This window comes from Bidens hawaiensis, unplaced genomic scaffold (assembly GCF_021521415.1).
Source record: "Bidens hawaiensis isolate Kalapana, Puna unplaced genomic scaffold, B.hawaiensis_p1.1 tig00015556_1, whole genome shotgun sequence".
Classification (NCBI taxonomy): Eukaryota; Viridiplantae; Streptophyta; class Magnoliopsida; order Asterales; family Asteraceae; genus Bidens; species Bidens hawaiensis.
The window spans coordinates 196,656-266,838 of NW_027492394.1; the positions used below are offsets into that span (position 1 = coordinate 196,656).

The 70,183-nt window shown below is 38.2% G+C and overlaps 8 protein-coding genes across 11 annotated transcripts in view; 4 read left to right on the top strand and 4 right to left on the bottom strand.

Annotated features, from left to right (window-relative positions):
• Window positions 1-13,919: 13,919 nt before the first annotated feature.
• Window positions 13,920-18,536, top strand: LOC143549412 (mitogen-activated protein kinase 20-like). Of its 2 annotated transcripts, none has more exons than XM_077040309.1 (9): window positions 13,920-14,096; window positions 14,694-15,105; window positions 15,201-15,328; window positions 15,421-15,480; window positions 15,719-15,868; window positions 16,906-17,273; window positions 17,377-17,478; window positions 17,909-18,030; window positions 18,122-18,536. In XM_077040309.1, the coding sequence occupies exons 1-9, from the start codon at window positions 14,073-14,075 to the stop codon at window positions 18,382-18,384; spliced, it is 1,629 nt and encodes a 542-aa protein (XP_076896424.1). In that variant the 5' UTR covers window positions 13,920-14,072; the 3' UTR covers window positions 18,385-18,536. The 2 variants fall into 2 exon arrangements, with proteins under 2 accessions (XP_076896424.1, XP_076896425.1); XM_077040310.1 differs by having other exon boundaries at window positions 14,697-15,105.
• A 1,684-nt stretch (window positions 18,537-20,220) lies between these two features.
• LOC143549413 (ribokinase-like) lies at window positions 20,221-23,200 on the bottom strand. 3 transcript variants are annotated; one of them, XR_013138134.1, is made up of 6 exons: window positions 22,565-23,200; window positions 21,888-22,073; window positions 21,604-21,799; window positions 21,382-21,520; window positions 20,456-20,499; window positions 20,221-20,389 (listed from the first exon to the last, which is right to left on the bottom strand). XR_013138134.1 is itself a non-coding variant. In XM_077040311.1 (4 exons), the coding sequence occupies exons 1-4, from the start codon at window positions 23,198-23,200 to the stop codon at window positions 21,429-21,431; spliced, it is 1,110 nt and encodes a 369-aa protein (XP_076896426.1). In that variant the 3' UTR covers window positions 21,261-21,428. The 3 variants fall into 3 exon arrangements, 1 of the variants encoding a protein (XP_076896426.1); XR_013138135.1 differs by having other exon boundaries at window positions 20,456-20,649; XM_077040311.1 differs by lacking the exons at window positions 20,221-20,389; window positions 20,456-20,499 and having other exon boundaries at window positions 21,261-21,520.
• A 1,631-nt stretch (window positions 23,201-24,831) lies between these two features.
• LOC143549397 (peptide methionine sulfoxide reductase B1, chloroplastic-like) lies at window positions 24,832-26,801 on the bottom strand. The gene is made up of 5 exons (XM_077040297.1): window positions 26,600-26,801; window positions 25,601-25,712; window positions 25,369-25,434; window positions 25,026-25,223; window positions 24,832-24,938 (listed from the first exon to the last, which is right to left on the bottom strand). The coding sequence occupies exons 1-5, from the start codon at window positions 26,799-26,801 to the stop codon at window positions 24,911-24,913; spliced, it is 606 nt and encodes a 201-aa protein (XP_076896412.1). The 3' UTR covers window positions 24,832-24,910.
• A 4,018-nt stretch (window positions 26,802-30,819) lies between these two features.
• LOC143549414 (TMV resistance protein N-like) lies at window positions 30,820-35,676 on the top strand. The gene is made up of 5 exons (XM_077040312.1): window positions 30,820-31,364; window positions 32,191-33,294; window positions 33,386-33,670; window positions 34,319-35,014; window positions 35,140-35,676. Exons 2-5 carry the CDS (start codon window positions 32,749-32,751, stop codon window positions 35,620-35,622), a joined length of 2,010 nt encoding a protein of 669 aa, XP_076896427.1. The 5' UTR covers window positions 30,820-31,364; window positions 32,191-32,748; the 3' UTR covers window positions 35,623-35,676.
• Window positions 30,841-32,490, top strand: LOC143549388 (toll/interleukin-1 receptor-like protein). Its single transcript, XM_077040288.1, has 3 exons — window positions 30,841-31,364; window positions 32,191-32,378; window positions 32,471-32,490. The coding sequence occupies exons 1-3, from the start codon at window positions 30,841-30,843 to the stop codon at window positions 32,488-32,490; spliced, it is 732 nt and encodes a 243-aa protein (XP_076896403.1).
• A 7,499-nt stretch (window positions 35,677-43,175) lies between the features above and the next one.
• On the bottom strand, window positions 43,176-46,144 carry LOC143549415 (protein FLX-like 1). Its single transcript, XM_077040313.1, has 4 exons — window positions 45,450-46,144; window positions 45,039-45,208; window positions 44,851-44,945; window positions 43,176-44,683 (listed from the first exon to the last, which is right to left on the bottom strand). The coding sequence occupies exons 1-4, from the start codon at window positions 46,055-46,057 to the stop codon at window positions 44,591-44,593; spliced, it is 966 nt and encodes a 321-aa protein (XP_076896428.1). The 5' UTR covers window positions 46,058-46,144; the 3' UTR covers window positions 43,176-44,590.
• A 4,027-nt stretch (window positions 46,145-50,171) lies between these two features.
• Window positions 50,172-51,757, bottom strand: LOC143549398 (bidirectional sugar transporter SWEET2-like). Its single transcript, XM_077040298.1, has 6 exons — window positions 51,673-51,757; window positions 51,398-51,434; window positions 51,079-51,295; window positions 50,850-51,008; window positions 50,653-50,772; window positions 50,172-50,556 (listed from the first exon to the last, which is right to left on the bottom strand). Exons 1-6 carry the CDS (start codon window positions 51,731-51,733, stop codon window positions 50,443-50,445), a joined length of 708 nt encoding a protein of 235 aa, XP_076896413.1. The 5' UTR covers window positions 51,734-51,757; the 3' UTR covers window positions 50,172-50,442.
• Window positions 51,758-70,099: 18,342 nt separating this feature from the next.
• Window positions 70,100-70,183, top strand: part of LOC143549389 (uncharacterized) — a 1,296-nt gene continuing 1,212 nt past the window's right edge. Inside the window, exon 1 of the mRNA XM_077040289.1 lies at window positions 70,100-70,183. This exon is cut by the window's right edge and continues 547 nt beyond it. Coding sequence (XP_076896404.1) covers window positions 70,100-70,183 — 84 coding nt within the window.

The window sequence follows — 70,183 nt, forward strand, 5'->3', positions numbered from 1 at the left end:
CAAAATGAATGGAATCCCATATGCATCTGCTATAGGATCCATTATGTATGCCATGATTTGCAGCAGACCGGATGTGTCATGCGCTTTGAGCATGACAAGTAGATACCAACAAAATCTGGGAAGCAGCCATTGGATGGCGGTTAAGAGCATATTGAAATACCTTAGGAGGACTAAGGATATGTTTCTTATATATGGCTCTGGTGAGGAGGAACTCGTTGTAAAGGGTTACACGGATACGAGTTTCCAAACTGATCGAGATGATTCTCGATCACAATCGGGATATGTCTTCGTTCTAAATGGTGGTGCTGTCTCTTGGAAGAGCGCAAAACAAGACGTGGTAGCCTTGTCCACCACTGAATCGGAATACATCAAAAGACTAGGCACATTGAGCGGAGATTCAACTACATAAGGGATGAAGTTGAAAAAGGAAAGATATGTATTCGCAAAGTTCACACTGATCAAAACATTGCGGATCCACTCACGAAGCTCCTTGAAAGGCCGAAGCATGAGGGTCATACTGTGCCTTAGGACTTCGATATTCTAGTGATTGGATTTGATCAAATTTTGTATTTGGATATCGGAACAATTGTTATTTTGGCTCATTCATATGATTATGGTTTATGATTATGCTTTTGAGTTATGTTCCATTTTAGCATGTTTAAATCCATGAATAAGTTAATTATTCTAAACGTCCGTAGTCGATCGTACTTATGGGAACAAATATGAAAGTAAGACTATTATGAACTTGGATTGGTAGATATTCATGAGGTATGAATATAGCAAAGGGTTTGCTGCCAAGGTTCATAGATATTTATGGGATAAATATTTGACATGACCCGCCCTCAAATTTTACTGCATGGAATCCTTGTGATTTGTGATCATAAGTAAATTTGAGTAAAGGCGAACATCATGGTATCCTCCGACCTGAGATACATATTGGGTCTTGATATTCACCGACTATTATGCATTGACTTAGTTCTTCGCTGCTCTGAAATATGTCAGTACATAAGACTAAGCTCAAGTATAGTACAAGGTGATAGTGAGAGACGTATGTAGTCAATAGGGGATTTGTCCCTCTTATTCGTTAAGAGTTAAATGTCTAAGGCCTGATAAGTTAAATCAACAGAGAATGATCACTCTGTGTCTCTGGATTTAACATGACATTTGTGGCAAAAGGATAAATGTGAATCATTTTCAAGTAAGGGACTTGAAGGGGATGATGTTATTGAATGACACTTCGTCATGCGTATTAGGGATAGTAAACCGTTGTTAGGCGGTATTTGCTATTTGCATCAATCATCTATGAATCTTGTGCAAGTGGGAGATTGTTGGAATTGATCTGCCCAAGACACATATTAGAGTTGATGTGGCTAGTACGTATTGATCCAAGTCGGGTCATACCCAATAACATGCTAGACAAACACCACGATAATTATTATTAGATATGATCTAAGTAATGATTATCAACACTTATAATATTTGGAAAATGGTTTTCTAAATATTTGCATTTGTGTGTTAAATAAATTATATGGATAATTTATATTTTGAGAGATGTTATTTAAATTGGTTAAATAACATATTACATATTACTTATGATATGTTTTATAACATAAGTATTATAAGTAAATAGTTGTAAGTAATTAAAAAAGGATTTGAAATTTGGGTGGGAAAATTCCTCCCTCTTCTCTCTCATCCTTTTATTTCTTTCAAGACATGCATGGTCATCCATTGGGAGATGATTATTCTTGGGTGAATAATATCTACACCTTCTCTCTCACACACATCTTCTCTCTTTTCTCCCTCTGTTGAGCCGTGAACAAAGAAGAAGAATAAGAACAAAGGTTGTTCATGCAAGTGTTAAGGATCCTAGCAACCAAGGTGTTTGTTGGAGCTCGTTGGGTATACAGGCTTGAGGTTTCCTCCATTGGAAGCTAGCCGTTCATATCCTTCATCCTCTCTATTTTTCGGACTTGAAGGTAGTATGCTAAACACCCTATGGTTGTTTTTGATAGCATGTACTTTGTATATGGATCCGGGCATTAGGTTAATCTATATAAAATCGGTTTTATATTTATCAAACTAACAAGATTTAAAACTTTATGATAAGCTGCGTTTTTACATATAATGAGTTATATGGACTTTGATAATCTTGTTAAAACCCAATAGTAGTATCCTATAAATTTTATAAGATTTAAACAACAAGTTGAGTAAGATTAAAGATTCAAGAAGTTTGAATAAACTTAACGTAACATATGAGAAACTTGAGCATTGTTTATATAAATTTATTATGTTTGGAAATTAATTTGAAAATATTTAATAAGTTTCTGGAAGTTTTCCTGAAGAAATGTAAAATTAAAAATAAACGATTAAACCCACATGTGCTCTGTTATTAAATTATATATTAAAATCCTGAGAGAAGAAGTCATTGGTAGTTAGAACGGCAACTAACGGTCGGTGCATGAAGAGGTAGGTCCCAGCAGAGCCCAGTTGGACCCGCAAGACTCACCTTGAAGAGGGACGTCTGCGCAGAAACCAACTGGATCCGCAGGACCAACCATGCTCAGAGACGTGACGTCCTTACGCGCAGTACGCAAGCTGTTACCGCAGGAAATGCCTCCCAATGGTGAAGGACTCTGCCTGTTCCCGCAGCTGCGGATACAAGCCATCAGGGAAGGCCACCCGCGCAGCAAGGCTACACGCACAAGGCACTTAGCTCTCAATCACTCAGTGTCACCTGAAGGAATGAGCAAAGCCGGGAACAATCCCGCACAAGGGCGGGAGGGGGAATACTCCCGCCCAAATAAGCCAGTCCGTACGATACGGGAAGATCTTTTGTACTGTACCTGACGAGGTATGGGCAAAAGATCTGACTAAAGATACGACAGCTTATTGACAACAGTATGGCGAGCAGCATGCTCCTGTACTGTATGTCACTATTAGCCGCTGCCTACTCACCAACTCCTGTCATACCACGTGCATAGCCGGCAGTTGGTGGAAAAGGAATAGTACACAGTAGGCCTGGTCACTATCAGCCGCTGCCTACCCACCAACTACCAGCAGGGCACGTGCGTAGGCCACAGTTGGTAGAACAGGAATACTATTCAGCAGGCCACACCTCCTTGGAAACCTACCTTCGGCTATAAATACCACAAATGGTATGATCATCTCATCTTATCATATTATCATCATAATATACCTGATATCTGCTCTAGCAATCTCTTAATATACATTGATATTTAAAGAGCAATCTAGTCTGATTCTCACGCCGGAGGGTGGTCACAAGGAGGAACCCCCCCCCTTCTCAGTGACAAGCTCACGGTGTCTGTTTTGCAGGTTATCAGAAGAACCATCTTTGCCGGGTCTAACCCCTCGTGGGAAACATCTATCTAACCCCCAGGTTACCCGTAATCTGCCCGGGGTCCGGTTAGTGTTTCTTCATTGGCGCCATCCGTGCATAAAAGCTAGAACATTTCTTTTCAGTTTTTTCAAACTTCTGAAAAGATGGTTAAAGAAACTCCGGTAACCACAACCCCAGCTACTGGGGGGAATACCGGCTACACAGTTTTTACAAACACTACCCCGGTTACCCAAGCCGGGGCAAGTGAAGTAAATTTTACGAACACTACCCCAGCTGGGGCAAGTGCAGTAAATAATCGCTCACTGGGATTCACCGATACCCAGTTAGAGAAACGAACAAGACTCCCCCGCCAAACACTCGATGAAGTTAAGGCATGGGCGGAGGCACGTCAAAAGGAATTCCAAGCTGAGTTGGACGAACGCTTGCGTTCCGTCCAATAGGCTGACGAATTCGAAGAATACTTGGACGATGACTCGGAGGAATCCGACACCGACGCGAACCCTCGCCATAGGGCAAAAAGGGAAGCGTAAGGAAACGGACTCCCAACCGAGAAGGCATTTTGGACAAGCCTTCAAACCAAAAAACACAGGTGGAAGTCCACGTGACTTCTCCAAAACATTCAGACCAAACGTTGCAAATGCGGGAACGTCCAAATTTGCAAGGGACATTGCGGAAGCAATTGCCCCAAAAAGTGTCAAACAAATGTCCAGCATAGGCACATATGATGGTATATCTGACCCAGATGATCATTTGAACAGATTCATAGCGGGGGCAACCGTCAGTAGTTGGACGGAACCTACGTGGTGTTACATGTTCCAAATGACGCTTGTTGGGGCTGCTAGAGCGTGGTTCGATCGTCTACCGGTCAACCACATCTACGACTGGGCAGACTTCCAACAGAAGTTTAGCCAACACTTCAGCCAGCAAAGAAAGTATACCGAGGAGCAATGGACAATCCTCAAATGCATTCGAGAGGAAGATGAATCTTTGCTAGACTTCATCACTCGCTTCAACTCGAAGAAGCTAAGTCTGGGTAACATTAGCGAAGATCTTGTTCGCGCTGCTTTTATTCAGGGCGCGAACGACCCAGAGCTCATCCGCACCTTAACGGGTAAAGATGGCATGCCATCCACATGGGATGCCATCATGACAGCAGCTAAACGCTTTACGGAAACGGAGAAGCAACTGGGTAGAGATCTCCCACAGAGCACAAACCTCTACACCCAGAAAACAAGAGAAGACAACGTCCTTACCGCCCGATTAAACAAAAAACGGAAGCTAGGCATTTGGCAGTCAAGGGTAAACTTTGACACCTCATCCGGCTTGCAACATTGGTTAGGCGGAAGGGGTAACGTACAGTCGAACCACAACTCCAGATGGACGCCGCTCACCAAAAGCGTCACCGAGATATTCGCCACTGAGGAGCTCCCATGGCCAAAGCCTCCAATAATCCGACATCGTCACAATGCTGATCGGAGCAAATACTGTGACTTTCACAGGACAAAAGGCCACAACACTGAAGAATGCATAGACGTAAAGGACATGGTCGAAGCATTTGTCAGAGATGGGACGCTCGCGCACCTCGTGGCGCAATGAATGCTGAGCAGGCTGATGCGTGTAGAACCCCAGCTGGGGAAAACACGAATAAAAATTCCAGCTTCAATGTGGAGACTACATGCTGCGTAAAGAACGAGATCCCGAACCAGGTGCGTATCGGCTCGATGGCACTCCCATCCCAACAACATGGAAGGGAGCTCAATTACACAGTTTGCATGTAGATCAATTCCAAATTTGTAAAGAAAAGGCCAAAAGCCACTTCTAATGGAAATGATTCTCCTTAGAACATCGACGCTGATGATTTTACATTTATACTTTATGAATTATCAACACTAATATGCCGGTTTTCACCGCATAATTAAGTGGAAAGTCGTTGATTGGGGAAGGCGGCAAAACCCGCATAAACCCAAAAAACGGCAAACCCCTTCACGCAGGTCAGTTGAAGGGGAAAAGTTCAGTCATCCCACTAAATGAAAGTGCCGGTCTATCCGCATGAATCATGATAGAGGAAACTGAACACTAACCTATTAACAACCGCGCGTCGAACAGTTAATTTATTCAACACTAATATGCCGGTTTTCACCGCATAATTAAGTGGAAAGTCGTTGGTTGGGGAAGGCGGCAAAACCCGCATAAACCCAAAAAACGGCAAACCTTCACGCAGGTCAGTTGAAGGGAAAAAGTTCAGCCATCCCACTAAATGAAAGTGCCGGTCTATCCGCATGAATCATGATATAGGAAACTGAACACTAACCTATTGACAACCGCGCGTCGAACGGATAACTTATTCAAGAAAATTTCTAACAAAAGGATGAGGAAAACCTACACGCAGGTCAGATATAGGTAAAGTTTAGCCATCCTACTAAGTGCAAGTGACGGTCCTACCCGCACAATCACGAAAGAGGAAGCAAAACTTCACACCTATTATCTACCACGTTCAAAGGTTAACTTATCCTAAAGACTTAGAAATTTCAAAAAAGATGAGGAAAACCTCCACGCAGGTCAGATGGTAAAGTTTAGCCATCCTGCTAAGTGCAAGTGACGGTCCTACCCGCACAATCACGAAAGAGGAGGCAAAACTTCAACCTATTATCTACCACGTTCAAAGGTTAACTTATTCTAAACACTTGGAAAATTGCTAATTTAAACTAAAGTATGCAAGTCATATAACGTTTATAAAGCAAGGAATCCAGAGAAAATAGCGGTCTTACCCGCACAAAGATTTATATTTCACAATGATTCATTACAAGAATGGCCGGGTAACTACCCGCCTACAAAAAAATAAATCTATACAAGCTAAATCTATCCTAGCAGTGGGAAGGGATCTTCAGGATCAGGCTTCAGGGCCACTTCCACTTGGACCAGCACCATCAGTAGAGCGTGGCAGTTCAAGGAAAGCTTTAAGGATAGCTAGCCCATCATCAGCAGCAGCAACTTCGTTTACCTTCTCCACCACCGGATGCGGGAAGGCGGCATACTGATTCACTGCTTGGTCGTATACAGCTTCAGTATCTACATCGAGTAAAGGGAAGTTGGAAGGCGGGATGCCTTTCTCAACGAACCCTAGACTAAGCAGGAAGCCGGCCTTTTCCCCATCCTCGTGAGAAGCGTTGAGGGCTGCGCTCATAGCATCGTCATAAGACGTCTCCGTAAAGACTCGATGCACAACCTACAAGAAAAAATACAAGTGTCAAAACCTTTTCTATTTACAAAGAAAAGCGTGAAGACATGAAGCTAAACATACCTGAGACAACGCTTCTCGAAGAAGCCATTCCTTGGCAACCAGAGCTTCTTGGAGGGCAGCTTGAGCTTCGTTACGGGCGCGTTCGGCTTCACTCTTGTTGAGGTTGGCAAGCAACACATCTTTAGCCGCAGCCTCTTCGACGCCCTTTAGCTTACGCTCGGTATGGTCAAGCACCCCCCTCTGGTCCAGGATTTCTTGGAGCTTCTTCGCGTCCTCCATCGCCAAGGCATCATGAGCCTGCTGGAGAGCCTCTAATTTGGCTTTAAGCTCTTCATTCTCCAGGTGTAGAGGCTCAGCAACAGCTTCAGCCTTGGTGGCCCTTTCAGTTGAGTTCCTAGCAGTTTCCTTAGCCAGCCGAGGCTGTTCATTAACAGCTTGGGCAGCCTTGGAGCGAGCCTCGAGACGGGCCTGAACCTCAACTTCAAGGGCCTTGAACGCCTTCTCCTTCTCCGCCGCCGCGGCGGAGAGCCTCCTATTCTCCTCCCGGACAGCCCGCGCCTGAGCTACTTCCTGAAGGCGAGCTGCTTTTAACTTGTCGTTTTCACGACAAAGCAGCTCGACGCGCGGCTGCATCCGGGCCAGGAGAACCCGAAGCTCATTGCTTAGCCTATCCTCCTGGTAGCTAGCCATGGCTTCCCCCAACGCACCACTAGGAGCAGCGTGACGAGCCCACTCCACGCACTCCACAGGGGTGCGAAGGGTTGTTCCTCGGCGAATGTTCCATCGTGGAACATACACTTCATTGGAATCCGACACTGCAAAAAACAAAAAGCAGTTAGGAAAAGATGATATATATAAAAAAAAAAATAATAATAAAAAAATAAAATATAATAATAGGCCAAGAGAACCCTACGCACCTGTAGGGTCAATAACAGGCCGATAGCCGCCAAACCCGTCACCTGAACCCAAGGGAAATCCATCTAAGAGGTCAGGCAGATGGGAAGGAGGCAGAGGTTGGCGATACGCCTCATGCATACCTGAAGGATCGGCCGTCGTTGCTGATGACGGAGGAGGCATGGTAAAGACCGCCGCGGTCGCCGCGGTCGCCGCCGCGGAATCCGCAGCAAAAGTAACCGCCGGCTCGGTGAAAGATGCGGTAAAAATGGCACTCACAGCCGGCGGTGACGTCATCACAGCTGGAACAGTCGGCTCAAAGGAGTGAGCAACTGAACCAGCGGAAGCAGGCGCAGGCGCAGCCGCCTGGGTCGTCGCCTCAGGTAGGCTGACCAAGCCTACCGTCATTGGCGGAGAGGTACTCCTCTGCGCTCCACCCTGGAATGCGTCAACATCCACGCCTGCACAAAGAAGAAAATTGTTAATGATGGAAAGCTATGAAATTAAAGATAAAGGAAGTTTGTACTTACGGGTTTTCTTGAGCCTGAAAGTGCGAACAGGCGGGGATGAACCCGATGGAGCCGGCCTCTTCACGCCGGTCACCGTTGTCATCCTGGGCTCTCCGGAGGTGACAATCGTCGCAGCCTCCGGAGCGGTGGTCTTATCACCACCGGGATTCCCCGCCACCTCTTCGCTCTCGGTCTCCGAATCAGACCGAGGCACCGGATCGGCAGTGGAGGCCACCTTCTCCTTCCCCTTCCCGCCGGCAGCCTTCTTCTTCCGCACCAACGGAGGACCATCTGCGGATTCCTCATCAGAACATACGATTAGAGGAATTCCAGCAAAGGTTTCAACATTGAGGGGTCGAGGGTTGAATAGCGCCTTACCTGGCCACCTGGCGCTCAGGATCTCGTGGCCTAGCGGGTAGACCTCCACGAACCGATCCGCCGTTTGTTATAGGATGGGCAACTCGTTCTCGTCTAGAGCGCGAGTACCCATCCGAGCGGGACCGTCAGCCTCCCGCGGGTTCAGGAGCGACTGCAAGTCGTTCCCCTCTGAAATAAACAGGAAAAAAGTTAGAAGAGATTCTAAATCAACAAAAAGAAACAGAGCATACCGTAAGGAACAGAGTTCGAACCGTATTCAAGGACGATTGGGATCTTTTGCGCATCCGCCTCCTTCCACACCCGGCTCATCCCCAGCATCACCATCCCGGACTCCGCAAACCGGTAAACAGGAGATTGGACCCGGGATATCCTTGAGAACCATTCCGCCTCCTGGTAGTTGGAGGCGTGAAGGCTGGGAAGTGCTTGCCCGTTCTTGAATTTCATGGCAAGGGGGATGGCGCGAGCGGAGATAAAGAAGAACTCCCACTTCCACGAGCGAAGACTGCGCTCGGTTGCGCAGATCTTCAAACCCTTAATCCGGGTTATCAATGTATACCACCCCTGGATGCACCTCCAAGAGTAGAAGGTCATCAGGCGGTCAACATAGGGCTCAATGCCCAGAATCCGGCACACCCACTCGAAGTGCCGAATCTTGGCAATCGCCATCGGGTGAACCTCGGTCAGGTGCACACCGTGCCTCTCCAGGACACGGTAAACAAACTTTGTCAATGGGAACCTAAGATTCCCATAAACAAAGAATGCAGCATATACCCCGATCTTGCCTCTGGGGGCATCGTACACCGTCTGATGGGGTTCAGGAAACTCAGGCTCGAGAGACTCGAGTATGAACTTCCTGACGACGTACTGATACAGATCGACAGGCAAAGCACACTGGCACTCGCCAGCAGTACTCTTGTCATCGGCTGTAGATTCGAGATCACGAGACGACATCTTGCAGATATGAAAGAAGAAAACGATTTCAAGGGAATGACTCGACGGAAAAGATGAGTATTCACCGGAAATCGTTAAAGATGAAGAGAAAAGTGAAAAGTGTGGATTACAAAGAACCCTCTCCCCCTTTATATACTAATCGCAATTAATGCGATGCATTTAATGCGGAAGAGAGAGAAATCGAAGGTGCAATGAAACTATGACACGTGGCAAAGAGCAAGCTGGCAACAGCTGTTGACAGGACGCATACCATTAATTTCGCGGCCACGCGCCCGAAAAATCGCGCCCACGCGCCTGAAAAAGCGTCTGGAATGACCATGTACTGTCACGTCACCATAACTTCCTGCACGTCCTGACACAGTAAGAAGAAACCGTCGCACGACGTTTCAGAGGTTTGGACTGTTCTTATCCTTTCACCAACTCTTCGAATTTCAAAAAAAATTCAAAAAGATTCAAAAGTAAGCGGGAAAATACCCCTTACCTTGGCAACCAAGTAACCGTAAGACGGATGCGGGTACAGTGTTAAGGCAAAACCCTTCACATACCTAGCACCCGCAGGGAATTGAAGCCAAGAATAACTTGGCAACCAAGTAACCTTAAGACGGATGCGGGTACAGTGTTAAGGCAAAACCCTTCACATACCTAGCACCCGCAGGGAATTGAAGCCAAGAATAACTTGGCAACCAAGTAACCGTAAGACGGATGCGGGTACTGTGTTAAGGCAAAACCCTTCACATACCTAGCACCCGCAGGGAATTGAAGCCAAGAATACCTCGGCAACCAAGTAACTATAAGACGGGTGCGGGTACAGTGTTAAGGCAAAACCCTTCACATACCTAGCACCCGCAGGGAATTGACGCCAGGAATACCTTGGAAGTAAAGTAACCATAAGACGAGCGCGGGTACAGTGTCAAGGCAAAACCCTTCACATACCTAGCGCTACGCTGGGAATTGAAACCAAGAAGGATCTTCTGGGCAATGCTTGCGGAAACGGAAACAACATCCCCGCATAGCGGGAACGTCGAGAACTACGTTGTTTGAAGCTCCAGGATGGAATTGGTGGTTTTAACATAATTGATCACTATGTTCAAAACTACCAAAACCTCATGGAGAATCCACACAAGTGGGACTCAACGCTCCTGACTTGCGAGGAGGTTACAGACCTACCCGCATCATACCCAAAGATCAAGCAGGAAAGTCAGGAATTTCTGCAAGTGACAAGGACTTCCGCGGGAAGAATCCCCATGGAAAACCTTAAAAAACCCTTTTCAAAACCCTTTGCTTAAGTCCAAAAGTTCACCTCACTTTATTAAACACTCATGAGAAGAACATTGGACTGGGGGGACTTGAAGAGGTAGGTCCCAGCAGAGCCCAGTTGGACCCGCAAGACTCACCTTGAAGAGGGACGTATGCGCAGAAACCAACTGGATCCGCAGGACCAACCATGCTCAGAGACGTGACGTCCTTACGCGCAGTACGCAAGCTGTTCCAGCAGGAAATGCCTCCCAATGGTGAAGGACTCTGCCTGTTCCCGCAGCTGCGGATACAAGCCATCAGGGAAGGCCACCCGCGCAGCAAGGCTACACGCACAAGGCACTTAGCTCTCAATCACTCAGTGTCACCTGAAGGAATGAGCAAAGCCGGGAACAATCCCGCACAAGGGCGGGAGGGGGAATACTCCCGCCCAAATAAGCCAGTCCGTACGATACGGGAAGATCTTTTGTACTGTACCTGACGAGGTATGGGCAAAAGATCTGACTAAAGATACGACAGCTTATTGACAACAGTATGGCGAGCAGCATGCTCCTGTACTGTATGTCACTATTAGCCGCTGCCTACTCACCAACTCCTGTCATACCACGTGCATAGCCGGCAGTTGGTGGAAAAGGAATAGTACACAGTAGGCCTGGTCACTATCAGCCGCTGCCTACCCACCAACTACCAGCAGGGCACGTGCGTAGGCCACAGTTGGTAGAACATGAATACTATTCAGCAGGCCACACCTCCTTGGAAACCTACCTTCGGCTATAAATACCACAAATGGTATGATCATCTCATCTTATCATATTATCATCATAATATACCTGATATCTGCTCTAGCAATCTCTTAATATACATTGATATTTAAAGAGCAATCTAGTCTGATTCTCACGCCGGAGGGTGGTCACAAGGAGGAACCCCCCCCCTTCTCAGTGACAAGCTCACGGTGTCTGTTTTGCAGGTTATCAGAAGAACCATCTTTGCCGGGTCTAACCCCTCATGGGAAACATCTATCTAACCCCTAGGTTACCCGTAATCTGCCCGGGGTCCGGTTAGTGTTTCTTCAGTGCACCTTGCCGACGTCACCTTGGTCAATTTTGTGAGGTATGTAATATGTATATTACATTTGTATTGACGGTCAACGGGATTAAATTCTATTAAGGATGGCGTCAAATCCATTTATAAGATGGTAAAAATGGTTTGAGTTTAAACATGCTTGACTAATAATCAGATACTTGGGGTAAAAACTTTTCTTCAAATGCTTTTGGGACCATTTGATTGGTTAGCTCATTTAATTATAAAAATGTTTAAAAATCATGTTATTTATAATGTATCTAAACTGATTATAAATATTTTGTAGTAAAATATAAATGTAACTTATCAGAATGACCGATGTTACCAACTACAACACTTTATATCACCTAATCCAGCTAATAGAGAAAAAAAACATGTAATAATGTTTTAATTTATAATCGAGTAAACTGTGGTTTTTGTCCATGTGGTTTGTTTAAATATGCGGTGTTAGTCCAATAGTTTAAAATTTGTGATTTTCATCCATGGTTGTAAAAATCGTGCCTAGGCGCCGAGTACTCAACGAGTAATCCCCGCCTAGGCCGAGTTCTCGGTGAGCCATCCCCGAGTACTCTCCGACTAAGGCCGAGTACTCACTGACTAAGGCCGAGTACTCCCAACTCCCCAGTCGACCGCCTAGGGTCCGCCTAGCGACTTTTGCAACCTTGTTTTCATCCCTGAGGTTTCATTTCACTTGCAACTAAGCCCGACCCCACTAACCCCGTTAAGTCTGGTCGTTAGACTTATTAGCGTACCCCTCATGTGAGGGACAATTTTGTCCTTTTTCTCTTCAAATAAACTCAGCCTTAATTCACAAGAGGGGTGTATTTGGGGGAAAAAAGAACAAAACCGCCCCTCACGTGAGAGACACACTGATAGGTTTTAAAACCAAACTTAACGGGGTCAGTGGGCCGGGTTTAATTACAACTGAAATGAAACTAAAAGGATGAAAATTACAAATATAAAAATATTAAACTAAAACCACATATTTAAACAAGCTGCAGTTCACTCTTTATAATCTCCCAAAACTCCAACTTTCAAAAACTTACCATTCAGTTTTAAAATTCCGACCATCATTAAAAAAAAATAAACAAAAAGTAATGATAATAGACTATAATAATCTATGCTGTATATAATATATGAGCGAGAAACCTCTTAAATTTTAAGAAGTACCACTCTTATTACACATAATACAAGTAACAATGCATTTATTTTTAAAAATATAGGGGTAAAATAGTATTTGCTTATTCCAAAGTAATATACAATAATTATCCTTCAACTTCAATCAACTTTTGTAAATATATTAAATAGTTACACATTTCCCCCTAATTATAAACCAGCAACCCCACGACTTTTTAACGGTCGTAACTTTTTTACACGTTAATATTTTTTTCTAATAAATGACACCATAAAAACGAGCATTTTGTTCTCTTTAATTTGAGTATAGTATTGCTATAGATTATTAATTTTTAAAATCTAAAATGTTACGTGATCAGTTATTACCGACAACGAGTCGGACATGTTCGGCTAATGGTGTTGGAACGGGTTAGGGTTGGAACATGGTAATACAAAAAAAGTTAATTTAGTTCATGTCGGGATGAGTTTAGATCGACAGGGTTCATGTCAAAACGGGCTTTGGGTAAAAACGTTTTCGGGTCGGAACAGGTTCGTCAAAACGGACTGGGTTTTGAAATTACTGTACATTTCATCTTTGCTTCTTGCTTGTCGCCACCAGTTATGCGCGTTCAATCATCAACTACGTGGATGACATTGTTTATACATACGGGGTTGCTCGCGAATAGGCATTATGTGGCGCGCTTATTGACATTGGTTACACGTCCAAAGCCACATTAAATGCATATCACCTTCGGGTTATACACATCCATACTGTTGCGAGGTTACAAACATACTTAACCGGTTGCGTTTGCGCATACACCGCTGCATCGCGCGATCAACTGACTAGTATGAAATAATGAAAGAAGTAAAGAGACAGGATAACGAGTGAGAGTTACATTTATTTTGTTAATAAATAATAATAATAATAATAATAATAGTAGTAGTAGTAGTAATAATGAAAACGGCCCCTGAAATTTGGGTGAGACGAAGACCCAATCCATCCAACGTTAAGTTAACCTTTCAAAATCACCAAACTCTCTCTCTCTCTGGTGGATAAGATATATCAAGATAATAAACGACCATTCGAAACCCACTTCACCTGGACACCAATCTAATCTAATCTATTCACTGCCGTTGGATTAGTATTTTATGAGTACGGTGTTGGCCGATTACATTTCTGGTGATTCCGATTTATTGATCCGCAGTCGTAGTAGGTGGGGCAAAGGCGGCTGACCCTGATTTTTATACCCTTTATTTATTATCTCTCAATTCAACCATTTCATCAATTTCAACGATGCAGCAAGATCGCCCAAGAAAGGTTTCATTTATTTGCTCAATTTATTAAATACATCATTTTTATTATTTTATATTCATTTTGTCTAGTATTATCTATATTCCTGAGTAAAATACTTATGTACCAACTAAAAATTTGATCTTTATTCTGTGATAAAGTTAAGGTTTTTGTATTGATGACCAATTTCTGTGTATTAAATGATGCAATGTATTATTCTCTTCCAGTCAAAAGCTTGATGTTTAAGACAGACCTCAATTTTGGGATAAAGTTAGGGTTTTTATATTGATTTTTAATCTATGGGTATTGAATGTTACATTTGTTTTATCAAAGTATGATTCTCTATCATTTAAATATTTGATCTTTAAGACTTTAATTCTGGGATAAAGTTTAGATTTTTAAATTGATTTTTTTTATCAAAGTATAATTCTGTACCATTTATATATTTGATATTTAAGAGTTCAGTTTTGGGATAAAGTTAAGTTTTTAAATTGATTTTTAATGTCTGGGTATCGAATACATTTGTTTGATCAAAGTATGATTGTATACCATTAAAAATTTGATGTTCAAATTTGGGGATAAAGTTAGGTTCTTAAATTGATTGAAAATTTGGTTATTTTGTAGCAGAGTTCAAAAGAAGCAGAGTTCTTCACCGAATACGGTGCATCAAACCGTTACAAAATCTTGGAAATCAGAGGAAAAGGAAGTTATGGAGTCGTTTGTGCAGCACTCGACACACAAACGGGTCAAAAGGTTGCAATAAAGAAAATAACCAACATTTTTGAACATACGTCGGATGCTATTCGAATCCTGCGTGAGATTAAATTACTTAGACTCTTACGTCATCCGGATATTGTTGAAATTAAACATATTTTAATGCCACCATCAAGAAAAGATTTCAAAGATATTTATGTAGTATTTGAACTCATGGAAGCAGATCTTCATCAAGTCATAAAGGCCAATGATGACTTGACACACGAGCACCGTCGGTTTTTCCTCTATCAAATGCTTCGAGCTTTGAAATATATGCATACGGGTAACTTTTATCTTTTTGACATAAAATTATAAAATTATATCTATCAAACATTTTTGGTACCAAAACTTACATAGTTTTGTATGAAATGAATTCAGCAAATGTGTATCATCGAGATCTAAAACCGAAGAACATATTAGCAAATGCAAATTGCAAACTCAAAATATGTGATTTTGGACTTGCACGTGCTGCGTTTACCGATACCCCAACAACGCTGTTTTGGACGGTGTGTTTTTTATTATTATTTAAATTAATGATTTGTTTCAGTTTACACATCATTTTTTGTAACACACATTGAAATTATTTTAAATTATTCAGGATTATGTTGCAACGAGATGGTATAGGGCTCCCGAGTTATGCGGATCTTTTTATTCAAAGGTATAATTTAGTAACCCACGAGGGTATATTGGTAATCTTAATATAGAAAGTCAAAATAACACGCTTTGTTGCTTAGATTTTGAGGTCCTTGATTGGATCTATTGAATTCTCTGGAGGTTGAGTTTTCTTCCCTTCAGGTAACTGTATCGGGGCTTGTGTCAATTTGTGGCCGGTTCTATTGTTATGTTTGTTTTTAATTTCTTATGGTTTTTATATTTTGTTTTAATGTTTATTGTAGTATACTCCTGCTGTTGATATTTGGGGCGTTGGATGTATATTTGCTGAAATATTAACCGGAAAGCCACTTTTTCCCGGAAGAAGCGTCGTTCATCAGTTGGAGCTTATAACAGATCTTCTCGGGACACCGTCATCAGATACAATTTCTAAAGTATGTTACCTTATTTTAATTGTGCGTTTCAATCAACCAATCAGCCCAGTAAACTTGGATGCTAATTTTTCTTATATTTATTAATGTTCATGAATTAACACGTAATTTTATAAAATATTTCTTATAGTTAATAGATTACAAATTGTCATAATTTAAATTTATACTACAGTAGTATAAAAGTATGTCCTTTTTGGGATTAATTTCATAATTTAAATTGTCATAGTATATCGTAATTAAAATAGATCAAAACTAGTGTCCTCTTTACTCTATTAAGAAGTCCCAAAAAATAGGCCCGTAAGTGAATCGCAAATATTCCGTGAACCGTTCAGCGGGCATTTACTTAATAAACGAACGGACATGAACAAATATTTTTTTGTCCTTTTAGTTAGACGAACAAACTTGAACACATTGCTCGTTCCTTTGTTTATGTTCGTGAACTTTTGTTCTTGCTAAATTTATTTATGTTCGTTTACACTCATTTATGCTGTTTGTTGGTTTACATTTTTTTAAGTTCGTTCTTTTGCTGGTGTTCTATATTAGTCTAGTTTTATTAACTTTATATCCCAGAGTCCCACACATTGTTGTCCACATTTACATTAAATTGGTTTTAGCCCAGTCATGTCCGTTCATCTATGTTCACCGATGTTCGTGTTTTTAGTCATTTACCGTTCGTTTATATTGTTAACGAGCAAACATTAACTAACACGAACATGTTCATTTTGTTAACGATTGAATATAAACAAGAATACCCTGTCTGTTCATTTGTTTGTGTTTGATCGTTTGCTTGGTTAAAGTTAAAAGAACGAACACGAATATTCTCTCTTTGTGTTCTTTTAGCTCGTTTACAAGCCTAAAAATATTACTGTAAATTATCTAAAGTTTTTACTATGAAATTGGCAAGTAACATATATTTAGTGCTTTGATATTATGACCTTCAGAAGGATATATATGAAATTTTGAACTTTCTGAAGGATATATGACTATATGTATATGAAATTATATTAATTATTATGTTTGTAATTATTAAATCTATGCAGGTTCGTAATGACAAAGCAAGAAAATACTTGACCGACTTGCCTAGAAAGGAACCAGTATCATTCTCTGAGAAGTTTCTAGAAGTTGACCCGTTGGCACTTAAGCTATTGGAACGGTTATTGGCGTTTGACCTGAAGGACCGACCCACCGCAGAACAAGCCCTAGCCGACCCTTACTTCAAGGGTCTATCAAAAGTTGAGCGTGAGCCATCATGTCAGCCATTTTCCAGACATGAGTTTGAGTTTGAGAGACGAAGGGTCACAAAAGACGATATTAGGGAATTAATATACCGGGAGATCCTTGAATATCATCCTCAGATGCTCAAAGATTACATGGCGGGCAATGATCGGTCTAGTTTCTTTTATCCTAGGTTGTTATTAACTTAACATTAACATTGTTTCTTGATTTCTTATCCAGTTGGACTCTTTGTTTATTCTATAACATGTTTTATGTTTTATTTTTTAAACGTATAGTGCCGTTGGCCAAGTTAAGAAGCAGTTTGCACATTTCGAGGAAAATGACGGGAAAAGTGGGCCTGTTCTGCCTCCAGAGAGAAAACATGCTTCCCTCCCAAGGTAAGTACGTTACAACTTACAACTTATATATTTTAAAGTTCAATTACCAGTTTTAGCAACTAAGTTGCATTTAATTATCTGCACTCATAACTAATCACATGTAAATCATGTGGCAGGTTGTTTTGTTTACTGATCTTTTTAAAAATTGCAGACATGTCATATCATTTGTCATTTTAATGTGTACATATGCCACGTGGCTTTTCAAGCATGCAAATAAATATTATTCTTTTACTATTTTCTGACATTTAAGCATTTTTATGCACAAATGAAATCTGATGTGGCGGCTCGGGTCATTAACCAGTACTACATTAATAATTATTGGTTAAATCAGATAAAATGAAGCTGGTGAAAAGTGATAATAAATTGTAGGTTATCTTCTAGTTTACGGACTAAATTAACTCGTTTTGATTGGCGATTTTTGTATGTTTAGGTCTACAATTTCTTCAAGCACGACTGCTCCCAAGACGCAGCAGTGTTTTGTTTCATTTGACAATCGGCCAAAACTATCTCACGGCAGCAATATTTTTAACCCCACTACTCTTCCGCCCAAAGGTAAGTGATTTTACACTTTAACTGCATAAATTTAGTTGTTTTAGTATTTGGCTACATGCTTATAATTTGGTTTTCTGTCAAACATGATTAGCGAGAGTGGCGGGTCCTGTTCTTCCATTAGAGGGTAGCCTAAACATGAAAGACGAGTATGATTCGAGGGTAATGGTTAGAAATAGAAACACGTTTGGTCTTTCTCCACATTATGCATATAGAAGCAACGGTGCGGATAGAGCACGCAGTCAACAAAAGTCAACCGGCAGGAAGTTGTCCCCGGGGTTGGTAAATGGAGACTTGTTTTACAAGGAGACACATGGTCAGCAAAAGTCAAGTGAACCGATTGCTCTTGATGCGTAGCTTATGCAAGTCCAGTAGTCGTAGATGTCATTGTTTTCGGCTTCTTCCCACTTTTTAGCCCTCGTCGACGTAAGATTTTTTTCTTTTGTATGTATTGCAATTCGTATCGAACTCTAATTATGTGATAACATTTATAAAACACCAAAGATAATTTTATGATCACTTTAGGCCATACCTAGTGACACAATCAAAGTCAACAAACGACCATACCTTGTCCCAACACCATTCTTTGCCATATGATACAAAGAGAGGTGGCATACCTTTTGATTAAAATAATCAAATTGTATGTGTGGTTGTGATCTAGTTTGTCCCAAAAAACATATATAATTTAATTCTAACTATAGAATTTGTATGGACAAATTAGACAAGGATTAGAGATTGTTGTTTATTAAGAAAAGGAGAGAGTTTTAAAACAAACTATTAGTTTTAAGGTTTTATAACTTATATTCTCCTTATTGTGACAAATGCAACTTCACAACCATCTTTTATGTAACTTGCCAATTTCACTAAATTATTTTTTAACACAAGCCAGGCCGACATGTTTGTTATCATTTTCATCAAATAGAGCTTCTATCACTTCCTACTGAAAATTCTTTAAAGCACCTGTGAGAGTATCTTAACAACTCAAGCCCATTCTCAATTAACCCGTTGATAAAAGTAATAATTTGAGTTAGTTTGACCAAATTAGTAATAGTTTACATCGATTCAGTGTTTGGATTCAACTTCCAGAACACTTTAGCGAAAGTATGAAAAAAGAAACGGCTATTTTCTTTATAAAATCCCTTAACAAACTCGCTATCGAACAAAAGGAATTGTTATGTTTTAACCTTTAGAGACTGATATTCGGTCTAGCGTCCCTAATCACTACATCACGTTTAGACGTATGTTATTTATTACACTTTGGTTTCTACATGTAAAAGTATTTAATTGTATACCCTAATTAAATCAATAAGAATATGAAAAACAAGTTGATACACGTTGTGATATTGTGGCCATAAATATCTTAAAACCCAAAACTGTAGTGAAAGTGTACGGATAATATATGTCTTTTAAGAACGACCACTACGTTGCCAGCATCGAAACACCACGACAGTCAATCGACACCCATTGTTCATTGATGCATCATCTTTTATCGCGGAATTCACAAAGATATAAAGCCAACTGGTTCTAAACTATTTGCTTGCTTTAAAAGATTCTCTTGACCACATATAAAGGTGACAATGAAATAGAGAAACAAAAATTTCAAATCAAGTTCACATGATCATAACCAGCGGCCAAAAACAAAAGCATTGTAGATGTACATGAACCGTTAAAACTGACAAACCGAAGCAAATTGGCTAATTCATCTGTCTGATATTTATTCGTTCAGTTTACATTTTGGTTTTGAAATTTGGAACTATTCGTGTAACCAAACTGTTACACCGGACCGTTTACCTTTATTATTATTATTAAATTTCAATTTTGAGTATATGCAATATGTTTATGAAAAAATAATCATGATTTAAAGAAAGATTCAAACTGCCAAGCCAGCGGGTTTAGTGTTTCAGTTCAGAATTTTTGTCAAAACCGACCATACCAGATCATAAAAGCACCATTTATAACACCTTGAATTAACACACCATCGTTAAGAAAGACTTATAAACCTTCAATGAAAGCATCAAAGCTGCAGCCCCAAGTTAACAGGCTGAAAGCGGCGTACTCACACCGCTTTCTTTGGTTAACCAGTTTAAGCACTCCATATGGAACCAAAAACATGCAATTACTTGCTTTAAAAGCAAGAATTAACACACCATAAGCAACACCAAAATAAATTTCGGGAAAAAAATGTTCATTTTATTATTACCGATCTAAGCAAAAAAATAAAAAAAGTCAAAACAGAGAGTCAAGGCGCAGTTTGTAAATTTACATCTGGAACATCTTCTTTGAAGGAATTACTGATGGGATTCGGTCCCGAATGTACCTCATGCAGCTGCAACCTCCTACCACTCTCATCCTCCATCAAAAACTAAACGGAAAATAATAAAGATTTAGATGATTAATTAGCATCAAATTACAAATGTTTAATATTTACCTTATTGTTCAACTTTAACGCACCGAATTTGCCAATCTCGGCATCTGGTAATAAAAAAAACTTACATTAGTAGGTAAAACGACATGAAAACATAGGTTTAAAGATGTATTTTTAACCTTCGGGTTTAGAATGAAGAGATAATTGAGTTTGAAGAAGCATAAGAAGAAATATGAAACATAGAGCCATTTTTGTTCCTTGAAGAATTGGTTAAAATATGGTAATATAGTACACATTAATAATGCTCTTTAAAGGAGACATGGAAAAGATAAAGAGAGAAAAAGACCCAAATAGAGTTTACTTTTCCTTTATTTCTTTCAAAAGAATTCCAGACGTCGTGTAGGTCAGTGTGTACGTTAATCGGGGACAGCATAATAATATGCAAGGACGATTAGCTGAATTTATACAGTAATACATGTAGTTCTTGATTAATTTCAGTTTATAATGCAAAATGGGTAAAAAGAAATTTAATCTAAAATTGGGCAAGTAAAAAAATTTGAAGTTAAAATAGGCATATATAAAATTTTGAACTTTTAGAAAAATAACAGTAAAATGGTCACGTACTATTATTCTTTTTTTATAAATTGGGTATATTTGATTATTTTAACTAGTTTCTAAGGGCATATATGATATTTTTTAGTTTCGCATGAATACGTACGATATTTTCATGTTTATAACAGTATATATGAAATTACCCATTAAAAATATACATAATGTATATAAATTCGCTAATAAATCATAAACATAAACGAGCCGAGCCCGAGCTTGAAAAACTGTCACGACACGAGCCAAGCTTGAGCTATAGAAACTATGCTCATATTGAGCTGGGCTCAAGCTCTAATAATTTTAACGAGCACAAGCTCGGGATCGGCTCAGCTCATTTACTGAACCCAAGTAATGTTTTTATGCAGAAAAGACATGAACTATACCTTATTTATGTCCAAACAGAATCTTAGTTAAATTAACTTTATTTTCACTAAATAGATTGAAGAAGATCCAAAACGGCCTTCCTACGAGGCATGCTCGGGATGGCTCCTTTTACTTGAACACAAAGAGAAGCTGCTGCAGCTGCAATTAATAAAATAAATCATAAATATATAACAAAAATAATATATACAAAAAATAATAGCAAGAAAACAACATATACTAACCTGCAAATCTCAAGCATTCAGCTTTAGATTTCCCTTCAACAAAAGCAACAGCATAAGCAGCAGTAAACGTATCCCCCGCACCCGTTGTATCAAGCACTTTTTCCGCCTTGATAATACCTTGTTTAATCGGTTCGTTTCCTTCGGTGAACAAAACCGACCCTCGTGAACCGAGTTTCACAAGCACCTCTTTAACCCCCTGTTAATATATATTTATAATATAATTACTTCAAAAAAAAAGTGAACTTTTATGTTTTTAATAATCATGTTTAACTTTTGAAACTTACCAACTTGTGACATTCGGCCACTGCTAGACTAATTTGTTCAAAGGTTTCGGTTTTCATTCCGGTTAAACGCGCGAGTTCGCTTTCGTTTGGACTAAACACATCAACGTGTTTTAGCAGCTCTACAGGAACCGGTGCATCCATTCCTCCTGCATCAAGAATCACAGGAACACCTGCACTTCTTGCAGCCTGTAATCATAAAATTACAAAACTTTAAAGGCTTCAAATTCAAAAAATATTCACACACCAGAATCTAACATATAAAAATAGAGTGCTCCTATACGGTTATACATACACTACCCCACATATCATACATGCCATATTTATTTTTACAAACCGCCACCCTTTCACATCGGTCAATTTCTCCACTATTGCAAACCTCCTTAAATGACTCGTACATCGGCTTGTATAACACTTTCTATAAAGTTATACGGGCCGTATAAACCTTAATTTATTTACATACAGCCTATATAACCTTTTCCGTAAAGCTATACAGGCTGCGTAAAGTCACAACTCAAACGGCCTTGCAAACCTTAATTATTTATACGGTTCTGTAATGTTATACCGGGCGAATAAACCTCGATTCAATTTCATACAAGCCAGTATGTAAAAACACATAACCTGCAACTGAGGTTCATATCTTCATATATATACAACGAAACATGACATAAAGTGATCACCTTTGCAACTTGAATATTAACCGAATCCGGAATCTCCCGCTGAAGCAAAACAATCCCAGCATTCTTCACAACCCCCAAATCCCCATCACCCAAATTATCACCCCACCCACACATATTCGCCCCACCAACGATAATAATCGAGTTCTGACCGTCCGACTGAAGCATAACAACCGCATGCCCAGTAGGCACATCACCAATCTCATTCACATAATCAACCACCACTCCACCACCCTCAAGTGCTTCCATTATCAGCTTCCCATGAGCATCTTTCCCGACCCGACCCACGAAGTAAGTCGGGTACGACAGCATTCCGCCGCATACCGCCTGGTTGGCACCCTTGCCGCCGGCTAGGGTTTGGCCGGTTTTGGCGGAGATTGTTTCGCCTTCGGTAGGTAGGCGATCGATCTCCACGTAGATGTCGGCATTGGCGGATCCGACGACTACTAGTGGTGGTGGGGTTAGGGTTTCTGCGGTGGAATTGATGGTGGTTAATGATCGGAATGGTTTTGGTTTCTTTTGTGGTGAGTGGGTTATGAAATTGGGGTTGGTGGTTGTGGATTGGTGGTGGTGACGGTGGTTGCCGTTGGTTGTTCGGGATCGTGCGTGCCACGGTGTCGCCGGCGAGATTGATGCCATGGTGTGAAAGCTTATTGTATGACTGTGATCGAGTCAATGAAGGTCAAACAATGAGGTGTACGTGTACGTCTCTATCCACAATATAAGTTGATTAAATGATTAAAATCCATATTATCATTTAAGTAACTAATTAGGCGTGTATTATGATTTATGGGCGGGTATTATGATTTACTTAACTGATTTAGTTTTGGTTACGAATTATTCAGTATCATAAAAGAAAAGATGGATCGCTAAATTAATTTCAGTTAACATATCTGATTAGCATTCATATTCATTTAAATGAAAATAAATATCAACTAGCAGGGCCGGCTCAACGAATGTGGGCCTAAATCGAAACAAGATTTTGAGGCCTTTTCATAACAATTGTTAAGAAAAAAAATTGAATATTACAAGTTTTAACTCATAACATGTACTTTAGTAACAACCAAGTTTACCACCACACCAATATATTAATTTGAGTTTACTATACTCATTATAATATATCTATATATAATGTTTTTTTTTTCGGATTTGGAGGCATCAACAAAGTGTTGGCCTAAAGCCCTAACTTGTTTTCGCTGTTCCACGAGCCACCCCTGTCAACTAATATGTATACAAAAAACAAGTTTGAGATCCCGCTAGTCACAATGACTCGACCTTATTTCACAAGGGAACTCTAATGTCCCCATTGGTGCTTGGTCTGGATCCAATTTTTTCTATGTAGCTGCTTTAAATGGGTGTGTTCCGTCGAGAACACAATAGGAACTCGGTCGATTTGGTTCGTTACTTTACTATCAAAACAAATAATCTGTGAAAAAGTTGAAAATTTGGTAACCAGAGTATAAAAGACGACAGTTTTATAGCTTGTTGCAAAAGTTGAAAGTTTTGTAACTAAAGTAAAAATGAAAAAAAAAAACTTAAAGTTGGTTTTTATAAGCTTCGTGGACAAAGTATTAAAAAGAAAAGTAAGTTAGTTGGCTTATGATAAAAATTGAGTTTGATGCCTTGGTGGTAGGTAATTAGGGATGAGTAAATTCGGTACCGGTACCAAAGTTTTGAGTTTTGGTATTGATACGGGACCGATATTTCCCGAATTTTACGTTAAACACCGTTACAGATACCAAGAATTTGTGATTTTCGGGATCGGGATTTTCGGTAACAGTCTCATCCCTAGTGATCATAGTATAATAGAGAAAAAAAGTTTGGTGACCAAAGTATAAATAACAGAAGTTTTCAACTTGATTTTTTATATAATCGACTACCAAACCATAAAAATCGAGTATAATTTTTTTAAACTAAACTATTGGTTTCTCAATCACATAAATTCACATTTCTTTCGTGTATAAAACAATCAAGTCTCTTTAATTTTATGCAACCAGCTCCTCACTGTATCGCGTATCACTCGATCACTAGTGAATTTGTTGAAAACTTATTTGTTATACATGTTTAATCATACAATTTTCTGCTTGAACATTAGATAAATTCATATAATAATTTATGGTACAAATCCAAGGAATGCGATTATAAATAAGAACAAACAATATATTAAGCACACCACATTCATTAACTTATTGACTCAATGATATATCACTGACATGTTTCTGTAACTGTTTGTGTTTGTGTATATGTTATGCACTGCAAAAGGATAATATAGATGACAAAAGAATAGTACATTGATCACACCAACATGTTTCTCTTATACACTTGACAATGTAGACTTGAGATTGCCACCTACTTCGGGTTCAATTTCAGCGAAGCACTGCAGAAACACACATTTACTCACACTATACTATTAAGTTTATAACACAAATATAAAAAAAATTATTTAATGAGAATAATCATATACCTGTTGATGCAATAACGTTTTCCAGTAGGTGGAGGACCATCGTCGAACACATGACCAAGATGAGCATCACAAACCGCACATACAACTTCTTGTCGGGGCATAAATATGATTGAAAGATCGAGTTTTGACTTGACATTATTTCCTATCGGCTCATAATATGATGGCCAACCCGTTCCACTATCAAATTTCGTGCTTGACCTTTTGAAATCGACAGCTTGTGTTAGTTTCAAACAATAATCACAGATAACTGAGTGTAATTATATACATAATTGTGTTTAGTTATATACTTATTGTGCGTAATTATACATGACCTTAGTACGTTTCGCACGGAAATTTAACTTACTCGAATAGTGGAGTGTCACAACAGATACAATGGTAAGTCCCGGGGGTCTTCGTGTTCCAGTATTCTCTAAAAATAGAGTTAAAGAAAGTGTCAGTTTCTACCCGTTTACTTAAGAACGATCCAACCCGTGTCAAATAAAAAAGAAGATGGCCATTAACATGTTAGCATGTCTAACCCGTTTTGACACGTAACACAACCTGCCCATTTTAAGAAATTATAGTAGCTAGCATACCCAGTGAAAGCTCTTTCAGTTCCCTTTTGTCGAGTTACATAAAACTGTTCGCCGGTTAGTTTCTTCTTCCATTCTTGTTCACTAACAGATTTATAATCCTTGTTTCCTGCCTCTGCAATTGATCAAACAAAGAACTTATTATTAACAAAAAAAAGCATTGAGAATAAACGTTTTTGTAGAAGAAAATCCCTCCGATTCTACCAAATCGTTCCTAATTCAAGCAACACACTAGTTAATCTCATCACACCACCTTAACTTAGAACCTCAACCGGGCGTGTACGAAACCGAAATAACTGAATAGTAACCGTAATAACTGAGGTAACTAAAGTGAAACAATCGAACCCACCCTTTTTAAAAAAAATAAATATAAAGAATTTTCAATTTGGTTTCGGTTTTGTTATTAACCAAACAACGAACCAAATGTAACTGAGGTCCAATTTTAAGTAATCAATTGGAAATTAATAAATTTTGTATAGCCAAAAAATTTTAGATTAAAAAAATGTAATAACCCAATTAATCATTAAGTAACACCAACGAGCATTTAGCCCAATGGTATTCAAGTGTGTAAGAGGTGTTTTTGCACTTGGAGGTTGAGAGTTCAAATCCCGCAATAGACAGGTTAGGTGGATTTAGAAGTAGCCATAAAAAAGAGATCATCAAGTTAAAGAAAGTTGCCCAAATTCAATAATTTTAGGTCCAGAATTTTTAAGCCCAAATGGTAAAACCGAAGCCATTATAAAAACCCAAAAACTGAACGGTTTTGAAAAACCCAAAAACCGAATTTTCGAGTCCGACCCGAGCACACCACAAGAATTATGTGTGCAACCACCTTAAATTTTGTTAATTTTGCCAGCGAATTCATTCAAATGTTTCAGTTGCTACAACGGGTACGATGAAATCGGATTCAAAAACGAAGAATATTGTGCTTCAACTCAATGAAAGTGTAACATAATATAATCATAATCATAATAATAACACAATAAAACATGATAGAGAGACCTTGTTGATTGGTGGTGATGTCTGGTTTCTGCGATGAAGAAGACGAAGAACCCATAGCACGAATTGATGAAGAGCTTCTTCTGGTGATGGGTAGACTGAATTTGAATCGATTAGATGATCTGAATTGGGGTTTGGAGGATAAGTGAAGTGCGAGTCTGAAATTGGTAGAAGTAGAAGAAGAAGTTAAGGAATGAGACGCCATTAATAATGTAATGATGAAAATATTACTATTCAATAGTCAAATCAGTACGAAGCCAGTTAACGGTCTGGGCCTTGGTGACATGTGAACCGGATGAGTTTGGTCGTGTGGACATGTTTTTCACAAATGTCAGATTTCTGACCGTCTGTCTACATGATGTGTTTCATGACAGACCTATTGAAGTGGGCCGACCCAATAAGGATATTGTAAAACTTGGTGCAATACCAACCATTGCCTAGCCCTCGACCACGCCCTCGGTTCTCGCACCATTGGGATCGAACTCCTTCCCGGCTTCGTCTTCCTTATGATTGTAAGAATTTTTGGATGGGAAGGAGGTAAGCACGTGTGCGTTGATTTGACAGGTGTGTACCCCCTCGTTGGGCTACGGGACCACGGGTTTGTGGTGGGTCATGCGATAAACAAGGCTGAGGCGGGTACAGTAGCTAAGCACGAGAAAGCTTGCCTTGAGAATCAGCACGTATTCGTACCGTTTGCTTTTGACACCTTTGGCGCTCTCGGCCCTGACGCAGTTCGGTTCCTTAAGCGGGTTCAGCAAGTGGTCAGCAGTAACTCCGCTCATGCTAAGGGGAACGTTGTGTTTAGTAGGGTAGGGTTTGCTATTCAGGAGGGGGGTAGCGGCGCAGCTTGTTGCCCGTCTATCTGCCGTTAGTCTGTAATTGTCTATGCTATTTATAATTTGATAAAAAACACACACACACACTAGATTATAGTAATTTATTTTGATTACCCGAACCTGATTGGAGCTCCCCGTCCTAGATTCGCTCTTCATAGGCTTTTAACCGCCCGATAACGTCACTATACCTTGCAGATTAAAATCCTAAATCTGTTTCAGGGATTCTATCATATGACTATGCTTCACCTTTGGAATATTTTTGAGAAATTTCTTTACTGACTTTGGCTCCTCGATAACCCGATCCAAAGCCACGGATTTTGAGGCTAATCCGGATAGCTTACCGAAATAGTCATCGACCAATTTTGAGTCTTTTATCCATAATTGACCGAACTCCAATGTTTGCAATCTTACTTCTCTAAACCTCTTGTCTCCAACATGGCGAGTCTTGATGTATCCCACGTCTTCGTGGAGGTTTCTTGATCACTAACTTGCATGATCAACGACTCTGGCACCAAGTGATACAACAATCACGATATCGTGAGATCATTCTTTAAATATCAACCTAACCTTGTTCGATTACTTCCCAAACTTTGTGAATACGAAGAACGGTCCTCATAGGTAGAGACCAAACACTATAGTTCGCCCATTAAACAAATAATGACCACGATTCTTTACCCTTCGGTGGCGAAACATTGTCTCCCATTGATTTCCTTCCTTGTGAATACGTTAACGGTGTTGTTGGATCCGTTGTATGACTTGGTTTCGATCAAACTGATCTTACTCGATCAAAGATAGTGTTTGACAACTCGAGTAGCGACAGCTATCACGGTCACGCTTGATTGTTTGGTTCGTTAACATGGCTCTGATACCAATTCTAAAATTGAATCAATATCAGTTACACGAAAGAAATAGACGAACACACGATATGTAGACAAACTCGGTTTATTATAATTAGAAAAATAACTCAAAATCCTATTACGTATCACAACTAAAACCAAGGTAGTGTTTGGTATATATGAATGAGAGGCAGAATGGAATGGACCATTATGATGGAATAAAAAAATGTGTTTGGTTGATCAATGGAATGAAATCACCGATTACCAAGTCCATTACATTCCCTTTAAAACACCTCAAATTCATTCCATCCACTCCCCTTGTTTTTTTTTTCATTCCACCCCTCTTTCCCACTATATCACCTCTACCACTCTCCCACTCTCCCACCACTACTACCCATTGTCCCCTCACCACCACCCACCACCGCCGCCTGCCACCACCCATCATCGCCTCCGTCGCCGGCCACCACCACTACCAGGCACCGCACCGGCCACCACCACCACCGCTTCCGCCACCCAATACCACTACCACCCACATCCGCTGCCACCACAAACCATTACCACCGCCTACCATTGTCGTCCACCATCGCCACCACCAACCACCCACCACCACCTACCATTGTCGCCCATCACCGCCACCACTAACTATCGCTCCCAGCCATCACCACCGCCCGCCACCCGCCACTTACTATTGCTACCGCTGCCACCACCCACTATCACCACCACCAATTGCTCTCGCCCATCGCCGACCACCACCACCATCCCACTGCCACTCACTACCATTTTTATTTTTTCCAGCTTTTTTAGCTTACTAAAAAATAAATATTAATAATTCATGTCATTCTGACATGGTAACCAAACATGTCAATGAAATGATAATGATCAATTCCATTACCCCGTTCATTCCATTCTCTCGCTCATTCCATTCCATCGTTAATTCCATTATCACATACCAAACAGACCCCAAGAGATTAGGGAATAACTCCATTGATCAAAGCCTACTTGGTAATGATTAGAAGTGGCAATATGAATACAAAGGTTTTCAAAAACCCCTAAAAAATTCAAAAAATTAATAAAAAATAATAACTCAAAATATAAATTAAAAACGCAAAATGTAAAATAACTAAAATGTTTCCTTCGTTATCCTCGTTCATAAAAAAAAGAAAGAAAAAAACCGGTTTTGTGTCGGTTCAGGTTTGATTTTTTCGATTCGATTTTGCTTTTTTCATATCGGTCGGTTTCGGTATATGTTCGGTTTCAATGATTTTGATTTCTCGGTTTCATGAGTTTTGTTTGAAATAAAATTGGATAGAGCTTTTTTTAGCTCACCACAAACAAATCCATTCTAACATATAACCAACATTTTCCCGATCCATCTTTACCTTGCAAAATTCTTTTGATCAATTATGACTCATTTCAATTTTAAAAGTTATCTATATTGACCCAAAACAACCCATTTGGGTTTTGTTTTGCCACCCTTAGTAATGATCTACTTATAGAGCGACTCAAATTTGGTAAGCAATAAAACTAATTAACCATAATTATTCCTTAACGGGATAAATTAACCACCCCTCCTTAAAAATCAAACCCGCCCCTCACTGAGCTCACTTAGAAATAAGGGTAAGCAGAAAACCGAATTAAACGAACCGAAACCGAACTAACCGAAAAACCGTAGCGAAAAAGCCGGAACCGAAGCATTAACCGACGGTTAGTTTTTTTTTTGAAAAACCGTTTTTTCGGTTATCCATTTAAAAAAAACGAACCAAACAGATGGTTTCCACGTGTTTTTTTGTAGATGTTATGACCGGAAACAAAACACCAAAAGAATCTACTATTGACAGTGATGAAGATTATGAAGATGATGAAGATTGGAACTAAACTTTGAAGACGAATAACATAATGAAAGAAGATACAGACCAAACTTTTAGTGTTTTTTTATTAATAACTTTATTAATTTTAAATTCTACTACTTAAGCAACTTTGTATATGTTCGGCTGCTCCACGTAAAACATGCATATTTTGTATTTTGAATTCAATATATACGTGGTACTCTATCTTTTTGAATTATTTTTTTTATAATGTCTTATCGCAGTAAAAAATAACCGAAAACCGATCGGCTGGTATTCTAAAATAACCGATAGCTTTGATTTCGATTTGGGTTTCACCCAATAACCGAACCGAATCGAACCATGCTCACCCCTACTTAGAAATTACCGGGCCTTCATATTTGTCATTTTCTGTTTAGTTACCATTATTAAGAACCACAAAACAATCATTTAGCAACAACCGAATTGAAGCGATGGCCTGACCGACATAGACAAGACCCCACTTAATTTATGTTCATTGTAAATCACTTTGCTTCCTGTTGCTGAAAAGAAAAAGGAGGAAATAGTAGTGAAATGCCATAACACTTTTATCTACAAACCACACATGCTAAAGCTGAAAAATGTATCCAACTCATGTACAAAAAAACAAAGAATGATGAGTTTATGAATTATTTAGTGTTGCTATACAAAGTTTCTTCAAGTTTAACTCAAGAACCGGATTAAAACAAGAAGATCTCAAAGCCGAAAAAATGAATCCATCATCTCCCTCTTGTTCTAAGAGGAAAAGGAATCCTAGTTTTTTCGATCATGAACCCATCACATGTAAAAAGCCAAAGTACGACGTGTTCGTGAATTATTCATTTAAAGATGTTGGCAACAGCTTCGTACGCCACCTCCAGGGCGCACTCCATCGCAACAGTTTTACCGTATCTGACCACACCTTGCTCCCTGTAGGTCAAGATGTGTGTCTAGAGTTGTTGAAAGCTATACAAGAATCCAAGATCTTTGTTGTTGTATTCTCCACCAACTATGCTTCTTCTTTAAGGTGCCTCGATGAGCTGGTCGATATTATGGACTGCTTCCACAAGTTTGATGGCAAGCGGAAAGTGTTTCCCGTATTTTTTAAGGTTGAACCATCGCACGTTAGAAGTCAACACGGCGTTCATGGAAGCTTTCCAAGCTCACGAGACGAACGTAGATCAGTGAAGGTTCAAAAATGGAAACAGGCACTAAAAGAAGCTGGCCAGTTGTCTGGTCTAACCTTTCAAAATGGGTAATTATATTAATCTACATAATCAAATTATTTCGTTTACAAAAATATTATGGAGCTTGTATTTGATCAAATGGTCATAACTAAATTTATAATTCATACATGTGTAGCTTTTCACAAGATTAAACATATACAAAGACCACAAATTGTTTGTTTCTTTAACCCCGGCTTATCTTTTCACAATAATGTCATGAAAACGACACAAATTCAGTTACCTTTTGGCTGGCTAAGATAACTCTTTATCAATGGGTACACACGAAAGTGAACCCATTAAATAAAACAATTGACTTTTAAAATTTATCAGTTTTTAAAGGTTTTAGGTAGTGATGATGTTTATTTAAAACGACACCTAACGTTTGATATTTGATTTTTAACCTCTTTTTTTTCTTTTAAATTTTTACTATATGTTTATTTCTAAACGTGAAGTTAAATTTTTCTATTAAACGATCCAACGAGTCTTATTTCTAGCAATTGTATTCATTACTCTGAACTATGCATAGTCATTTGCCCATTCTTTTCATGTCGTTCTTTAAATCTCTGGATATGAATTGTGTATGTATTGAATCAATTAACGATTGGTTGAATTGATGATTCAATAATCAAGAGCAAAAATAAAAAAAATTATTGGTATATTAAATCCTTGAGAACTTATTATTTAGAAAAAAGAGTTTAACAATGGTTGTGACAGACTGATAGGCACTCAATTTTCAAATAATTATGTAAATTTATATCGTGTAAAGGTTGAGATGTTAAGAAAGTACTTGGTATTCAAAAGTTTGACATAAGACACACGGTGTTGAATTTTTATTTTTTTTCTGTAACTTGGCAGTGACGACGAGGCTGAATTCGTACTAAAAATTGTTGAAGACCTTGAAAAGATGCAAAATCCACAAGAGTTGCACGTTACGGACCACCCTGTCGGTGTAGGATCTCGGGCAGAGGAACTAATCTCAAAATTAAGGTTAGACTGCAAAGATCATGTTTTGGTTGTTGCAGTTTTTGGAATTAGTGGGATTGGTAAGACGACTATCGTCAAAGAAGCGTATAATAGAATTTTTGCATGTTTCGATGTTAGTTGTTTTCTTGCGGATATCCATCACGCATGTCAGGTTCCAAGTTGGAAGATTGATTTGCCAAGGAGCTCATATCTTGTCTAACCAAAAATAATAACTTTTCAATCACGAATAATCATAACGTTAGCGTTACAAAAATAAAAAGGCTTGTTAGTCACCGTAAGGTTCTTTTAGTTTTAGACGATGTTGATAACGTTCAGCAGTTGGAAGCATTAGGTATCAATCCAACATGGTTTTATAAAGGAAGTAGAATCATCGTAACAACAAGCGACAGGCGTTCCCTTGGTGACATACCTTATGCATCCTACCATACAATGTTGTTGAATAGAAGGGAGTCGCTTAACCTCTTCACACGGCTTATGTTTGCAAGAGATGAGCCGGTGAGCACAATGTTCATTAATGAAGTTGTTAGTCATGCTGGAGGGCTTCCTTTGGTTCTTAAGGTTTGGAGTCGCCATTTTAAACAATATGAAAGAGAAGAATGGCCAAGTGTATTGGAGACATTAAAACGAATTCCGCATGGTGATGTTCATAAGCAGCTTAAAATGAGCTATGATTCGCTTACGAACAGAGCCAAGAAGCTGTTTCTGGATATTGCGTGTTTCTTTTATGGATATCCTAAAGATTTTGTTGTCAAAGTATTGCAGGATGAAGAGATTGCCTTCTTCCCAAAGAATGAAATTCAATATCTAGTTGATAAAAGTCTAGTTGAAATAACAGACTCCGGATCACTACAAATGCATCATGCGATTAGGGAAATGGGTCAAGAAATTGTGCGGCAAGAAAATGAAGATGAGCCTGGACAACGTACAAGGTTGCGAGACGAAAGGGATGTGACTCGTGTATTGACAGAATGCTCGGTATGATATATTTGTGTTTACGATACGATATATAGCAAAACATGAAGAATATTATCACCTCTTATTATCTAGCTCCTTTGTATCTTAATAGGGAACAGAATCAGTAGAAAGCATTATGTTGTCGTCATATTCGGAAGTAGAGGTGCAAGTAGAGGTGTTTAGAAAGATGAGCAATCTAAGATTGATACAACTGAACGGTAACACATCTTGGAGTATGTCTTCAGATGATGAAAGGACTCCATTTTGTTTTAGAAAGTTGAAGTACATGGTATGGGAATGCTTCCCATTCAAAAGAATCAATAGTATAAATATGACCAAAGTGGTGGTTCTACGATTGATGAATAGCAAATTGGAAATACTGTGGGAAGGAATCAAGGTATGATTTGTATCTTTATTTTCAATTATAGGGTTTGGGTCAAATACAAATTAACTTCGTGTGCTAAATGTGAGAATAAAGTAACATAGTGTAATTATAGTGTAGTGTAATTACATCACAATGTGATTACATAATTATATTACTTTTATATATAATTACATTACTTAATTCTCACAGTTAGCACGTTAATTTAATTTGTACGTTAACCTTCCCCGTCATTAGTAATATATTTATCTACACACCCACATATATAATATTATGTTTGGTGTATCCTTACGTTTCAAGTCACAGACTCACAGTCGATAATCAAACATGAACAAAAACGAATAACTGCCATTTATTAATCAAAAAATATCTCAAAACTTATTACAGCTCTCCTGATGAATTAATGACTCGAATCATCTATATATACTAACAAACTTGCTAGCCAAGCAAACCTATTTGAACATAAATCAAATAGCTAAATAATAAATCATAAACCTATTTGTTTAATCCTAATTCTTATTCCAGCCGACTTGTTGGATAAGTCACATTTAAACCAACTCAATTAACTCACGGGTTGGACCTGTTTTTCGGTGCTAGGCAACAATTGAGCCAACAATTTTTACTTCCCCGTCATTGTTAATGTACTTACTTTTGTGTTTTTAGAGTCTCAAGAAACTAAGGATTCTGGATGTGAATGATTCCTTATCCTTAACAAAGACCGGAGATTTCTATGGACTTGAAAATCTTGAGGAACTGGACTTTAAAGGTTGCCGAAACTTAAAAGAATTGCACCATTCTATTAGTTGCCTTCAAAAACTTGCTATCCTGGATTTAACTCGATCCATAGCGCTAAATAGGATCCCTTGGGAAATGATAGTCAAGCTACCATCTCTAAGACAACTGACACTCACTAAGAGTGAAAAGATACTAACAACTCCAAACCTACGGCGATACAATGCATCTTCCAACATGCCAGAACCAAATTCTCTAACAGACCCCGTGTGTCCCAAATTTGGATCCGAAAAGCCTCTATTTCTAATGGAAGTTTCATGCCTAACAAACCTAAGTCATTTAAGCATGAGAGGATGCAATGTGTGGCAAATACCCAAGGAAATTGGGAATTTGGTGTCATTACAAACGTTAGACCTTTCAGAAAACACATTCTCTAGCCTTCCTGACAGCTTTAGCAACCTTTCGCAACTTGCCACCCTAAACATAGCCGATTGTTCTAGATTACGGTTGCTTCCCCTTATACCACCAAATTTGACATATATAATTGCATCTGGATGTTGGTCATTAGATGTGATGCCATTTGACTCGACGCAAAGAAGTTACATCTTTCGTACTAAAGTGTGCAAGGTATGCAATCTCTCCCTAGCTACCAGATTTTGTAATGTATTGAACTAGCCTTTTCATGTATAATATTATAATATATAATTACACACACACACAAGCTGCTTGTAAACCTATTTGATATGCAACAGGAATCATCCTTAAGTAAATCAATAGTGATCCATATACCAATGAGAAAGAAGGAGATTCCTGACTGGTGTAGTTATCAAAAGAGGGAAGGCGTTTTATCTTTCGTGGCGCCGACGTACATTAGCAAAAAACTTTGTGGCATCATCCTATATGCAAAAAACACAGAAAGCTTATGGATCCTTAGTCCCAAAATGTTTAACAAAACAAAAAATACAAGTCATTGTCTAACGGAGATGGAGTTAAGATACGATTCCGTATTTGTCATGTTTTATCCACTTGATCATACAACACTTGTGGTGGAAGCTGGTGACACTGTGATATTTGAATTTCCTCAAAACTCGATTCTGCGGTGTGGGCTACGTTTGATATATGATAGTGATGTGGTGGATTCTGATTTGGTTATTCAACATGTTAATGACATCCAGGATGATTGCATTAATCAAGATGAGCATTCCAATGATGAATACAACTCAGATGACGGTTAATAATGTGTGACATAAATAAATGTTAGCCTGTTAAAGTACCAGCCCATTTGTTGCTTGTTTTAGTTTGTGTTTAAGAACAATTTGGATTAATATTTGTCTTAGTAAAATAAGGCCCATGTGTGTAATCTGAATGTAAACGGGATTAGGGTGAAACGCTTGGACGGCCGTTTGCTTTTTTTATATTAAAATTACATTGGAAAATATTCTCTCTAGTGTGAATGTTTTAAAGATTTTTATTACATGTATTAATACGATCAACTTCCAAGTCAATAGTTAATATTTTTAAGTTATTTATCGCAAAATCCCTATACATGAACGACAATATTTGAGATTTTGACGTAGGGACATCCAGGCATTCAACCCAGGCCTTCTGAGTTTGGATGGATTGGGCTAGCACACCCACAACCCCCTTTCGAGTTTTGCTTCCGGGTTGAAATCTCGGGTTCCTTAACATTCAAAAAGTGACATAATTAAGGTAAAATTCTTAACTTCTAGACATTCAAACAAACAAGATAAACTTGCAAAACATTCAAAAACTAAACTAGAAAAGTCTAACTTTCAAACTATTAATTAAATCCTAATGAATTAAACTAAGCTTGCTACTTTAACCCCTTCAACTTTGTTTTAACTTGTTTCATGATTAACTTTCAATAATTTTGTGCTTAATGTGAATGTTACAAAAAAATTGTTTGGGTACACAAGTAGCTTCTACAACATGACACTAAGTTAGTATTTTTAAGTATTTATTTAAAGTTTATCAATAAATCTATAAATAAAAAAATACATGTTCTGGTCCCACGTCTATTAAGTAATCTACAAAGACTTAACAAACTCTATTGTTTTGATGCCCCACTTTAAGTTATGGGCGTATCAAAGCGCCTTTGACATGAAGTTTTATTGTTGGCCATCAATACTTCCACTTCAAATCCTTTACATTTTGGTACTAAATAAATGAATGAGAATATTTTGACTTATGCCTCCAATAATAATTCTTGATTTCAAACTCCACTTTGAAATAATGTTCATTTATTTACTTTTTATTTATTAAAAATGGAACACCAAAAGAAATGGACTGGTTCACTAAATCAGTAAAAGTTAGAGCATTCACGATTTATCTTCGTCCATATAATTTAACCAAAATTCATATTGTTCATAAAATTTGTTCACTTTTTATAAATCTCTCACAATCATATTCCCCATATATATTCATAATCAATAAATAATACACATTTTCAATCACAAACATATTAAAATTTAAGATGGGTGAATAGTAAACACCCAAATATAGGGTTTTACTTATCATTTCCTACGTAATTTGGGGTATGAAGTTTAGGGATGAAGACTCCAATGTATGAGTGAACATGAGCAAAATCACACAATTTTCTTATAATATAAATTGGGTATGAAATAGAGGATAAGAACTCCATGGCCAACGCTCTTACAATCACTTAATTATAACTATTATGTTCATCAGCAAAAGTTTGTTAAAATACAAATATTTGTATATGCTCAACATAAACTCAAATCAAGCCGAAAAGAGCAAATGCATTGGTTTGTTAATGCTGTGTTTTCAAGGTATTTCAACAACCTAAAGAATTTATTTGAACCACTATTACCGTCCACTTTACTCGTCTCACACATGACAGGTTTAAGGAATAAAGTTCATATTACCAGCTAATGCCTTTAACAAAGTCTGTAAGTGGATGTGACGACTATAAATGCCTTTATTATTATATGACCCGCAATTTTGTTGGCTTTGCACCGGAGAACATTATCCACACAATTATTTATATCAGATATTATTTTAATTATTGCCAAACAACTTGCATCTTCTCCTTCAATATATAACTAACTATAATCCATGAACAGGATACCTGCAACAATGGCAGCCTCTTCACTCATACTGGTCATCTTCTTCTGCATACTCTTTCAGATATTCATATCCATTTCTGAAGCCATTCTTCCACGTTATTAACGCCTTCAACATTAAGAGACATGACAGGTTGGTCAACAAACATACACAGACGGCCCACCGCCATCTGGCATCCAGATCAGAGGTGCTGCTGACAAATTGACAACTGATTAAACTCGACTAAAAGGGTCCAGTTTCTGGTTTTTCGTTATATTTGTTACTTTGATATGGTGTTTGAAACAGAATGTATTTTCTGATACGAAAATGTAAAGATTTGTTCATGATATGGAAAAATGGATATATTTATCAAAAGAAGTCGGTTACCAGTGACTTTCTAGTCGTTATGACATCACAAAATTCCTGCAATTAATACAAAGAGATTATTAAAAAAGGAATTGCATGTCAAATACTATATTCAATTATGAATAAGTTGATTCATGTTATGAGTTATCTTTAACAGTTTAACCATGTAGTTAAATAATTAAAAAAAATATATTTGTGCCTTTGACTACACAGATCCCCAACATGGTTGTTAAATGAGTAAAAAGAGCAAAAAAGAAAACAGGTCGAAGGCCCCATAACGAGTGTTTTAATGGACACGGCATATCCTGAATCGTTCACTTCTAAAAGCAAAGATTATTATTGTAATAATATGGTAAGCGTAATCACATTTAATGCACCAATTATAAAATGATTTAGAGTTTTATCTAACTGACGTTTACAAGGCATAAAATCATAAATGATGGATTTTGTATAAAACAAACACTTGAACCAAGTAAATACTAGAAACGCACCACTTATAAATAAGTTGTTACCATTCTTGCAAATAATATCTAATGCACAACTATAATTTAAGCTAAGAATTTTAGACAATGTCTCAGGCTACACCATTTTAGACCGTCCGACTTGCCTCCTCTTATGACTTAAGGAGGGCATTTCCACTGTGATGTCATGCTCATAAAAGTACGAATACTAAAGGTATTAAAAAAAACTCTCATCGAGGGTTTTAAGAAAGAGAAAATTCCCAAAATAGCCTAAAAGAGTAGAGAGATTCTCAAAATTTTGTAGACTACATAAACGCCCATCCAAAACTCGTTGGCGGAAACAGGTTTCGAACCAAACCCGTCTTCGCCGACGAGTTTGTTTGAGCCAATCCAAAACCAGCCACGTGTTCCAAATCCGACGGCTCAGACAACTTCTGAGCCAAACCCGTCTACTCAGTCAACTTTTGAAAAAAATCCGTCATTTTTTGAAAACTGATATTCGTCGTTTTTGAAACCTGTCGTCTTTTAACCAAAATTTGAAATTTTGTTTTTTTTAATATTTAATTATTATAATTAATTTAATCATATTTAGTTTTTCTTTTATAACTTACAAGATATACAATTTTTTTATTTTTTCGAATATACCGTTGAGACGAACTTATTTTTATCTATGTGCCCATATAAATTTTACTCGAAACCAAGTTAGATCAAATTTATGTCGAAACGTTCAATAAAAACTAGACCCGGCTCCGTTTTGAATAAAATTCATGTCGGCACGTACATAAAACAAGTTTGTCTCAACGGTATTTTCGAAATTTTATAAGACGTATTTCAAAAGTTATAAAAGAAAAACAAAACATAAATGAAATTAACTATACTAATATAATATTAAAATAAAACTTTAAAAAACTTAAAAAGAGAAGTTAACCTGTGACGGGTGTAAGTTTTTTGACCATCAATTCATATGGGTTTTGAGTATTTGAATCAGTTAAAACAAATTTAACCAAAGAAGACGAGATTATCTCATATTTTAGTGTTTAAAAGTTAAGAAGTTTAAACATTATCTCTATTCTCTAACTACTTTTTCAGTTTTTGCATGGTGAACGCCTCACATATGTAATGCACGCACTTCATGCATCGGCTTTTGGGATCAAAAACGCATCAGAGTACCACGCGCTTTTTAAAATCAAGACCTAGAGTGATCTTTTGACCTATGAGAATGGCACCATCAAATGGTCAAAAATTGCAGTTTCTAGGGGATGATGGAATTGTTAAAGAAAAAGAAGTATAAGGGAAACCAAGATCCATACCTATATGCACCATTAAACACAGGGATCATGAGTCTGCAATGTGTGTCCTGCAAGAATCCTAGAAGTTGACAATAGCCGTTTAACGGTCAGGCAGTAAGCCATAAAACTGCACCACGTAAAGAGTGAATCTTTTGTTAGTTATGTAGCCTTGGGTTTACTTTACTAATTTATCACTTATTTAATCAGAAAATCAACATATCATGAAAACAGAACACAAGATGCCACCTTTCAATATTTCAATTGGCCAGGCCGATCCAGGAGAATAATGGCAGAACCAAGATTTCACATCTGAGAGATGAGTCCAAATGACAAAAATAAGAATGAATTGTATAACAAATAACATCCATCGTATACAGCAGATGTAAATATTACTTTTGGGAACAGCAAACATTTAGGCAAGACCTAACATAAAGTGGTTAGCCCTTAAAAACATCATAAAAAAATAAATATACCCTCACCAAGTAGTAAAACTAAAAAACAAGATCTTTACGTGGTATTTAAGACCAAGATCTAAAACAAATAATGATTAAAAGAACTGTTACTGTCCTTACAAGTTCAATCACTTGACTCGCATTCAAAGATACTATAAATAAGACTAAAATATCAATCTTTCCCCACATACTCATCAAGACTCCAACAAATATATAACACTATCTTAAATCAATCAATTCTATTATCATAGATCAGAGACTACATAATATTAATGTCTCGCTGTAGCCCATATCTATAGTTATAAAAGTGGCCGTAAAGAAACATCAATGTAGTAAATCACATTGGCAAAGTTTTTGAACTCTCTAATTCTCTATAAGGACAGGACAGATCATTGTAAATAAACCGACATGGCTTCATATATTCTCGAAATCTCTTAAATCTTAATGCCAGACTGCAAAAAGCTTCCTCCAATGTATGGAAATAAACCATTTCATGCTTTCTCACCAGTGGCTAGACTTAAACTACTATAACTAACTTCCAAAGTTACTAAGGTTATCACGTACATGATTTAATAAAATATATAGCAGCACAAAAGTAGTTTAAAACCAGGTCACCGTTCACCACCTGATGTTCAATTGTTCATTACCAAGTCAAATTTATTTATAATCTAGAATTGGATATGGCTTATAATACATAAAAGCGGCGGCCACAAAATACTATAAAGCAGTCTTGTATCTTATATGAACATATACAGATATCGTAACTGTTATAAAAACAGAGACATAATTTCCAGAAATATGGAAACTTCGGAAAGCTTCTTGTCAATCAGAAAATCAGGACTTAATTCTCTTTTTATAGAAAGCAACTACTCATTACCAAAATACTAAGTAAACTACTAAAATACCCCTCTTAAGGATTCAAGCCACTTATTTGACAAGTAACAGGATATAAAATAAGAAAATTTGGTTAAAAATGTAGGAAGCTTGATTTTGAAAGATGAGGCGCTCCGAGGTGTTTTGTGTCCTGAAAGCCAAGGCATGAAATAAGAGCTTCAAATAAGCAAGACAATTGGAATTAAAAAAGACCAGAATATTAATATAGATACTGTTTCAAGTTGTTATTTTGTAAACACTTATATTAAGCTAAACACAGAGGGAAAAAAAAAACTATTTACAACCAAAGAAGTTTTATGTTCAACCAAAAGAAGCCTAACTCCAAGTAACACCAAAATAACAAGTAGTCTATGCAGAAAGTAACTGAACAACTCAGTCAAGTTATAGTACAAACTCATGAAGCAGCCTAGAGAGAAATCATGAGCCTTTATAAATAGAAGGTTAGTAGTGTTATTAAAATTTTGTTACGTCTCCCAGCCAGCCTTCTCCCTCATCTCCTACTCTCTCTGTCGGCCTATATAAATAGACCGCAAACCCCTGACTGCAACAGCAAAAAATACTTTTTACTCAGATCCCTACTGCAACGTTACTGCCTCTTGGTTTGTAAACTCCGACCAGATGCAAGAAGTGCTGCCTCAAGCTGCTCCCGCCTCAACCTTGTGCTGCTTCATGTAAGCACTCCACCTCTCACCGCCAAGAACCTTTCATGTGCTTTTTGATGTCAGTGTAGGAAGGAGAATACAACAAACATACCTAGTACAATCCCACTCATAGCAGTATAGCTACTTGTGGGGTCTGGGAGGGTGTATCCCAAAATCCCAGGAGATAGAGGGATTGCTCCTGCTGAGACTCCCGGCTCATAAAAAAAACTTTTTTTTGTGTGTACAGTACAAAATTAGTCCAGATAACATAAAATGTAGCTAAAAGAGTCAGAGCAAGCAACTATACACAAATACTAACAGTGGAAGTTTTAAACTACCGCTAGCATACAGTGATAAGTAAATTATATAGTAGTTACAGATAAAAGAGCAAAGAGAGAGAAAAAAGATCACTAAAACCTATACAAGTACCTATACACTCCCCTAAAAAAATCTATATGATTATGCCCAAAGCCACAAATACCACTACAACAAGGCTAAAGATAATGGACACAAAAGTACAGGAATAGCTAAGGGCCCAAGACTAATCTAACACAGATCTAAATTGTTCCATCACAAACTCATTTATATGCCTCCGGAGTAAACGAGGGTCAGATTAAAGATGAAAAATATATATTTATGTACTAGTCTAAGTAAAAAATAAATATCCTCTACATTCAACATTATAACCCACAGAAAAAAGGAAACACTGATTTGCTCACAAAATTTCATCACTTACTTGATTGTGCGCCTCCACTCCAAATACCGTAGCATCATGCAATTAAAAAGGTCCCTTGAGGTGTTGACATTAGACTGTTTGTTGTACGCATAACCGATGCCACACCCAATAGGCTTGTTCATCATTACCCTATTCCACAATGTTCTTCATATTTGCACCATGTACATGTGTGTGAACAGAAGTCAACTCTTCCTATATTCCGGCTTCTCATAACTAACATTTATAATACTAACTACAGTGTATCAAACAGGTAGCCCCTTTCCATCCCATAAAGAGTAGTACCATGATCAATAATAAAAAAAGGAACAACGAAGCAACCTGAGTTTAATGGCCAATGTAGAATACGGGAAAATTTTGCAGTGGTTGTAATTGATGATTAAGAGAGATTCATTGAAGGAAAAAAAGTGATTTTAATGTACAGACATCAAACATGATATGACATGACAAGAGGGCAAATGCTGTCTTTAAAACACACACGAAAAACTGCCCAACATAATGGAGTAGATCACTGCTGCATATTAATCCAGCAGCAAACAATGAAAGTTTCATCATGAAACAATAACAAATGAACAGCTATCTACAGTACTCAGCTGCAAGTCAACGAGAAATCCATCCCGTCCCCCCTCCAAACAAGAACATGATTGGGTAATGAGGTACACCTTACATAGAACTAAACCCATCCATAATTTAGTAAATTCTAAAAGCTGAGATAACCCGATCCTCACAGAGCCAAAAATAACACTGATGAGCAAGTTATTGTGCAGTGTAATTTATCGAACCTTGAGGTCCCAACTCAGCTCCAAACAACCCCCCCCCCCCACCCCCCACACACCCACCCACCCACACACACAACAAAAAAGGGACTATGGGCAGCGTCAGTGAAGATGTACACAGAACTCAATGTTCCCATCCAAGAAAGACAGTTTAAACAAAATAATAATTCAGTAACTTCTAAACTAGATAATTGAAGGCTCTAGATGCACTCAAGGCACCAAGAGTGAGCCTTGGGCCTAGGCTTTCTAAACAAATCGCATGGTATAAATAAACCACTTGTAAGATTTTAGAGCTAGTTTAGGCTGTTCTAGGCCTTTCTGGAAGTTTCGGACCACTTTTAGCTGTTCAGGCCAGAATTTGGCCAAAATGCTGTCGGGGTGCCTTGATAGCTGCAATGCGTTTTAGCTGCTTCTCGCCTTGCCTGACACCTGAGACGCCTTTAACTACGTAATTTCTATAAGTTGACTCTTTTGGCTAGAAAACTATAACACCACAACACGTGTTACAAACTGATAATCGGTATTTCCTTTGTTTCCCAATGATGCACAGTACATGATCTAGGATATACATCACCACAAACACACAGACATGACTGATTTGATGTAGCATCTTAAAAGTTTTGCACAGAACTTAATATCTAAAAATGCAAATAAGAAACACAACACACAGTGACCATGTAGTCCTAAAATCCAAGAGGCTCTATAGCCTCACCACCCAAATGTGTAGTGCTTTAGCCTAGCTGTCATAATTAGCTCTAGGCTGAGTTTTACAGGAAATAGTCTCTAAGAGATACATAACTTTTGGTGCACTTACAAGTTGATGCGATTGTACATGTAAATCTATCAGCTTAGTAACACTAGTTTACCTCAATTAAAAAGAAACTCCAGACACTTGTTAATGGGGATTGTAACCAAGAATCACCTAAACCACCCTGTAATTCCAAAGGCATTTAATGTTTTGACACCATACTTAAAAATGAACATTCTGTAAAAGACTAGAAGCTTAAAGATCATCAGTAACAAATTCAAGAACCTTAACTAAACATTCCTTGCTAACTCATCAGTCTTCAAAAAAAAAAATATTGTCAGGGTAGGTTAAACCCATGAGTGTATGACACATAAATTCAGCCTTAAGTAGCTGACGGCTTAATCAAGGATATTGAAGTTCTATTTTGAATGGCATCAGCTAACCAAAGTACAAATGAATGTTAATTATATCTTGCACATCCACAATTCACTAATTAAACAACAGTCAAGAAAATAATTCAAATGATGACACACACATGCTTCAAACGACACACAGACAAACGGCATCAATATAATATAAAAAGGCAATTCTAAGTTCAAATTAACTGCCGAAAAGCAACAATATCCAAATAGCATATGCATATAGTAATAAACGTCTCTAATGAGACTAACAATTCAAACAAACCTAAACTTCAATTCAAAGTACCATATTTTTGCTCTGGTAAGCAATCCAAGAGACCACAGCTTTGCATGCATAAGTTTATCGGTGTCCTTGAGCCCGTTGCATGTCATAGGCTCCCCATGATCCGGGTCCAGGTCCATACTGTGGATAGCCTTCAGCACCAGGCTGCACCTGATAGTTTGTAACAGCAGTATGTATAAAAATTTAAGCCCCAAAAATGAATGATTATTTTTTAACAAAATCTTAAGTAAATATTAAAAGCAACAAAATGAAGATAAACTGACAAACTACACCACCAAAATAAATAAATAAATAACTGAAAAAATGAAATAACATACAGGATTCATTGGATTAGTAGAAGCCATCCCATAATTTGCAGGATAAGGATTCACTCCATAGTTAGCTTCAACATTGCCATAATTTGTGTTATAGCCTGTGTAAAAACACCCAAGATAACCATTAAAACAAAAAATATTGCTGTATAAAAAGCATTAAGAAGAAACAGTTTTAATAAGCTTATTCATACCAGGATTTGGATTCGCTACTGGTGCTGCAGCACGTGCTCTTTTTTCAGCATTAGCCATCTCGGCACGCAACTTTTCCAACTCACGAGCCATAGAGAGTAAATTCTTCTCCATCACTTGACCATGTTCATAGTTCTCTGCATGAATCTTTTTCTCATGTTCAGTTGCAGCCCTTGAAGAACAAAATATCATGTCAATACACATTCATATGCAAAGTATTTGTTTTCAGGAACTTCATATATTTGGACAAATAATTAAACAGATGGTGGTTCTACAATTAAACAAAACTTAACATCAACATAAATCATAGTTGCATATCAACATACAACAGCTCAGAATAACTAATTAAATGATATATAGGCATGTCAAAAACATAAAATATTACAACATTATTACTAGAGATCTAAACATACCTCACACGTTGCAGTTCCTGTCTAAGCCCTCCAATTTCCGACTTTAACGCTGGAACTTGCTGCAAGTCAGCATTAGCTCTAGCAAAATCTTGCGTCATAGCCTGAACTTGAACAGTAAGCTTCTGACGTGTGGCAGTCAACTCCTTAATATCAGCATGCACTTTCATAATCTCAGCCCGCATGCCTTCAACCCCATGAAGATCATGCTCCATTTTAGCCGACTTCTCATACAACTCCCTAATCTGTATATCCTTCTCCATCAGAAAGTTTCTCGCAAAATGATCGGTTTGTTGCAGCTCATGTTGTGCAGCCTCTAACTCCTGCTTAAGTGCAACGTGAGTTGCAGCTAACCGTTGATTATCACCCAGCAGCCCTTGAATGTCCTGATGTTGAGCTGTTAACTGTTCCTCAAATATAGCAGGGTGAGGCGGGTGCGGTCTGTGAGCCCGTGCAAACTCAGCTTCCCGCATCTCTTCAAGCAAAGCAGGGTGAGGCGGGTGGGGCATCGGGCCTAGGTTCCTTCCGTACGGTGGCTCGTGTATGAGCGGCATTGCACCGTGTGGGCCCGGTTTCATTGGAAGTGGAGGTCCTCGATTCCTCCCAGACATCTTACTCAATATTATTCAACAAATGACAGAACCTAACTCCTTAAAAAGTGTATCGAATCTGGTGTATGAATATATATAAATATATACCTAAACACAAAGAAATAAGAAAATAAGCAAATAATAATAACCGCAATAAAAGAGATGTTAAAATTATTAATTACTCCAAAAACCTAATTAAGAGCTTTGAACCCTAAGATAAAGGAAGATTAAATTGCTTCACGTGATTCGATGATTCAATAAAAGAACTCAGAAGCCAAATGATTGGTTGAAATTTGTAAATCAATAGATAGTTTTGCAGTAACTTGGTAGCATTAAACCATTTAATATAATAATCAACGGATGAATTGGAAAAAGTTATCGGACGAATTATGATCAGTGGATTAAGAAAAGCCCTAATTGACAAAAACCTATAATCAAATAGAAAAATAAAAATCTAAGAGACGATCAAGTGACCATGCAAACCTCTGGTGTACGGGGTCTTCGATTGAGAGGGTCCTTGCAGCGGCGGTATGAGCTTGTCGGATGTTTAATCCGACCCGGTTAAGTTATGAACGTTTGTGTCAGGTGGTTCAACCGGTGGAATGACTAGTTAATACCGTAATTCTATAAAAATAAAATTTCGACTTGGTAAATAATTGAAAAGTATATGATTCCGTAATCAAAGATCAAGTTTTCAACAAAGTTTTTTATATGGCGGAAACTGGAATTGATATAAACGTTGGAACTAGAATTCGGACTCATCATTAAAATCGGAAGCTGGAATATTGATCGCTAGCAGTATTGGTAGGAACTGGAATTGATAGGTGGCAATATTCAGAGTAGGTGAAATCGATGATAAATAGTTTTTGGAACTAAAGCTGATAAGTTAATGGTTTTAGTCGGGAAGTAAGTAAATCGTTTATGGAACATAGGGCCGCTAGGTTAAAATGTTTACCCTCACGGGTTCTCATGGGCTACTAAAAGTCTTTGGTTTATAATGGATTTCAGACGTGTAAGTATTTTCATATATTAGATGTTTAGGGTTTACTAGATAATAGTATAGTTTTAAGCATGTCTATATTATTATTGAAATGGGTTTGAATTCTTCGAGAAAGTCCGCTCTTCAATTTTTGTTTGGAGGTTGTTCATCAATACATGGTACTTCCATGATATTGACCATGAGATTGTCGTTGATTAGGGTGGCTTAATCATGGTATCGAACATGCATATTCTTTTTAGAAAAGTGTTGATCTAAAATTGTAACATTTACTATCGGACCTTGTAATCTCTCGTGATATTGATGTTTGTTTTGTGTGTACTTATCTAGATTCCTAGTAATCACCCATAATATTGATGTTTCTTTCGCGTGTACTTAAGTAGCATTTAACTCATGTAATATATTTTTAGCGTCATTAAAGTGATTGATTTTTAATTGGGTATGAATATATTAACTTTTGTGCGGAAAAAAGTTAGTACATAAAATATGTGTAATATAGCAAGCCATATAATCGTATAAAATCCCCCAACCTCCATGTAAATCAATCGATAATGACACAATGGACATAAAGTTTGAAAGGTCTCTCTATTTATGTGTAAGAACTAAGAAGTACCCACATGATCCTACGATCTTGATTTTAATAATGACACAGACACATGGTACTTTTGTCACATGGCCTCTTTCATACCCCCATCATACATTACCACGTTTTACACCATTTTGATCAATTCATGATTTAAATAATAACATAATTGATTGATTAACCAAAATTTAGTTTAAAATAACAGCAAAAGTACTTAATAATTAGGGTCACTGTTTGAACGAAAACGATATCAAAGTAATATAACTATTAGAGTTTGCAAATTACAGTTGAATACATACGATCCCTTAAGCTATTCCATATCTAGCATTTCATAAGATAACTTAAAACACGGATCATACAAAAGTAATGTCTATCTTTCTCGAATCTTTACCTTCAAAATCCCTAGCATTGCATGCGTGTATTTCTAATCTATTGTTCCATTGCCAACAACTTGGTGATTGTCATCAATAGTTGTTCAACAACAATCTATCTTCATCGGCAGTCATTTAGCTTTAATAGTAAATTGCTCAATAGTGGCAACTTACTCTCTGTTCTTGTTTGGTACTAAGTTACTATCAAGAGTAACTTAATCTTTAACAGTAATTTTATCTTAGCCTCATCGCTGGTAACTTTCTATCGGCCTTCACCACTAACTTGCATTTGTCAATGATAACCAAGTGTGATTTACCACTAGTAGCAATCACTTTAGTTTTGTAACACGGGTTCTAAGGATATTAAATTTAACAGTTTCATTCAACTTCATAAACTTGGGCATCATATGACCTAAAAATGACAATTTGTTGGGGTATTCTCTCATTTCTCTAAGTTAGAATGTAGCAAACCTTCATCTTTGGTGACATAAGAATATTTTCATAAACATGACTAAAGGAGATTTGCTTGTATTCAATAGGTATATTGTTATTTGCTTCCTATATATGGTTATGATATTATTTGTTTTTTAGATTAAAGGATATCTCTACACTCTGTTGATTTCTACGTGTTATATGTCAATCACTTTAGGAGGTTTTATTTTAGATATTATTAAACGAAGGGTTAAAATCATTTCCTGACTTACTTTGTGGTTGAGGCTTGAACATTTCATCCGTATTTTATCCATTAATGACTACATTTATGTTATTCACTCGTATTTGGGATGACATGGTAACCAAGAAGACGAGAATAAAGCATTAAAGCACCTACGTATTTCATAACTATAATGCTCGTAAACGACCCATAAAAAGTTAACGTAAAAAAGTCAATACGACCCACTTTGACGCAAACTCATCAAAAAGTTAGCACGGCCCAAACTCGCTTGACGCCTTGACCTAGTCAGAAGGTAACAATGTTACTTGAGACAATTAAAAGGGTTAGATATTTTAATACTTAGAAAAAACAAAACTCTTTCGTTAATTGTATAATTTTTAAACATAAAATGACTAAAGATATTAGATAATTAAATATTCTATTTTTTAAATAACTGTTAAATTTCATATGTACCAAAAAAGTTGAAAATTGTTAGGTCTCTTTATTGATCTACCGTAACATCACACATCCACCACGTGACTGTTAATTAAATCGTCTCCAACGGCTAATTGAATGAAAAAAATTGTCCAACAAACTAGATTGGCTGAGAAAAAAACTATTAACCGAACGTCTGAACCAAAATAACCAAAGCCATTGAATCGATTGTGCTTATTATGAAAACCAAAAATTACCATTCAGTTGTGATAATGCTCTCTTGGTTACCGACTCACTCAAGATTCATGAAACGAGTAATTTGGATCATAGGAGACGTAAGGTGTTGTATGATATCATTCTCACCGCTTGGTGGTACATTTGGATGGCTAAAAGTGATCTCATCTTCTCGAATATCCCGGTTAGCTTATTGAAGTCTATGAAGGATATAAAACTTGTTCTTATCTTTGGGTGAAAAATCGATCTCCCCTTAAAAGTATTAGATGGATAGATTGGTGTAATTTCGTGTTGTGGCCTTTTTAGGTTGTTTCGTTCCTAACATCTCGCTAGTTGTTTGATACCTGAATTCATTTATAGGTTATTAGTGAAAATTCTAGACAACTTCTAAACCCAATTCATTGCCTTGCTAATCTTTTTCCAAGTCCAAAGGATAATTTTCTTTCAAGCCAAAAAAAATTAAACCCTCGATGCAAAACCGAAACTGAACTGATCAATAATCCAACTAAACCGTGAACGAAATCAGGCCCGTAGTCCCATGCGAAACATAACACAAATTTACTATTTTGGATCAAAAGATTCATACCAAAATTAATTAATAGATGATTAACAAATGTTTTCAGGCAAAAAGTTTCCGGCTCAAAATCATTGGTTTGGGCCAATTTTGTCCGGACCACAAAAGTTCGAGCTCAAATGTAAAACAGAAACCGAAAACTGGAATTTCAGTTCTGGTTTGGTTTGAGCCCAAACTGATCTATGCACACCCGAGACTACAGAAACCCAATTCACGCCCATTGTCCGCTGAAAAACATAACTTATATAGTATACGATGAAACATAAAGGAGAGAAACTTGTAACTTCAGTATACTTGAGTGAATCAAATTTATTAAACAGTAGGAAATTTGAAATACAGGACAAACCTCTCGACAACAAAATGGAAATGAATATATTACATAGACGACGTGGGGCTTCAACTTTACAAACAAATTCACACATTGACACAAATCCAACAATTCAGCACCCGGCCCGATCTTTCACGATAATCAAAGATCAAAACTCAAGACCCAATCAAGTTCACACATGCAAAAACCGATGCGTGTTTGATCACACAGTGAAGATATGAACTTACAGTGTTCATGCAACTGACTGTATCAACGGTTCTCTGGTTTGTTGTTTTGATTCATTATGGTAGTAGAAGTACAAACCCAATTGCACGATTCCCAAAATCGTCCCTATACCATTCGGAACCTAAAATTCAAACAAACATATGTTAGAGGCTGATTAATAATAATAATCATCATCATCATCCAAAACAGAATAATAATATTAGAAGCTAGAGCTTACATAAATAAAAGGATCGAAATTGAATATCCCATATAATAAAAATGAGGTACTCATCAAGAAAGTGGAAAGTGAGAGGTAAAATGGCATGAATTCAACACTTCTGGTTTGAATCACTACATTCTGTAACGAAAAATGATTATATCATTTAAAGTTATGAAATTTAACTTAAGTGATAAAACAATAATAATGTAACATACCATTACTGATAACGGGGAAGCAAACATTGATATAAGCGTAGCACAGCTCAAAAACCCGATGATTAAATGTCTAACTTCAAGATCAGTAACAAGCAAACTCCCGATCACAATGGCTGCAAATACAACAAACACCGCCAGCAGTAATCCAGACATCCTGAACTGCAAAGACGAAGTCTCGTTTAATATTTGAATCATTTCGATAAATGCGACAGATTATATGTATTCTAACCTTGTTGCGTTTCTCAGTATTTGTTATAAAGATAATAATGTATGATAATTGGAAAACCGCACCGACAGAATTGACTGTCGTGACCAATAAATTATCATATGATATGAGCGGGCAGCCGTACCAGGCGCAGATCAAGCAGTTCAACAGGGCGTAAATGTACGGGATTCCGGAAAACTGCTCGGTTGATTGGTTTCTGATAATTCTTCTAAAAGTTGGTCTGGAAATAATAATAACAATAATAATATTTCCAAAAAGTTAGTTTTTGTTAAAAGTAACTGTGAATATTTGACTATTTGAGATATCTTTTGTTGATACTTACATTGGTGACACAAAAAGTCCAAAAGCAAATATGTTGCCTGCAAATATATACATACTATAAGGTGAACACTCAACTTTTGTGCTCAAATAACCATATGCAAATCTTATGAAACCAGATCCAGTTTCATATAAGTAACTATAATAATGCAATTTGAAGTTTTGAAACCCTAATTTTTGAAATTGATAGCACAAATTAGCCCTAGAAGCTTAATATTAAACAATCACGGCTCCTAATCTACACAGTTAGAAGCATTAAGACGAAGAGATAATACGCACCGGCAATTCCAGCAGCCTGCTTACAAGCTTCAAACATTTGAGGCGAGAGCAAAGCAGCCATGGATAGATGGAAGAATTCAAACTGTTGTTCTTCAGATATCAGAAAAACATTAGCTGTTTGGTGAAATTGGTACGGTAATCTAAATGTGAACGTGTTTATAATAATAATACAATTCCTTAATATTATTAGGCTGAGGGGTGGGGGCTCTAACGGGGCGTGAGTGGGGGCTCCAGCCAATAATATTGTGACGTGTGGCAGAGAGAGAAACTGGATAAGATGGGTGTTGGAGCCCCCGCTGGAGCCCCTGGCCCTGGTGTGGAGGGGCGCGAGCAGGGGCTCCAGCGGATTTTTTTTTTATTTTTTTATAAATATATTCAAAAAAAGTATTATTAAAAAAAACTCATAAATTATTAAAAAAAACATATATTAAAAAAAAAACATTAATAACTAAAAATAAAATAAAAATTAAAGTACTAAAAAAACATTATTCTTATTCTTCGGCTTGGTCTTCTTCGATCAACCTCTTTCGGATACGTTCCTTTTGCTTTTCCATCAGCATTTGATCGACCGGATTTAGGTTACTGAAGTCTCTTGTAAGGAAGTCCAAATCTCTCATTCGACTTTTTTCCTTTTTGTCATTAGAGACCACCTCCATGGTTTTGTTGAATTTATTGAGGGATTCAACAAGATCGACGATGTTTACGGCTCCCCCCTCAGCCGGTTTTTTCCCCTTGGCTTCCCGTCCCAATGGCCGCCTCCTCGGCGGTGAAGACGTTTCCTCCCCCGCAATGTTTAGGTCGAATCCAACGCGGCAATCCGACGCGGCAGAAGTGCTATACGCTCCAGACGAACTAGTTTTAGTCCGTTTCGGCCCTACTTCCGCATCATGGTCCGGCGCCACCAGCTCAACCCACTTGGAACACCTTTTCAACCTCTCCCACAACTTTACATCGTCCCACGTCTTCACCGTCCCATACCTCCGCAGACACTCCTGTTTCCACTCTTCGACAGTGAAATTGTAAACCGCCAAATCATCACTGCCACTTGGTCTCATACGACCGGCGTTCCTGTTGAAAAGATTAGTAAACAAGCCGACAAATTTTCTGATTTCAGACCACCGACCCGAAATCATATCGGCGTTTCGCTCTGTACTCCCAACGAGCGTATAGAACGTCTCCCTAACCTTTGTCCAAAAAACCTTGCTTTTTTGGTAGTCGGCTGCAAAATGAATAATTAAATTAGATTTCCAGTTAACTTTTTTAATTAACTTTTTTTTAAAAAATCATTATTAAAAACGTTAAAACAATTACCGCAACGCCGATCCTCAGAAATGACTATCCAAGCCCGACACAAGGCTTCCTTCTCATCCGATGACCATGGAGTGGTTTTCCGTTTCATCCTCGGAGTCGAAGCCGGTCCCGGCCCGTCCGTTGCAAGTTGTTTTTTTCGGTGGACGCGTCTTCTTGCTCCCGTAGCATCACCGTGTGATTCTTGTGTCTCCGGAACAACAAAGTTAGGAGACGGTTGTATGTTGGATTGTTGAAAGCCGGATGTTTCTTGCGACCCCGAAAAAAACATCGATTGGTCTGGTGACGACCATAAATTGTCGTAACTATAACCTGAATCTAGGTTTGGGTACCAATTTCCAGACATGTTTTTAAAAAAAAGTTTGGAAGATGGGTTGATTTTGGGTTTTTTTTTTAAGTTGTGGTAATTGTTTTATGTGATTTTGGGTGTGGTAATTGTTTTAGGTGATATTGGGTTTATATATAGGAAGAATAAATTTTTTTTATTAAATTAAAGAGCCCAACGACTCATTTGTGTACACTCCAACGGCTATGTCACGCACCCCAATGCTCCTTTACGCCACCTTTCTCCCGCGACCCACCTTGCGCCTGCTTTGAATTCCGCGCTCGCGCCCCTCTCGCGCCCCCCTCGCGCCCCGGTGGTGTGGTGCTCGCGCCTGGGGGCGCGAGCGGAGGGGCTCTCGCGCCCCCGCTGAAGCCCCACACCCCTCAGCCTTATTGTTGGTTTGCTTCTAATGGCAAGCAAAATCACTAATAATAATAAGAAGAATCACGTGGCAGGAGATTTGCTAACCTGTAGTCAACTCGGGTTACAGCTGTTGTTACCCGGATAAACTTCAACTTATTTGTCAACCCGTTTAAGCCCCTCAACTTTACATATTCTTGTCCTTTGACCAACTTTTATGTGCTCTCAATCAATCAAATCTTTATTATAAAAATAAACACGAGGCTCAACCCGAGAATACGTATACGTTTGTTTGGAGTCAAAGATGGCAAGTTTTTTAAGGCACGTTTCTGGGAAGCAAGAAATCGAGGCCGATCCAAGTAACGGAGAAATCTTGGTTTTTTTACTTAGTCACCTGATCAAAAAGGGTGTATATTTTGTGAGTTAAGCCTCTTAAGTCTTAAAAGAATATAAGGTCAGTTATTATCCTACCTTAGAAATTTTTTCCTAGCTATAGTGCGTGCTACTAGTCATTTGTGTGTGTGTTTATAGGGGGTTGCTCAAGTAAAATGGAAGCCGATCAGCTATTTAAGGAGGTTTTAGCAAAAGGCAGGGATGTGAGGTGACTGGCAAAGTGGATAGTAAAGTTAGGTGAACATAATATCATGTATTATTCAAGATTTGTCGTAAGAGGTCAAGTTCTAGTTAATGTACTTTTGGAAGCCTTTGCGTTTGAGGATAACGAATGCTCATTATTGGCGGAAGTCAATGAGGTTGGCTTATAGAAAGATGCTAAAATACGGAATCACGATTCATGGGCCTTACACGCAAGTGAAACATCAAGCGCCAAAGGATGAGGAGCAAGGCACACAAACTCGCTTATACTTTTTCCTTGAACTTTTCTACGGAAGCTCTTTAGGCATGGCTAAACATAGGTCAAAACTTTAAAGTCTCGCATTTGTGAGTACATTTAGATCATCTTTAAATAGCAAACCAAATAGACGTGAATGTGAAGGTCAAGAAAAACTGATACCTGTACATGGAGAAGGTCAAAGTGCTTATGCAAATGCTCACTTCATGCACAATCACACGAGCTTCGAGGTTGCATTGTAAGCAAGCCGGCACGCTAAGCAGAACTACTTTGTGACCTTCACCAGGCTCACTGAAGAAGCGTGTATCGACTTACTTGTATACGATCAACGTTCATCGGGTACGAGTGTGATATATCACCGATGGGTTTCCGAGATACGCGTTCTTCCACCTACAAAACGGACAGCACCGTGAGCTTACCCCTCAGAAAGAGACAGAGGGATCCTCTTTGGGGTAACCTTCCGGTGTGAGAATCATATATTGTAGGAGAAGATAATAAGGATGTGAAGATGTGTAAAGGACTTAGAATATATATTCTTGCCTCCCCAACTGTTGAGGTGGTGTGGTATTTATAGTATTAGGGTTTCCAATGGTTGGGCTCAGACCCAATTAGGGCCTTGTTGGCCTTCTCCTATTGCTTCGCGCCACGTGTACTTAGGACACCTGGTGCTTTTTCATTGATTATTCTCTGACCAAGGTATTTCACCTGACCCATGTGCCATCACGTGGTGGCACATGGGCTTTGCTGAGTTGTCTACCCTTCATTGGCAGCTGTCAACATCAGCACATTCTTTATTCCTTAAAAGATACCTTCTGGAGGGTTGTCTGATGAGTACAATCATGGTTGTCCTTATCCTGATTTGGATTAGACTATTGTCTCATTTGTTGTGTGTCGCTTACGCGCGGCCTTTATGCGCCTATCCCGGGGATGCGCAGGGTCTTCTCTTTATTCTCACACTAAATGTGTGCGTTGTGTGCATATGTGATATGCACCACGCGCAGGTGTTTCATGCGCTTGCACATAGGTTTTGGCTTTGTGTCTTCATGGCATCCTGATTTCAAGCCTCTTGTCTATATCTTGTGGATTGACCCGCCCCGCTCGATGTTAAGGCGGGTGCATACCCCTTCAAGCCCCCCCCCCCAGTCTAATGTGTGTTTTGTCTCGCGCAAGCAAGGTAAGATAGATATTAGACTTAATAGTTTGCTTTTTCAATAGGGCTTGTTTTTTCTTTTTCTTTTCTTGTACGCGCGTTGCGTGAAATTCCATCCCTTTGGTTAAAACGAATCGTCAATGCACGTGGTTGGTTTGTGTTGACATGCATCAGAGATGGAGGCGTTATGTGTCAGACCTTTCGTGTGCTCGAGGTGCTACAGTGGCCTTTCACGTCTCCTCATACAGTGTCAGGAACACGTGTCGCGCTTATGTTGACCTACGCCTGCGAGTGGGGGTGCGTGAGCGTAGATCTGATCATTACTTGTTTCTCTTTCTCTCTCCTGGGCCTATAAAACCAAACCTTTTGAACGGTTTTTTCTTCATCTCCATTGTCACTTTAGAGCTTTACTTGTCTTCTAACCCTTCGATTCAGAGCCTTTATCTTTGCTTCCGGATTCTGTGTTTAAACAATCGGATTGCTCTTATTTTGCAATCGCATGTCTCTTAACCCAGACACTACCGAATCCCCCAGTAAAGGCCGTGTGAAGTCGATGGTTATCTCTAACTTGAAGAAGACCGGCAAGGGTATTCGGGTTGCCGAGGCTTCGTCGGAGGAGGGGGGAAAGAATAAAACGTCGAAAGATGGGACGAGATCCCCTGCAAGTTGAAACAGCCTGAGCTTGATAGTCTCATTGCTTCTCAGGGTTTTCTCCCTGAGTATGGTTGTCTGCTCCCGGCAGCCGGGCAGACGGCGGCGGATCCCCCCGCCGGCTATATCTCTCTATATTCTCATTTTTTTACTCACTGTAACCTTCGTCTTCCGATGACAAGGTTTATAGGTGCGCTCCTTCAATTTTATGGGATTCACATATCCCAAGTTCATCCTTTTGGGTTGGTGCGCATGACTCATTTTGAGTTTATGTGCAAAGCTCAGCGCGAAGAGCCTACTCCTCGCTGTTTTCAATATTTCTATAAACCAAAGGTTCAAGATTCTTGGTTTTCGTTTACTCCGCGCAGTCAGAAGGTTAAATGCTGTACTGTCACCTTTAAGAGCCTTCATGACTGGGCTGAGAAGTTTTTCTACGTCAAGGCTGGCGTGATTCCAATCCGCATGACTATGCGCGTAATCACTTCTGCGCCCGCGGATGACAATGTCCTTAAGAATCCAACGGGCACATGGGTTAAGAAGTTATCTGCTGAACCATCCCCCGCCAAGAATATTTGCGAGGAAGCACTGGTGGGGGTTGGTATGAGCAAGAGGTGGACTAACAGCGAGACTGAGCCTGTCATCCGTGTTGATGGCTCAGGTTGGTTGTTTGTTCATTGCATTAATTCTGCGCGAGTATAATTCGTTTTGCTGATATTATTTGTCTTTGTTTTATGCAGAAAGCAAGGAATACATCCACGCCACCTATGACGAGCATACGGAGGGTGGATCTGTTGCGCTGAACCCTGGGGAAGCCGCCTTTCCTGATTGTTTTGACGATATGTTTATTCCTGTTGACTTAGAGTTTTGCCTTGACAGCGATGTGCCTGGTAAGCCTTTGTATTTGTGCTTAGGCACTTAGAATACCAAATTTGGTTTTAACATTTCTGTTGCGCGTATTGTAGATGCGCTCGCTAATTATGAGTTAGAACCTGTGGAAGAGGAAGGGGAGGAGGAAGAAGCTGAAGCGCAAAAACTCAAGCGCAAGGCTAAAGGCAAAACTGGCGCAGGGCCAGTAAAAAACAGAAAAAAGATGATGCCTCTGTTGCCCAGAATCTTCCTCCTACTCAAGTGAAGGAACCTGAGAAAACCAAGGGTTTTACTTCCAAGTTTTCCTCGTCTTCTTTGCCTCAAGGCGTGGGCAATCCTCCAGTCCACACGAGGTATGGTGCTGCTACCTTATCTCTGCGCGCGGCGGACAAGGGAAGCGGTGCTGCGCCTGCTGTTTCGTCTTTTCCAATAGGTATACTTTGTTTATATTTTGTGGTTTTATGAGTGTAATTCCAATGGAGTTATTAATGGAGCTTTGTTCACTCAAATGTTTGTAGAGCCGGCAACATTGGTGGCTCAGGTTACGCCGAAGATTGTTTTGAAGTCCTCTGTTTTGCCCTCAAAAAGGGGGAAAATGGACTTCATGGCGATGCTTAATTCGCGGACTGCGGTGCGCCAAGGTATTTATTGCACTTTGATTGTCTGATTTTTTCCTTTAGTTCAAGTCATGAATCATTTCTCCTTGTTGGTTTTTTCATAGGAATTATAGCTGGCATACAAGCTGCTGGTGGCGCTACTAGCGCTGGCGCCGTTAGTTCTGCTCCTGCTCCAACAAGTACTGAATCTCCCCTCATTGGGATCACTAAGGAGCAGGAGACTATTTTTCGCGCTGCTCTAACGGCGTCAAGACCTCCCTCACCTCCTCCTGCGCGCAGCCCTCCTCGTGAGACTATTTTTGATTCTTCCAAGTCGCAGGAGAAGAGGCCTGTTATAGAGGATGATGAGGAGGTTAATTTTGAAGATTCTGATGGTGGCCGCGCAAGTCCTATAGAGCCACGCGATTTCGTGGTGCAGCCTTTTTTCCATGGGACAGGTCAGGGTCCCCTAGCTGGCAATAACCAGTCCACCAATTCTCCTCAGGTATAATTTTATTTTGCCTTGTTGTGTCAACTTTCAAATTAGTGTTAGACGATTAATATGTTTCTTTGCGTTGCTTTGCACTTGTAGGGAGCTGATCGCATATATCGCCCGGATTGGGGTATCACCGAAGGAAGTTCGTTCCAATCCTTGGGTGTATGCTAAGATTTTTGGGCTCATTCTCTTCCTCCAGCCGAAAGGAGGTTTCAGTTCGACCGCGCACGCGTGGATCTGATTAACGACCACCTTGCCGCTGGATCTGCTTTTTTTGCTGCCTCCCAGGAGCTCCGCAATGATTATATAAGAGTGCGGGACGCTCTTGTGGAGGCTAAATAAGAAGTTAAAATCTCTGCTTGGAAGCTTTCTAATGCCCGGGAGAAGGCTGAAAAGCTCCAAGCGGAGCTTAGTGAGAATCGGGCGAGTGCCAATGCTGCTTATGTTAAGCGTGGGCTCGAGTTGCAAGCCGCGCGGGAGAAGCTGCAGCTGGCTGAGGCCGACGCAGCGAAGTACGCACGCCAGGTGCGCGACTTGGAGCTGGTGTTGGAGGCGCGTGACCAAACTATTGCGCAGGCTAATACTGAAAAATCTTTATTGGAGAGTGAGGTTGCGCGCCTGAAGAAAGAGCTCGATGCTGCGCGGGCGGAAAAGAATGAAGCCTTGGCGGCAGCAGCGTCTGACAAAGAAGAGCTAAAACAAACCAAGGAAACTGTTGATTTGTTAAACTCTCAAATCCCTGCTCTTGAGACGTCTGTTTCTTCCCTCGCGCAGGACCGTCAATGGCTGATTTCACAGGGTGTGACTCGTTGCGCTTATGCCGTGAAATACTCAGACGAGTTTCAGACCCTTGTGATGGACTGTAATGCGGCGTCGCGCTTGGTGGGTCGGGCTGAGGGGTTTAAGGATGGTTATGAATATGGCATGCTAAAGAAGAATCCATCCGACTACCCTTATCAGCTCGACGCTATCTACGCTGACATGGCTGAGGTGGGGGAGAAGTACTTGAATACTCCAATTCTCATCCTTGAGCAGGTATTTTAACCTTAATGAGTTTACTTGACTTATTTTCATAATCTTTTTGTACTTATACTGTTCCTTGTGACATGCAGATAGCCGCGCTTGCTGACCAGCCCGATCTTGGCGCTTTAAAGAAATTGCTTGATGAATGTGAAGGAACTGGTGGCAATGATGATGGCGCGGGCAACGCTACCTCTGCCAGCGGCTCTGGCGTGGCCAAAGGACCTACTCCTGACGCTATCATGACCGAAGACGACTATATTCAAGACGAACAGCTTGATTATGGTAAATTTGGAGATGATGAGGAGCGGGCTGCGCCAGATGCTGAGGGAGGAAATAATGATGATGAAGATGAAGAGGCTGACATTGACATAGAGACTTGAAAAGCCCTTCTTGTTTTTTTTTTTTTTTTGTTTAGTTGTGTTTGTAGTTTTTACCTCCTCATTTGTAAATTTATAAACTTCTATATTTTGGAATGAAATTTTGTTTTACCAGGTGAGCCAACTTGCCTGATTTCACATCTTTTTCGATCGCATCCTTCAAATGATGGCATGCATCGGTGTTGTGCCCTGTGGATTTGTGAAACTCACAATATTTGTCACTGTTCGGTGGTCCCTTATGGAGTAATGGCCTGGGGTTTTTAAACTGGACATTCTCTGTGTTTAACACTTGCGAAGGCGTTTTGGTGAGGGGAGTCCATATTCTTGGTAGAAGTCTGTTAGGCTCTCTGTCGCCTTCCTTCTTGTCACCTTCTCCGCGATTAAGAATGTCTTTTTGGGGTTGGGGTGAACTTTGTTGCGCTTGCTTTTCTGCGGGAGAATAATTGGTTTGTTGCAACCTGGACCATACGGAGTTTTGTTTGCCCCTCCTTTCATTGTTGCGTGGTGCTTCTGTTTGATGCCCTTTATTTCTTGCTCTGTCTTGGGCAATTTGTTTTTCATTTCGCGCGAAGACTCGCGATGCTTCCATAAGCTTAGCCCAAGTGGTTGGCATGCCTTCTCTGCTCACGAGAGCTCTGCGGAGTTGATCACTGCGCGCACCTTGGATAAAGGTCACGCGCAAGAGTTGTTCAGTGATGCCTCCAATTGCAAGAGATTCCTGATTGAAACGAGTTATGTAGTCTTCAATGGTTTCATCATTCCTGCGTACGCAGTGCATGATGTCATCGGGGTCGCGCGTGTGTCTGCGCTGCTGTACAAAGTGAGCCTGGAACTTTTCCAATAGCTCTTCGAACCCATCGATTTGTCCTGTCGGCAAGCTTTCGAACCAGACACGCGCTGCACCCGTGAGGCAGCGAGCAAACATGTGACACCATGTTGGCATCGTCCAGCTTTCTAAGTTTCCAGTGTTATAAAAACCTTGTAAGAAATCATCTGGATCTGTTGTACCATCGTACTTGCCTAAACCACTTGGCATCTTGGTTTTGTGTTGAATGGGAGCCTTCGCAATGCGCTCAGCGAATTTTGAATGTTTTACCAAGATGGCTGGCCTATATGGTGTGGTTACGTCCACTTGCCCTTTCGTTTGTGGGTTGTATGGTGTGTATAAATCCATATCAGCTTTGGCTCCAGGTGCTATGTGCATGCGTGCGCGAAGCTGTGAACCTCCTGCATGAGTATCTCGCATCTTCTTCATGCTGTGCACCTCTTCCTCATCACTAATATCAGCTTGTTCGGTGTGAACAGAATGACCGTCTTCCGGCGCGCGCGTCTTTTTTGTTGTTCCCTGAATGGTTTGTTTATCAAATGCGAGCCTTTGTGTTAAATCGGCTAACTTTTTGTGTTTTACCAACTCATTGTATTTGTCCATTAAACGCCGTTGTTTGTTTATGAGCCATTCTTTAGGGTCATTGGTTTCAACTTCCGGGCCCATTGGTCCTTTTTGTTTTGTACCAGTCAGATTTTGGAACGTGAGATCGTCTGGGGGAGTTTCAGTTTAATTATGAGGTGTTGTGTTGGAGGGATGGTTACTGGTGGTGCGCGCAGTGTCACGCGGCGCCCTCAGAACCTGATGTCCCTCATTAACATCCTCAAGCTCATTATCCTCCAGAACTTGATCGTTGTTTCGAATACCGGAAACCATGGTGAAGATTTTCAGGGAAAAAATTGATGAAATAGTGGTTTTGTTGCCGTTGTCCCACGGATGGCGCCAATGAAGAAGCGTGTATCGACTTACTTGTATACGATCAACGTTCATCGGGTACGAGTGTGCTATATCACCGATGGGTTTCCGAGATACGCGTTCTTCCACCTGCAAAACGGACAGCACCGTGAGCTTACCCCTCAGAAAGGGACAGAGGGATCCTCTTTGGGGTAACCCTCCGGTGTGAGAATCATATATTGTAGGAGAAGATAATAAGGATGTGAAGATGTTTAAAGGACTTAGAATATATTTTCTTGCCTCCCCTAACTGTTGAGGTGGTGTGGTATTTATAGTATTAGGGTTTCCAATGGTTGGGCTCAGACCCAATTAGGGCCTTGTTGGCCTCCTCCTATTGCTTCGCGCCACGTGTACTTAGGACACATGGTGCTTTTTCATTGATTATTCTCTGACCAAGGTATTTCACCTGACCCATGTGCCATCACGTGGTGGCACATGGGCTTTGCTGAGTTGTCCACCCTTCATTGGCAGCTGTCAACATCAGCACATTCTTTATTCCTTAAAAGATACCTTCTGGAGGGTTGTTTGATGAGTACAATCATGGTTGTCCTTATCCTGATTTGGATTAGACTATTGTCTCATTTGTTGTGTGTCGCTTACGCGCGGCCTTTATGCGCCTATCCCAGGGATGCGCAGGGTCTTCTCTTTATTCTCACACTAAATGTGTGCGTTGTGTGCATATGTGATATGCACCACGCGCAGGTGTTTCATGCGCTTGCGCATAGGTTTTGGCTTTGTGTCTTCATGACATCCTTATTTCAAGCCTCTTGTCTATATCTTGTGGGTTGACCCGCCCCGCTCGATGTTAAGGCGGGTGCATACCCCTTCACTCACAATGGTCATGGTCGATGGTTTGAACCAAAGGTCAATTTATTTATTAACAATAACCAAAGGTCAATTAAAAAGAAACCTAATAAGATTCACAATACAACAAAAATAACAATAACCATATCTAATAAAATTTCATTAATGACAAGGCTATCGGTAAAATATAAGGTGAGTGAGATGTTAAACAACTATATTGCTATAATTTATACTTGAGAACAAAGATTATGCTTTTAAAAGGATCCTTTGTTTTAAAACTATAATCCCGCATCTATATATAATATATATAAACTAAATATTTAAAATCTCTCTAGTTGTTTCATACTTTTTCTCAAGTCATCATATTTTTTTATTTTTAAATGATGACTTCTAATGCATTTGACCCAAAATTCACGAGTATGAGTCTTATCAAACCCAAATAGCATTAAACAGGTTATAACATCTGATTGAATTAAAAATTAATCTCACCAAATATTTGATATGAAAATTCCTTTAAAGTAGGGATGTACTAAAATTAATATATTCTATTTTAAAAAAAATATAATTTAGAAACAGTTTTGTAGTAAAAAAAATTAAGCGGGTCATGGGTCTCACCAAACACAGATAACTTTTAAAACGGGTTATAAAATCTCATTTATTTGTGAAACTCTTTCATCATCAAATTCTAATTGCATTATTAACTTTCTTACAATAAATAGAAATATATGATAAAAAAATGTATAAATATGGAATTATATGATAAAAAAATATATAAATATTATAAACGAATAATATAAAACAACCCCATAATACGGGAGATAAAAACTAGCTATTAACATATATATATATTATAAATATATTGTGTTTTGCATAAAAGCTAAACAGTAGAAAATAGAAAATATTAAATATATATTATATTAGTTATGATTTAGCTTATTGTAAGATTTATATAGGAAAAATAGGTTAATATCATGTGCTTAAAACATTATACTATATATTAAAAAATAACCAAATTGCTTCAGTAGACGTATACGGGTGAGCAAATTTGGTACCGATACCGAATTTGGTATCGTCGGTATTGAATCGGTACTAAAGTTTTGAGTTTCGATATCGGTACGATACGTTACCGGTATTTCTCGAATTTTACCTAATATATTGTTACCGTCCCGGAACCAGTACCGAATCAAAAATCTTGATACTTGTACCGGTACCAATATTTTGCGATTTTTGGAACCGAGATTTTCGGTACAGATCTTATCCCTCGTAGACGAATCTTAGTTGTCATATTAGTCCCTGCCTTTTAGTAGAACAACATTAGAAGAATCATACTTGTCATATTCAAACCCTGCATTTTAGTAGAACAATTAGATTTGTCATATATAGTCTCTGCATTTTAGTGCAATACATTTTTTGTTCCTCTTCATTTGTGTTTGCCGGTTTGCCATGCTATTATTCATATTCAGTCCTTGCAGTTTAGAATAGTATAATTGTTGCTCATAGTTGCTATAAAGATTTCTTATATCTACGTTTTTATCATCTAATTTTTGGGCTTTAGTTTATTTGATTTTGCCTTAATTATTTTTTGTTTGCTTGGCTTTAGTTTAATTTTTTGTTTTTTACCATTAGTTGTTAGTTTTCTTATGGCCTTGGTTTAATTCTCTTTATTTGTTTTTTTTTGTTTCTTTAATTAAACATCGTTTTTTATGGCATATGTCACAACTTATTTCTTGAGTTTTTCTCTTAAGATTGCTTTATGATTTTCGTATCGTATCGATGCCATAACTAACTGAATCGACACCATTTAAATTCCCTTCGCAAAACGCGATATAATTTACTAGTTATCAATGAAAAGGCATAAGAAAATAAAATGATATTGTATACAATTATTAGGCTACTTCACATCTAATGGATAATATTGTTTCTTCACACAATAATAAACAAAACATTAAAGAATTTCAAGAACGCTCTTATCTACTAGAGGTAATTTTATCTAACGAGATACGTAATCATATATATTTTAATTACTAGACGAGTGCCGTGCGATGCAGCGGGAAATACAGGCCTTAATAATCACGTAAGAGATTTTTGAGTGCTCATCGTTCCATTTGAATCTGTTGATTAAGAATTCTTATTTTAAACTCAATTTAGTAGCAGAGTACAAATGAAACCGAAATCTAACCATTGTTAATGATTTGTTTTTGTTGGGTTTTAATTTTCAAAGGTTTGGTTTCAGTTTTCGATGACAAAAAACGGCTTGGCTCACGGCTTAGTTTAAAACCATCAAAACCGGACCACTAACGCCTATACGTAAGATGTTATTTTTTTAACTGAAAACAACTTTGACAATATCATACTCAAATTAAAGAGAATTAAATGCTCATTTTTATGGTGCAATTTTTTTTAAAAAATATTAACGTATGTAAAAGTTATGACCGTTTAAAAATCGTGGAGGAATTTGAGTTAAAAGTGAAATTATAATTAATATATAGTTAAAAGATGGAGGATTAAAGTTGTAACTATTCTTTAAATTTCCAAATATTAATTAAAGTTGAGGGGACATTGTTGTAAATAATTTGAAGAAATATGAAACAAACGTTAAATTTAGTGTTAAAATGTCTACTATGCCCCTTGTAAATTACTTAAAATTAAGTGTTTTAATTTGCCCACGTTATAATAGTATATAGATTTTATTCCTTTTATATTTTATTCACGCATTCTCTATTTTATGCTTCATAGTATTTGACATTTTAAACTCACTATCACTAGTTTATTTAGTTGGTGAGTTTAGTACTTTAAATTTACAATAGTTTCAACATCACACCTTTAAATTTTGATTAATACTTGTTATTAAACTAGTGTTTCACCTGATGCGTTGCGCTGGTCGGTGGGTAAAACTCAGGCGTTGATAAAACCTAAGCATTGTAGGTCCGGTTTTGAGTCGGTAAGTCGACACAAATTCAGTCAGTTTTGGTTATGTACATTATGGCATCGGAACTAAAAAAAACTAAACAAAAATAAATTAAATACTGAGGTGGACCAATGGGGTGACGTCGGTCAGTAAAGCTCAGGCTTTGGTAAAACCTGAGCGTTGTCGATCCCGGGCGTTGAGTTTATGAGTCTACTACTTTAAATTTGCAATAGTTTCAGCAGCATCAGATGATGATGAAAGACTAAACGAATAGGTAGTGTTCACTAGTTGGATCCTTAAACTGAACAAGTTTTACCTCATTGCACCGTCGTACCTTCAGACGAGTGTCACATGCGTTAGCCTTAGGTAAGGGTTTCTTCGAATTGAAAAACGAATATCTCTAGATGTGTGATGAATTTGAAGGATTTCGTTGGCAATCAATCAATCATGCCCAGTAAAATCCCACCGACAACAAAGCTATAAGTAGGGTCTGGGGAGGGTGGGATGTAGGCACACCGTACCTCTATCCAAAGGAATAGAGAGGTGGCTTCCAGAGAGACCATCGGCTCTAAGTACATGTGAATGAAGCAAAATAAAGGAAATCAAAGTTTAACAGTTATATAAAAACTACTACTAATTATAATAATATTAATAATAAGATCAGATTTCGTTGGGAGTTAAGAAAATTAATAATAACAAGAAAAAAAAATTCAAATAATGGTTTATAATAAACGTGCGTGTAATATATATACGTGGAGTTGGTCGTGTGCCAGCAACATGATGTGGTAGTTTTTGTCCGAATATGCTTGTAGATAATAAAACCATGGACCCACAAATTATTTTTGTATTACAATATTCCTTTTTTAGTTAATAATACGAGAATATGATTTGTTTGTTCACAAGATTATTGATTAGAACACATGGCATGATAATTTTTTCAATAAATTTTTTTCCAATCGCTTTCAAGTAAGACGTGTGACGTGCCCCGAGCATGCCTTAATTTCCGATCAGTTTTATCACTTTTTAGTTAAACTACTAACTAAAAAGACTTGATTACACATTCTAAACATTAATCCAACAAACTACACCATTAATTAGAGAGAAACTAAAAACACTTGATTACATTCTTATACAACTAAACCATCTCAAATGAAGGCGGGTGTCATCAACGGCTCGACCATCTTTGAAGGTGATTAGCAACGAAATCCGTTGGTGATCGACCATCAGAAATATGGTTGTCGTAGGTAATCTGATTTCATTACGGTGAGAGACTTTGAGAATGAAGGCAATTGCGAAAGCCCATACATTGACTATTTCCTAATAAGATTGTATTACGGTCCAAAATTTTTAATAAAGAGTTAAGCCTAGTCATAAGTGCACTTACAACTCTTTCTCTGTATTCAAATCCAAAGTTACACTAAAATCACTATATTTTCTCTCTTAATTTTAATTAAATAATACTTTTTATATATTTATTATTATTTTTTCTTTTTTTTCTTTCACTCACAACCACTTTATAAAATATTAAAATATATATAAAGTGCTACAAGAATTTTTAAAAAATACAGAAAAATCACTGCATTTGCTTCACTTCTCAGTTGATGACTAGGTTGTGAATGCCCTAATATAAACATAGCCCGACTAGTTTCCCTTCAATAAATACTCGTCATTTATCTTTCCAGTACTTTGTTTTAATTATAAAATACTCCAAACTTATAATTATTTGGACTTGATCCAATAAATCCGTAGGTTGGAATCTTTGTTACTGTTATGTAATGTTTTGTAAACCGGACCTTTACCGAACATGTCACACTACTAAATATCAATTGATGTCATAGTTTCTTTTAAATATATAAAAGATATACATATAAAAATATACAAACATTACGTAAAGTTTATAAAGTAAATTAATTGAATATTTAACAAACAAATTGCTTGGCCAATAGAAAATATAAATCTACAAATTAGTTTTATTGTTATTTTGGATAGATGTAAAAATAATTTAATAGAGAATTCCCCGAATGGTCTATATGATTTGAGTCAAATTTTATGCATGGTTCCTGATGTTTAAAACTTTTATGCATGATCCCTAAACACCAACTTTGGTTTCAACTTTTGTCCAAAAAGATAACCAAGTTAACTTTTAGTGTTAAATGTTGCACGTGAGGGATAGTTTGGTCTATTCAATTCATTCATCTTTCTCTATTTCCTCTTATATAACAAAAACTCTTTTTCACACTCATCCACAATTTAAAACCTCAAGACTAGATCTTCTAATCCTAAAATCAAAGATGATTCATTGTTAAGAAATGTACCAAATCTTTACCATATATTGTGATGTATAATTATTTATACATCTTTATTGCATCATTTTATACCCGATTCATGTTATTTTCGTAATAATATTATTAAGAATCGGTTCTGATAAGTCTTTATTTGTTTTCATAGGAATTATGAGCTTAGGAAACCAAAAATGGCGAAAAACAAAGAAAAGAATCAAGAAAAATGAAAGTATGTCAGCTAGGCATGGGGCTGTGCCTCAGCTAGGCATGCCCCATGTCCATCTGAAGACACATCAGCTAAGCATGGGCCATTCCTCAGCCAGACATGCCCCACGCCTCCTCAGAAGATGACAAAATGAAGTACACGGTACATTGTCCCCCTTTTTGAAGACACACATGGTAATGCCTCACCCAGCATTCCCCATGCCAATCAAGTCTGCCAAGAAAGTACAAATCAGTTACATGCACATTAAATGATGAGGGACCAGCACAGCCCATGCCTAGACCAGACATGCCCCGTGCCTAGCTATATGCCAAATAGTACATCAGGGAGCACGTGGTGTACTACATGGGGACCAACATGGGTCATGCCCTACTAAGAATGGGTCATGCCTTGTGCACAAGTGAGCCTATATAAAGACCATGCATGTTGCTCATTTGGTGTGCACAATTTTGGAGAAAAACACACCCATTTTCACTCTCATAATCCATAGAAGTAAAGAAAGAGAAGCTCTTGAACCTTCATACAACATCAAGAAGAGGTCTTGGCATCATCATAATTATCTAGCTTGGTTAGATTATCTTAATATTAAACATGAATGCTATATTCTTCTATTTTGGTGTATCTTTTATAATTATCATGAGCTAAAACTCTTTATATCACCTTAACTCATGATGAAACTTGACAACTTTTAATGGTTGGAATTAATATATGATAATTTTATGTTAAAATAATGACTAGTTATTGGTTATCTTTTGATGAAATATTGTGTTTAAACAATTCAAAGTAATATACAAGAATTATAAATGGTACATCTTGTTATGTTGAAAGACTCTTGATTCTATCATTTATTTATAAATGTTGTTCATGCAACGTTATAACTTTTAATCTAGAAATAGTTAAAATAATTATTGTATGCTACATGAAAATTGGTTAAACACATATCCTCATCTTTAGATTTGAAAAGATTGAACATTTGTTATAAATTGATATTCTTGTTAAGTAATATTATAAATAATTTGTTAAGACAACTATTTTAATATTACGCTTGGGTTGAAAATTCATAAATCAAAGGAATACTTGAACTTAGTCTAATTTAATCAACCATAGGTGGATTATGTGTTGTTCATGTAATCTTTTCGACCGGTTGTTAGATTTGAGTTTCGTAATTGAATGATAATCTATATCTTTAAATTTCAACATAAAGATTCACTTATATTATAATATGGTTTGAGGTGATTAGTTTGTATAATTCATACTAAGTTTTTCAAAAAATCATTTGGATATTTATCTATAACTTGAAACTATTCTTCTTAAAATAAAATAGTGAATTTATCATATATTTAAGTTTACCATCATTAGGAGTCAAGTGGATTCTAAGTTAAGGTGATAGCTTCTTAATTCTTGTTTATCTCCATTATCTTAATACTTGCTTTAATTTATTGTTACGAGTTTTTCTAAAAATTAATCTTAAAAACAAATCAATTAAGCTTATTTCTCACGGTTATTATATTTGCAAAGGTTTGATATTAAAATTTACGTGTTCATGGATTGATACCCGGTTCTCGCCGTTCCTATATTACCACACGACGGGTACACTTGCCTTTTGTGTGTGTGGTTAAGTCTAGGTGAAAACCATTTTTAAAACCCGACAAAGTGTGATAAATCTTTAATAAAAATATATATATATCTCACGCCACATCAAGTTTTTGGCGCCGTTGCCGGGGACACGGTAAAATTTTAATACTAATCTAAGTTTTTATTTTTACCGTTGTTTATAATTGTTCAAAAAAATTAAAATTTTGTTCATTTTAGTTTGTTTAGTGTTAGTCTAAAAAATAGTTTATTTACTTTTAGTCTAAAAAAAAGTTTATTTATTTTCGCGTTACTTATAGTTTACTTTTAATTGTTTAGTTTCTTTATTTATTTCTTAAGTAATGAATGTCCACCATGCACGCACTTGAGCTTGTTTCACCACTTTCGGAACCCGAACGTCGCCTTCACCAAAGGTCACGCAACCGTTCACGTGTAGTAGCTGAGACAATCGAAAACAAGGCGTTTGCGGATGTAACAACCGAAGAAAACATGGCGGAACAAGATGGTCCAGAAAACGAACCTAACATGAACCAATACGGCAAGCCGACCCTCGAAGGTTATGGAAGTGGCGTGGCACCACCGGAAATCACTGTAAACTTCGAAATCAAATCCAGCATCATTCATATGGTGGAAAATTCTGTTCAATTTCATGGGCTTCTCGATGAAGATCCATTGTCTCATATCGCTCGATTCTTATGAATATACAGTACTTTCAAAATCCAAAACTGCTCCGAGGACCAAATCAGGCTCAAGCCTTTTCCATTCTCCCTCCAAGTCCATGCCTTGGATTGGCTAGAGTCACTGCCATCTGGCACCATTACCAATTGGGACCAGATGGTAGAGCAGTTCCTCTTGAAATACTTTCCACCAGACAAAACCGCAAAGTACCAAGCCAGTATCACCGGATTCAAAACCGAT

What these genes read in the sequence shown, in the direction of transcription:
- LOC143549412 (XM_077040309.1), top strand. Translation starts at nt 14,073, where the DNA reads ATGCAGCAAGATCGCCCAAGAAAG. An exon ending in AGCAAGATCGCCCAAGAAAG is followed by an intron (nt 14,097 to 14,693) that starts GTTTCATTTATT and finishes GTTATTTTGTAG; the next exon opens with CAGAGTTCAAAAGAAGCAGA. An exon ending in CATCAGATACAATTTCTAAA is followed by an intron (nt 15,869 to 16,905) that starts GTATGTTACCTT and finishes AAATCTATGCAG; the next exon opens with GTTCGTAATGACAAAGCAAG.
- LOC143549413 (XM_077040311.1), bottom strand. Translation starts at nt 23,200, where the DNA reads ATGGCATCAATCTCGCCGGCGACACCGTGGCACGCACGATCCCGAACA. An exon ending in TTAATATTCAAGTTGCAAAG is followed by an intron (nt 22,074 to 22,564) that starts GTGATCACTTTA and finishes TTATGATTACAG; the next exon opens with GCTGCAAGAAGTGCAGGTGT. An exon ending in TGAATGCTTGAGATTTGCAG is followed by an intron (nt 21,521 to 21,603) that starts GTTAGTATATGT and finishes TATTAATTGCAG; the next exon opens with CTGCAGCAGCTTCTCTTTGT.
- LOC143549397 (XM_077040297.1), bottom strand. Translation starts at nt 26,801, where the DNA reads ATGGCGTCTCATTCCTTAACTTCTTCTTCTACTTCTACCAATTTCAGA. An exon ending in ACTGAAAGAGCTTTCACTGG is followed by an intron (nt 25,435 to 25,600) that starts GTATGCTAGCTA and finishes CTCTATTTTTAG; the next exon opens with AGAATACTGGAACACGAAGA. An exon ending in AAACGTTATTGCATCAACAG is followed by an intron (nt 24,939 to 25,025) that starts GTATATGATTAT and finishes GTGTTTCTGCAG; the next exon opens with TGCTTCGCTGAAATTGAACC.
- LOC143549388 (XM_077040288.1), top strand. Translation starts at nt 30,841, where the DNA reads ATGAATCCATCATCTCCCTCTTGTTCTAAGAGGAAAAGGAATCCTAGT. An exon ending in GGTCTAACCTTTCAAAATGG is followed by an intron (nt 31,365 to 32,190) that starts GTAATTATATTA and finishes GTAACTTGGCAG; the next exon opens with TGACGACGAGGCTGAATTCG. An exon ending in TTTTGGAATTAGTGGGATTG is followed by an intron (nt 32,379 to 32,470) that starts GTAAGACGACTA and finishes CACGCATGTCAG; the next exon opens with GTTCCAAGTTGGAAGATTGA.
- LOC143549414 (XM_077040312.1), top strand. Translation starts at nt 32,749, where the DNA reads ATGTTGTTGAATAGAAGGGAGTCGCTTAACCTCTTCACACGGCTTATG. An exon ending in GTGTATTGACAGAATGCTCG is followed by an intron (nt 33,295 to 33,385) that starts GTATGATATATT and finishes GTATCTTAATAG; the next exon opens with GGAACAGAATCAGTAGAAAG. An exon ending in TTCGTACTAAAGTGTGCAAG is followed by an intron (nt 35,015 to 35,139) that starts GTATGCAATCTC and finishes GATATGCAACAG; the next exon opens with GAATCATCCTTAAGTAAATC.
- LOC143549415 (XM_077040313.1), bottom strand. Translation starts at nt 46,057, where the DNA reads ATGTCTGGGAGGAATCGAGGACCTCCACTTCCAATGAAACCGGGCCCA. An exon ending in AGTAGCGAATCCAAATCCTG is followed by an intron (nt 44,946 to 45,038) that starts GTATGAATAAGC and finishes GTTTTTACACAG; the next exon opens with GCTATAACACAAATTATGGC. An exon ending in CTACTAATCCAATGAATCCT is followed by an intron (nt 44,684 to 44,850) that starts GTATGTTATTTC and finishes ACAAACTATCAG; the next exon opens with GTGCAGCCTGGTGCTGAAGG.
- LOC143549398 (XM_077040298.1), bottom strand. Translation starts at nt 51,733, where the DNA reads ATGGCTGCTTTGCTCTCGCCTCAAATGTTTGAAGCTTGTAAGCAGGCT. An exon ending in CTTCCCCGTTATCAGTAATG is followed by an intron (nt 50,773 to 50,849) that starts GTATGTTACATT and finishes TTTTCGTTACAG; the next exon opens with AATGTAGTGATTCAAACCAG. An exon ending in ATTTCGATCCTTTTATTTAT is followed by an intron (nt 50,557 to 50,652) that starts GTAAGCTCTAGC and finishes TTTGAATTTTAG; the next exon opens with GTTCCGAATGGTATAGGGAC.